Source organism: Kogia breviceps, chromosome 2 (genome assembly GCF_026419965.1).
Source record: "Kogia breviceps isolate mKogBre1 chromosome 2, mKogBre1 haplotype 1, whole genome shotgun sequence".
Classification (NCBI taxonomy): domain Eukaryota; kingdom Metazoa; phylum Chordata; class Mammalia; order Artiodactyla; family Physeteridae; genus Kogia; species Kogia breviceps.
In genome coordinates, this window is record NC_081311.1 from 168796167 (window position 1) to 168866744 (window position 70578).

A 70578-nucleotide genomic window follows, 5' to 3' on the forward strand; every position below is an offset into this window, starting at 1 on the left:
CAGGATGGTCATGAAAAGCATGCAAAAAAATAAATAAAATCTAAATTGAAATCCAAAGGGGAAGTTGAAATAGGCTAGAGCAGCAGTTTCAAAACATTTCGGTCACAGGACTCCTTTAAACTTTTAAATTTATTGAAGACCTCAAAGATCTTTTGTTTATGTGTGTTATATCTATTGATATTTACCATATTAAAAATTAAAACTGAGAAAATTTTAAAGTATGTATTAACTCACTGAAAAATAATAATGTCTTTTTTTACAAGCCCACATTTTTATTATTAGATTCAGCAAATGTAAGATTACATTTCAATAATATAATCAGAAAAAACACAATAAAGATGACCAAAACTACACATTGTTCATTGAAATTATGGATATAGGTGATTAATAAGAGCATTGCACTTGTACCTTTTTATCCTTTTGCAATTTTAAATAAACAAAACATTATTAATGAAATAGTGATTCCCCATTTTCAAAATCTCTACATACATTTTGAACATAACTGTGGGTATCTATGTATATCTTTTTTTTTTATCAAAAAACTTCCCACCATTTTATTGATATCATGAAATCTCATATGTAATCTTTTCTTTTTTTTTAACATCTTTATTGGAGTATAATTGCTTTACAATGGTGTATTAGTTTCTGCTTTATAACAAAGTGAATCAGCTATACATATACATATATCCCCATATCTCCTCCCTCTTGTGTCTCCCTCCCACTCTCCCTATCCCACCACTCTAGGTGGTCACAAAGCACCGAGGTGATCTCCCTGTGCTATGCGGCTGCTTCCCATAAATAGCTATCTATTTAACATTTGGTAGTATATATAAGTCCATGCCACTCTCACTTTGTCCCAGCTTACCCTTAATAATAAGTCTTTGGGGACTTCCCTGGTGGCGCAGTGGTTAAGAATCCACCTGCCAATGCAGGGGACATGAGTTCAATCCCTGGTCCGAGAAGATCCCACATGCTGTGGAGCAACTAAGCCCGTGCACCACAACTACTGAGCCTGCATTCTAGAGCCTGTGAGCCACAACTACTGAGCCTGTGCACCACAACTACTGAAGCCTGTGTTCCTAGAGCCCGTGCTCCACAACAAAAGAAGCCACTGCAATGAGAAGCCCACACACCGCAATGAAGAGTAGCCCCTGCTCACCACATCTAGAAAAGCCCATACACAGCAACAAAGACCCAACACAGCCAAAAAAATAAGTAAAAAACATTTTTAATTAAAAATAATAAACAATAAGTCCTTTACATGTTAGCATAAATAACATATTTGTATGAAAAATGACCATGTTTTCCAAATACAAAAAAGCTAATGAGTAGAGTGGCAGTGTTTTTGAGTTTTGCAAATGTCTTTAACTTCCTTAATGCCTTAATTGGTAGAAGACAGCAGGATAGTTATATCTACTTCATTCAGTTGTTGCCATATTGATTGCAGTTGGTCGAACTATGTAAAGAAAATCCAGCCTCATACAGACATGTAATTGGGAGAGGGGAGTAGGCTATATTAATAGCCTTTGCTGATAAATGTAAATATTTTCTTTCATAGCACACCCAAACTTGACGAGTATAGTTTCTTAATTGAAATGTGGATTTTGAAACCGTATCAATGAACTTTTTGTGCTCTGTTACATTAAAAATCCATTGGTCTGTCTTGCACTTCAGAGAGCTCTTTTACCCATGCATAATTCTGTAACATGATGGATTGGTCATTTAGAAAACTTTGATTCACTGAGTTATACAGATCTCCTAAATGTTGACACATTTCATTATACGGTATCTAAAAATCACATTCATTGTTTTCACAGACTTAACAGAAAAAGTCTTTAAATACTGGGAAACTGTCAAATTCACAGTGATCAGTACAATTTTTCCAAAATGCTAATTTTTGTGTGAAAGGTCAAATTTTGTCATTGACAACAAATACTGTCAGTTGTTTTCTTTAAGTGTTAGGCTCATCTGTTCATTTTTTGAGAAAATGTTTGCTATATTTCCAAGTCTGGAAAACCATTATTGACCTGTCATTCATTCTGTCACATAAAAATACTGCTCCTTTTTTTAAGGGCTAAACAAGCTTATAACTCAATCTCTTGTGAGCTTTCCCTAGAGATAGCAATCCTTTTTTTAAATAAATTTTTTTTTAAATTTATTTTTGGCTGTGTTGGGTCTTCATTGCTGTACACGGGCTTTCTCTAGTTGTGGTGAGTGGGGGCTACTCTACTTTGTGGTGCACAGGCTTCCTACTGTGGTGGCTTCTCTTGTGGTGGAGCACGGGCTCTAGGTGCGTGGGCTTCAGTAGTTGTGGTTCACGGGCCCAATTGCTCCGCGGCATGTGGGATCTTCCCGGACCAGGGATCGAACCCATTTCCCCTGCATTGGCAGGTGGATTCCTTTTTTAAAAAAATCATTTAAATTTTATTTTACTTATTTTTTTATATAGCAGGTTCTTATTAGTTATCCATTTTATACATATTAGTGTATACATGTCAATCCCAATTTCCCAATTCATCCCACCACCACCACCCTCCCCGCCACTTTCCCCCCTTGGTGTCCATACGTTTGTTCTCTACATCTGTGTCTCCATTTCTGCCCTGCAAACCGGTTCATCTGCACCATTTTTCTAGGTTCCACATATATGCATGAATATATGATATTTGTTTTTCTCTTTGTGACTGACTTCACTCTGTATGACAGTCTCTAGATCCATCCACGTCTCAACAAATGACCCAATTTAGTTCCTTTTTATGGCTGAGTAATATTCCACTGTATATATGTACCACTTCTTCTTTATCCATTCATCTGTCAATGGGCATTTAGGTTGTTGGTTCCATGACCTGGCTATTGTAAATAGTGCTGCAATGAACATTGGGGTGCATGTGTCTTTTTGAATTATGGTTTTCTCTGGGTATATGCCCAGTAGGGGGATTGCTGGGTCATATGGTACTTCTATTTTTAGTTTTTTAAGGAACCTCTATACTGTTCTCCATAGTGGCTGTATCAATTTACATTCCCACCGACAGTGCAAGAGGGTTCGCTTTTCTCCACACCCTCTCCAGCATTTGTTGTTTGTAGATTTTCTGATGATGCCCATTCTAAGTGATGTGAGGTGATACCTCATTGTAGTTTTGATTTGCATTTCTCTAATAATTAATGATGTTAAGCAGCTTTTCATGTGCTTCTTGGCCATCTGTATGTCTTTTTTGGAGAAATGTCTATTTAGGTCTTCTGGCAAGCAGATTCTTAACCGCTGCGCCACCAGGGAAGTCCCAAGATAGCAATCTTATGGAGAAGAAATGACTGCTTTTCTTCATATAGAATATTTTTTAAATGTTACTCAAGCATTAAAACTTAGCAAAATTAGTGTTTTAATTTCCTATTGCTGCTATAACAAATTACCACAAACTTCATGGCTTACAACAACACACATTTATTATCTTCCAGTTCTGGAAGTCAGAAATCCTAAAATCAAGACGTTGCTGGGCCAAGGTGCTTCTGGAGGCTCTAAGGAAGATTTATTTATTTATTTATTTTGGCCAGGCTGCACTGCTTGTGGGATCTTATTTCCCCCACCAGGGATCGAACCCGTGCCCCCTGCAGTGGAAGCTCAGAATCCTAACTGCTGGACCACCAGAGAATTACTGGGGAGAATTTATTTTCTTACTTCTCCAGCTTCTAGAGACCACCTGCATTCTTTGGTTCATGGCCCCTTCCTCCATCATCAAGGCCTGCTGGATCTTTAATAACTCCCCTCCTCCCCTCCCACCTTCCCTCTCTCCCTTTCTCCCTCTCCTTCTCCTTAGCTTCTGTGGTCACATCTCCTCTGACTCTGACCCTTCAGTCTCCCTCTTATAAGAACTCTTGTGATTACATTGAACTACCCAGATAATCCAGGATAACCACCGCACCTCAAAATCCTTAACTTAAATCAAATTAGCAGGAGGGAGTCAAGATGGTGGAGTAGGCAGGTGCAGAGTTCGCATCTCCTCACAACTAGGGCACCTACCAGGCACTGGTGGGGGACCTAGGACACCTAAGGGGATGAGAGGAACCCCCATGTGACTGGGTAGGTCGTGGCGGGAGCGAGGGGGGGTAGGAGAAGTGGAGGCGGGACAGTACTGGTGCCCCTGAGGGGCAGCCAGGGGAGGTGAGGGGTTCCCAGGCTCAGGAGGGGCCCACCCACTGTGAGAGGATCAGCAGGGATGGGGAGGGACCCTCGGAGGACCGAGGGTCAGAAGGGACATGTGGACACGGTGGGGGGGGAAGGGTATGGTGGGATGAATTGTGCGATTAGGATTAACAAATATACACTACCATGGGTAACACAGGTAGCTAGTGGGAACCTGCTGTACAGCACACGGAGCTCAGCTTGGTGCTCTGTGATGACCTAGATGGGTGTGATGGGGGGGGGAGGTCCATGAGGGAGGGGATATATGTATACATATAGCTGATTCACTTCGTTGTACAGCAGAAACTGACACAACATTGTAAAGCAATTATAATCCAATTTTTTAAAAAAATCACGGGGCTTCCCTGGTGGCGCAGTGGTTGAGAGTCCGCCTGCCAGTACAGGGGACACGGGTTCGTGCCCTGGTCCGGGAGAATCCCATATGCCGCGAAGCGGCTGGGCCTGTGAGCCATGGCCACTGAGCCTGCGCGTCCGGAGCCTGTGCTCCACCACAGGAGAGGCCACGACAGTGAGAGGCCCGCGTACCGCAAAAAAAAAAAAAAAAAAAAAAAAAAAAAAAAAAATCACATTAGCAAAATCCTTTTTGCCAAGTGAAGTAACATACTCACAGGTTTCAGGGATTAGAAAGTGGACATCTTTGGGAGGCCATTAATTAGCCTACCATAATTAACTTTTTACTGTTTCATCAAGGACATTCTCAGGTGAAACTTTTCTTTCAAGTGCATCACAGTATGGAATTCAATGAATACTAGTACATTTGGTGTCACTCTCTTGATTTGTGCTAAAATGCCAGTTTTACAAACCATTGGTTTTGTACTATCAGTGCCAATGTCCACATAGTGGAAAAAAACAAATAATGTCTTAATATTATTATGAAAATAGTCTTGAACTTGCAGACCCCCCTGAAAAACTCCCAGGTCCTCTAGTAGTCCAAAGACCATATTTTGAGGTAGAGGAAGGGAAGTAAAAGCTTTTCCTGGCCTAGACAATTGACAAGGGGTAAAGAAGCAAGCATGACAAGCTCTGTATAGTAGGAACATGGTTTGGAAAGTAGGAGCTAGAAGAAATCGCCAGAAAGGAAAGTAAGGGCCCATTCACAGAAAGTCTAGTAAACCATATTAAGAAATTTGGACTTAATCCTGAAAGGCATAAGGATGGCAGTGAAGGGGTGTAGGAGGCATGAAGCGTTTCTAATCAGGGGAAGTGATAATACCAGCTTGCAATGTGAAGAAGCAAGACAAAAAAAGAGGGAAATAATTTAGGAGGCTGCAACAGTAGTCCAGAAGAAAAAAGAGAATGACAGGAAATTAGATCAATGGTAGTAAAGATGGAAATGGAGATGATACAATCAACAGGTTTCGGAAACTGATTAGATTCTGACTTGGGTAACTTGATGTGATGTTATCATTTTAAGACTTGATAGAAAACCTTGGAGAAGAGGAACAGGTTTGCAAAGAAAGAACAAGGATAAGATTTAGATGTAAATATGCAGTGCCCAGAATCACCCAGGGAAACATGTCTAGCAGGCAGTTGATGTGATTTGGAGCACTGAGAAATCCAGGCTGAAGATAAGAGATTTGGAAATCATTGGCATATAAATGTTGTTGATGATGATCATTCTTAACATTTATTGAGCTGCAGACCCTCTTCCAAGTACTGTACATTTATTATTTCACTTGATCCTATAAAGTATGAATAAGTGATAATGCTGTCCTCACAGGTGCAAAAACAGAGGCAAGAGAGATTGAACTCACCCAGATAAGTGATAGAATCAGTATTTGAACCCAGGAGATCTTTACTGCAGTTCCTTCAGTGATTTATAACAGGTAGAGAAGGCAGGAGAAATGCTACCTGTAGAATGCTCATCAAAATCACCCGTGAGAGGGCTTCCCTGGTGGCGCAGTGGTTGAGAGTCCGCCTGCCAATGCAGGCGACACGGGTTCATGCCCTGATCCGGGAAGATCCCACATGCTGCGGAGCGGCTAGGCCCGGTCAGGAGCCTGTGCTCCACAACGGGAGAGGCCACAACAGTGAGAGGCCCGCGTACCGCCAAAAAAAAAAAAAAAAAAAAAAACTGTGAGGGTTTTCAAATTAAGCAAACCTCTGAGATTCAGATAAATGCCCTTAGCAGTTCATTCCTTTCTTCCTCACTCCTCACCTTGAGAATCACAGTCAAGGTAAACCACATTTATTGCTGGGAGGTATTACATTCCTCAGGTGTGTTATGCCAATAAGAGTGTGGCTTGAATTTAAGATTTCAGAGGTGAGAAATTCTTGGTGATAACACGGAGTAGGGTGAGGGCTCTGAAGTGAGTGGCTAAAGTGTCCTGAGAAATGAGGAGATAGAGCAATATAAGATTAGGGTGTTGGATGGGTTATAAAATAAAAATTGAAGTTACTCTAGATGACAGTGTAGCTTGGGAGTGTAGGGAAGCCAGTGAACCAGTGAATGAGTTTAGTGTATGGCAGTAAAGAGGAAGAACAAGTTTTTAAACTAAACAGAAGAATGCTGGTCTGAAAGTAATATTAAAGAGGCTGGGAAACAAGAACTTTGACCAGTCTTCTAGTGTTTCTCAAACAAAATTCTTGGAGAAATTAAACATTACCTGCAAATCTCTTCTGCCTCCATGCCCTGGGCCATTCTTTGGTCATCAACTCTTTGTCTCTTCTCTCCTTCCCTTCCCCAAAACAGAATCACAGCAGTTTTTTCCTACACTAGCAGGACACTATGGGTGAAGCAGAATTCCACAGCTGTGTTAATTAATGGACAAACGAGCCAAGAATAAATTCCTGAGTTGAGGGATAAACAACTTCTTTGCCACCTGAGGGAGTTAAACCCTGTCTGTGGAAGCCATTGGTAGCTGGAACATACTTAAGGGCTGGAAAAGGCATAAAATGTAAAAGTAAGGAATGGTGGAAAAATGGTAGAGAGTTGCCTTTGTTAGGACGTGGTACCTTTTGCCTCAGGTGTAAAAGCAAAGTAACAAAAAGTGGAAGCGTTTCCCATCCATTAGCAGATCATCCAACGGGCTTAGAAGAACTTCAACTATTCCTATTTTTCTAGTAATTTCCCTATTATAATATCAGTAGCTCTGAAGAAGAGGCCCTTTCAATAAGACTACATGTGCAATCAACATATTGCCTTCTATGAATAGAAACAGTGCATAAAATTAGAAACTGGTGAAGCCTGAAATTCCCACACTCATATTTTCTCACTGGGGAAAGAAAAGAAGTCAGAAGATAGAGAAGTTTTTAACCAAAAAAAAAAAAAAAAAAGGAAGAAGAAAAAAGAAAAATTGAGTCAAAGGGGAAAATACATAGAATGAAAAATTTGACTTCTTTCCAACTTGATTTTTAGAGGCAAAATATGACTTAGTTACTCTTTGTAATGATTTTGGAACCTAATCTATTTTTTGTTTCTGATTTCAACATTTTAAGTATATTGTATTTATTTCAACAAATCCATTTTTAAAAAACTGTGTTAAGTATTGACTAACATCAGAGTAATTTTTTTTGGAAATCAAAAGGAAATAGCCCACTACTCAGATAAAAAAACAGATGAAATTAAGAGGAAACATTACTAAACAAAATATTTTACCTAAGTCACCATATCTCATAAAAATTACAAAGTTGGGACACAGTGAGAGTAACATATCTTATTTTTTCCTCTTTAAAAAAAACCCGTTCAGGGCTTCCCTGGCGGCACAGTGGTTAAGAATCCGCCTGCCAATGCAGGGGGCACGGGTTCAAGCCCTGGTCCGGGAAGATCCCACATGCTGCATAGCACCTAAGCCTGTGCACCACAACTACTGAGCCTGCACTCTAGAACTCGCGAGCCACAACTACTGAAGCCCACGTGCTCTAGAGCCTGTGCTCGGCAACAAGAGAAGCCCATGCACTGCAACAAAGAGTAGCCCCTGCTCGCTGCAACTACAGAAAGCTTGCGCACAGCAACGAAGACCCAAGACAGCCAAAAATAATAAATAAAAATAAATTTATATATATAAAAAAAAAAGTTCAGGGGGACTTCCCTGGTGGCACAATGGATAAGACTCTGCGCTCCCAATTCAGGGGGCCCAGGTTTGACCCCTGGTCAGGGAACTAGATCCCACATGCATGCCACAACTAAGGAGCCCACGTGCCACAACTAAGGAGATGGTGAGCTGCAACTAAGACTCAGCGCAACCACATAAATAAATAAAACAAAACCAGTTCAACCCAAAGCGTGTATGAAATTAATTTTCTAACCATTAGTGAAGAATTATTTCAAGGGCAGTAATTTGACTGTACATAGCAAACGGGATATATTCTAGGAACAAAAACAACAGATTTTTTTTTTTTTTTAAAGCACAAATCTTGGGGCTTCCCTGGTGGCGCAGTGGTTAAGAATCCGCCTGCCAGTGCAAGGAACACAGGTTCGAGCCCTGGTCAGGGAAGATCCCATATGCCATGGAGCAACTAAGCCCATGTGCCACAGCTACTGAGCCTGTGCCCTAGAGCCCGTGAGCCATGACTACTGAGCCTGCGTGTCACAACTACAGAAGCCCATGCACTTAGGGCCCGTGATCCACAACAAAAGAAGCCACTACAATGAGAAGCCCACACAGCAATGAAGACCCAATGCAGCCAAAAATAAATAAATTTTTTTAAATAAGCACAAATCTTAAATAAGTTAATATTAATAACAATGTTAGCAGTGTTATTCTGTAACTTTATATATCAAGTATGAAGTATATAAATATTTTGCTATCTTTTTAATGTCTGTAGAATCAGAAGATGCCCCCCTTTTTATTCCTGATATTGCTTGTTTATACCTTCTCTATTTTTTCTTGAACAGTCTCATTAGAGTTGTATTAATTTTATCATTCATTTCAGAAAATAACTTTTGGCTTTCTTGGTTCTCTATATTGTAGATTTATTGCTATTTTATTTCTGCTTTTATCCTATTTTCTTCCTTCTTCTTTCTTTGGGTTTAATTTGCTCTTCTTTTTCTAGCTTCTTGAAATTAATACTGAGGTCACTGATTTTTAACTTCTTTTTCTTTACCATCTATAAATGGTAAATATTTCATTGTAAATGCAGCTTCAGCTTCCTCCCACAAAATTTGACATATAGTGTTGATATTTTCATTACTATTTAACTCAAAATATTTTATAATGTTCACTGTAATTTCTTCTTTAACTCATGGATTATTTAGAAGTGTATTCCTTAATTCCAAATGTATAGGAATTTTCTACATGTCTTTTTGTTATTAATATCTAGCTTAATTTCACTGTGGTCAGAGAATATACCGTATACAACTTCAGTGCTTTGCAATTTGTTGAGACTTGCTTTAAGGCCTAGCATATGGTTAGTTTTGGTAAGTGATACACATGTGCTTGGAAAAAAATGTGTATTATTCAACTGAACTCCAGTTTTTGTGACCCCCGCTCCAAAGCTCTGTTTAGTTTCTCCATCTCTCAGCCACTGCTTTCTGTTCAGTTTCTCATTCCCCTAGTCATCACCTTTGGGTTAGCAAATTCCACAAAGTGAGAAGTGGCACCAAAGTAGGGGCTCACTTCTCTGGACTTCTCTCTTCTCTGACATCTTTTCCTTGAAAATCCTCACTGCCTTGGTAAGCCTCAGATACCTTCAAATAAGTGTATATTTTTCTTCTTCTTTCTTTTTTCTTTTCTTTTTTTTTTATTGCTTTGGTGTTGGCTGAAAATTAAGTTAACTGATAAGTGTCAGACTATCTGATATCTTGAAATCAGATAGTGTAAGTCCTTAAACTTTGTTCTTCATTTTATTTTTTTATTATTTTTAAAAAATAATTTTTATTGGAGTAGAGTTGATTTACAATGTTGTGTTAGTTTCAGGTGTACAGCAAAATGAATCAGATATACATATACATATACCAACCTTTTTTATACTATTTTCCCATATAGGCCATTACAGAGTATTGAGTAGAGTTCCTTGTGCTATACAGTAGGTCCTTATTAATTATTTATTTTATATATAGAAGTGTGTATATGTCAATCCCAATCTCCCAATTTATCCCTCCACCTCTAGAGTCTTAAAACAACCCTTGGGGCCCCAACATTTTGTGAGCAAAAAGTTGACTGACAAAGCAGAGCAAACTACCCCCCAAATACATGCAATGTCCACTTCACATATGACCAAGGAGAATAACAAAAAGAACCTCCCAGAATGCAGCAGCAAGAGGCCTGGAGAACAATGGACAAGGGAGTCCCTCGCAAGGACAGAATTAGGCCACATTCCCCACCACAAGGATCAGGGGTCCTTGGACAAATGACTGCTGTGTATCTCCCATCCTTCCCCACTTTCCAAATGGGAAATTTATTATAGTTACCCTGTCCCTGCTCTACCTTGGCATTCTGAGTATGTGGGTACAGACATCTTGCCCTTTTAGTTCATAAGTCTCTTGATCAAAAGAGACCCACATGTGGGCATACTGAAGATATATCCCCACAGCTTCCATGATGTAGAGACTACTGTGTATGACCCAGAAACCCTGGGCTGTGAGCTTGATGCTGTGACTGGATGGCATTTTTGGTTTGTCTCCCTAGAGGGATGGCGAGTGTATTTTACCTGCAGGAAGGAGAGTGAACCAAGTATATTATGACCAGAAGGCAGACTTTGGTATTTGTGGATGCTATTCACCAAATATTTGGGATGCTCAACTGTTCAGGCACATGATAAGACTACTGGCTCTCCTGCAGTTGAGTGAGGTCATGTGACTAGTATTGGCCAGTGGGTTGTGATTGGAAGTGACAGATGTCATTTATTGGAGAACATGTAACAGATGTGTGACTGACAGTGTGAAACAGCCCCAAACCCTATTTTCCTCTGGTAGAGAGTTCAGCACCTTCGGAGATGATGGCTGCTCCATTAGCCTATGATGAGTAGAGCCCTTTCCCTTGCCAACACAAAATAGCCATGTAGTGTGAGCAAGAAATAAACCACTATTGTTTTAATCCACTGACATGTTGGAGTTGTTAGTTACCACAACATGATCTGCCTATCCTGACCAATACACAATCTTAATGAAATCATGAGTTCCTACTAATATATCCTAATTATAAGCAATGATTGCTCACTCACCCTACATTCATACAAAAGTGCTGCTCCTGTGATTCGTTGCAGGAGAAAGGAATTGTTTTAACAAATTTAAAGAGCAAATCAAAATCACAATGCAACACCACATCATACCTAACAGGTAGTTATAATTTTTAAAATGGAAAATAACAAGTATTGTCATGGATGTGGAGAAATTGTCAAGGATGTGGAGAACCCTCATACATAGCTGCTAGGAATGTAAAAAGGTGCAGCTGCTGTGGAAAACAGTTTCACAGTTCCTCAAAATGTTAAACGTAGAATTAACATACAACGCAGCAATCCCACTCCTAGGTATGTATCCAAAAGAAATGAAAACATATCTATAAAAAAAGTGTACACGAATGTTTATAGCAGCATAATTCATAATAGCCGAAAGGTGGTACAATTCAAATGTCCATCAAAAAATTAATGTAATGTAATTGCAAGATCAGGAATTTGCAATTTTCTAAGCTCACTGTATGAGATGTATGATAGTGATTTGAACATCATTGATTTGAGAAGTTATTTTTAATGGAGATACCTCGGGATAAAGCAAAACTATCATTTAAAATACACTGTATTAGGGCTTCTCTGGGGGCGCAGTGGTTGAGAATCCGCCTGCCGATGCAGGGAACACGGGTTCCTGCCCTGGTCTGGGAAGATCCCACATGCTGCGGAGCGGCTGGGCCCGTGAGCCATGGCCGCTGAGCCTGCGTGTCTGGAGCCTGTGCTCCGCAATGGGAGAGGCCACAACATTGAGAGAGGCCCGCGTACCACAAAAAAAAAAAAAAAAAAAAAAAAAAAAAAAAAAAAAAAAAACCACTGTATTAGAGGAATGAATGTTAGCTTTTGCTATGGTACAAGGAGGGTTGATAATATTTCCTAAGTACCAGTTGTGTCTTCATTAGTTCACCTGCTCAAAAACTGAAGGAATTGTGGGCTTTCATTGTTCTCAGTAAGTCTAACCAAGTGTGATGAAAAGACAGCTGATTCTTTTTATCCTAAAGCCCATCCCTATAAAAAGGTCAACATCTCTAATAATAAAAGAAATGCACATTAAAATGAGATACAATCTTTCACCTACCTGTTTTGCAAAGATTAAAATGATAGATAATGCCTAGTATTGACGAGGGTTGGAAAATGAATACTTTCAATCATGGATGGTGGAAGTATAAATGATATTTTTATTGGAGGGCAAATTGATGATGTCTACCCATATTTTATACATACATAACTTTGACATGGCAATTTCTATTCTAGGAATTTATCTTTTGATAATACATGATTGTTTACAGCATATATATTCAGTTGTTCTTTGTAACATTGTTGGTGATAGCTAAAAAACTGTATACAATTCTATGTTGATCAATGGGGAATGAGATAAAAAAAATTGCTACTTCCATTTTTTAAAAATATTTATTTATTTAGTTAGTTAGTTAATTATTTGGTAGTGCTGGGTCTTAGTTGTGGCAGGCAGGCTCCTTAGTTGCAGCACGTGGGCTCCTTAGTTGCAGCTCCAGGGCTCCTTAGTTGTAGCATGAGAACTCTTAGTTGCGGCATGCATGTGGGATGTAGTTCCCCGACCAGAGATCAAACCCAGGCCCCCTGCATTGGGAGCTCAGAGTCTTATCCACTGAGCCACCAGGGAAGTCCCTATGCTACATCCTTAGAATAGAATTATATGCCATCATTCTTTAAAATGAGATTAATCTATAGAGACTGACATGGGAAAGATACCCAAGCTACACTTACTGTAAAAAAACAACAACAACAACAACAACAAAAAAAAAAAAAACCCCATGCATGTTTATTATGATTTCCATTTCTGTGAAGGAAAATAAACTGTTACAAAAGTAGTATTATTACTAATAACAGCAAACACTTACCATCTGTAAGACACTGCCCTAAGCAAAGTATAAATTATTTCATTTAATCTTCAGAATGACCCTATGAGATAACACTATTTCCAGATGAGCAAAATGGGAGAGAAATAGGTTACATAACTTGCCCAAGATCTCATAGACAAAAAAACTGGAATTTGAACCCAGGCAGTCTGGCTCTGGAGTCCTTCATCTTTTTTTTTTTTTTTTTTTTTTTTTGCGGTATGCGGGCCTTTCACTGCTGTGGCCTCTCCCGTTGCGGAGCACAGGCTCCGGACGCGCAGGCCTAGCGGCCATGGCTCACGGGCTTAGTTGCTCCGCGGCATGTGGGATCTTCCCGGACCAGGGCACGAACCCGTGACCCCTGCATCGGCAGGCGGATTCTCAACCACTGCGCCACCAGGGAAGCCCTGGAGTCCTTCATCTTAACCCACTATACCAAGTCACCTAATGTATGTATGTAAGCATATATACACACAGTTTACAATAACATACATCAAACTTTAACAATGGTTCTTTATCAAGGAGGGATTACAGGAACTTTCTAATTCTGTTACTTTTTTGGGATAATAGTTAGATTGTTTGTTACACCACGAATATACTACTTTTGTAAACGAATAATTATTTAGTTCCTGCCAAGAGCCAGATACTGGGGAGAGCAGTACTTTAGTAACAAGGTAACTAGCTACTAACAAGTAACTCAAAGATCTCAATGTCTTAACAAAATTAAGCTTTATTTTTCATTCACATCACAGCCTGAATTGGGTGTTCAGCAGGCAGCCTTTTATATTTTGATTCAAGGATTCTGTCTCCAATCAACTTGTGGTGGCACCATCTTCTCAAGCAGAGATCTGCAAATATTTTCTATTAAGGGACAGATAGCAAATATTTTAAGTTGTGTGGGACATATTGTCACAACTACTCAATGCTACCATTGTGGCATGAAAGCAGCCCTAGACAATATGTAAATAAATGGGCATAGGTATGTTCCAATAAACCTTTATTTTCAAAAACATTTGGTGGGCTAGATTTGACCCATGGGCCATAGTTTACCAATCCCTGTTCCAGGATCTTCTCAGAGTCCTGAATTGGATCCTCTCTGCATTCAAGTGGTGAATGCAGTGAAAGAATGAGGCAGGCCTAGAAATGGGACATGACTTCAACCCATATCCTACTGGCCAGAATCTAGTCACATGGCCTCAACCAGGTGAGTCTAGGATATGTACCTTTCTTGTGACTCAGTGAAAGGAAAAGACATTGCTGACCCGCTGCCAGGCTGTGGCACAGTCAGCCCTTTTTGTCACTGTATATTGTTTACTATTTTTCCTTTGTATAGATAATGTTTTCTCCATCACCAAGGGGATGGCCCAAAGTTCCACCCAGTAAATACATCCAGCTCAAAGTCCAGGCTCTCCAGGTAATGTCCAGTTTTCTTCATCAGGCTCAGATATGACTCTTTATGGTCTGGTGACCTAGGAACTAAAAAGACTAGTAATCTGCCAACACAGCCACACCCATTGGTAATGCAAGGAAGACTGCAAAAAACATTCTTATTCAGAACAAGGAAGAACTGAAGACACACAGTATTCACTGGGCCAGAGCAGTTCTGAAATCCCACTGGTAAATACTGTGAAGGTGTCTTTCTCTGGGAGTAGGTCAACCCCTTTGGTGTTCTGATACCTCACACCAGCCTGCTACCCCACAGGGATGCCCTCACTCCACTCAAGCCCTAATATCCTGTGCCGGACAGCCATCCACATGAACGTCTCCCTCCCCCACCCAAGTTCTGACACGCCTTGCTAAGCATCCCCTCCGAGGGACACCCTTCTCACCCCAGGCTGTTCACTCCTATTCAGGTGACACCATGTGATTTGTTAATGACTCTACTTAATGACTTAGGGTAGAATAATTCAGGAAGGAAAAGAGAGAAAAAAGAAGAGAAAATGAAGGGAAAAGAGCTGAAGAGGAAAAGGAAAAAGCTCAAAGACTATTTTATCTCTTACTATTGAGGTCTAGAAGCAGCCAGAGTTTTTACCTGCAAGGCCCCAAATTTTAGACTCTATTCCCTTCTATTTCTTACAATCCCATGAGGGAATTCTTTCCTGATCTCATCTCTTTCTTATAATATCTTGCCACACACTGCTAAAAATAACCTCTGTTAAGTTTCTATTTTCTATTCCAGTCCCCCAGGACTCAGTAGACACATGGTCTGCTGCTCAAGTAATCTCAGGCAACAATTTTGCCAAATGTTTTGCCACTGCATCTCATGGCTAACCATCTTTCCAGCCACTAATACTAGGTTCATGGCAGCCCACCACCCACCTGCTCTGTAAATGCCACACAGGTATTTTTTTTACAGTAGTGTTCCACTTCAAGCAGTGAACAAAACAAATAAAGTGTCTACTCTCCCTGAGCTTACATTCTATAGTATTCTTCTGACTCCTGATACGCTTTTATTTTGGGAAGGGCATGCTTGTTTTAAAATGTGCTCAGGGAATTCCCTGGTGGTCCAATGGTTAAGAATTCGTGCTCCCAGTGCAGGGGGCACGGATTCGATCCCTGGTCTGGGAACTAAGATCGCACATGTCCCCCCACCCGAAAATAAATAAATAAATAAAATGTGCTCAGGTTTTGTTTTAATCAAGTATGATAAGGCATGCAGATATGGAAATGACTGTCATAAAGGAAAAAGTTTTTATGTTCACAGAACTCTGGAAGCAGGAGGCATGGCATACCACGCAGGACCACACACGGAAGCACGGAAGCACCGTGAGGCACAGGGAGTGAGAGGAAAGCATGGTTAAAATCCTTTATTGTGGTTTTCACAGGAAGGAAAGGATGAGGCAGAGTAAGCAAGCTGAGCAGGTTTAGGATTCGACAGTTTGATTTTAGTGGAGAGGTGTAGGGTTGGTCCCTAGATGTCCAGTGTCTGGCCCTGGGACTATTTTAGAGTAGAAGGATAGCATCCTGAACTACAACAGCCTGGTTAAAAGGAGCCGGGTGGGGTGTGGACTCAGGATTGACTGGCTTCCCTGTTCCCAGTCAAGTCCTTTACTATCTCTGGGAATTAACAGGGAGGGACAGTCCCTCCCTAGGTCCTTAAGGTCATCTGTCGCTGCCAGCACGATCAAGGGCTCAATCCAGGCGGCAAGGGGATGAAAAGAAAGTTTAAGAGGAAAGAATGAGGACGGGAGGGACACCAGGAGCCATTGCAAACAAGGGTCGATTTTATTGTTTATATGCACAGCTTTTATAATATGCAGATACAGGAAGTTCAGGGAGTTAAGGCACACTAGGTTCTGTTTAAAATTAGGTTAGTTTCTTCCTTTTGGGGTCAGTCTGTCCTTCATCCTGCTAACTTCTTGATAACAATATTTTTATCTTCCCTGTTTGTACCCAAAGTTCCTGTTATAACTGGGCATAATGTTCTTGACCTTTTGATAAACATTAGCAAAAAGGGGCTTTCATCGGTCCAGAATGGGCTTCACCTGCACTCGTCATGCACTGATCACCTCGGGAAAAACATGGGTGGAGAAGTCCCAAGAGCGTAGGCTCAACCTTATTGAGGCATGCATAAATGCCTGCCTCTATTTTGGGAGCCTGTGCTCAATTGGTCATGCTCCTCCAGGCCGAATACCCTTAACGGGCATGGCGCGCTCCACAGTCATCATAAAATATGGAACACTTAAAAAAATTTTTAATACAATACTGCTCTCTCTGACTAGAAGAGAATCCTATCCCCTTCCTAGTTCACTTCACTCGGATCATTCCTATCTATTTAGTAGAACTCAGAGAGTATCTCCATCAGCCACCTTTTCTTTTTTTTTTTTTTTTTTTTTGTGGTATGCGGGCCTCTCACTGTTGTGGCCTCTCCCGTTGCGGGGCACAGGCTCCGGATGCGCAGGCTCAGCGGCCATGGCTCACGGGCCCAGCCGCTCCGCGGCACGTGGGATCTTCCCGGACCGGGGCACGAACCCGTATCCCCTGCATCGTCAGGCGGATTCTCAACCACTGCGCCACCAGGGAAGCCCAGCCACCTTTTCTTTTGCCCAAACATCCAGATTCAAAAATCATTAAGATTTTGCACAGTTCCTGCCTCTCTCTCTCTCACCATCTCTCTCTCTCCTGAGTTCTCTTAAGGTAACCCAGACATGTCATTTCACTCCTACATACTTCAGAATGCATTGCTCAAAAAATTAATATTTTCTTAAATTACATATTATTTCTAGACACCTAGAAATAAAATCACTCTTCTTTTAAAAAAGAGTAACCAGGGCTTCCCTGGTGGCGCAGTGGTTGAGAGTCCGCCTGCCAATGCAGGGGACATGGGTTCATGCCGCTGTCCGGGAAGATCCCACATGCCGCAGAGCGGCTAGGCCCGTGAGCCATGGCCTCTGAGCCTGCGCATACGGAGCCTGTGCACCACAACAGTGAGAGGCCCGCATACCGCAAAAAAAAAAAAAAAAAAAAAAAAAAAAAAAAAAAAAAAGAGTAACCAATCTGTTGACAGTTCTGATGTCTGTCTGTTGTAGGCAGAATAATGCCCCCCTCCCAAATGTCCATTTCTAACCCCCAGAACCTGTGAATATGTCACCAAACAGAGCAAAAGGGACTTAGCAGATTCAATTTAGTTAAGAACCTTGAGATTGGGAAGTTATCTTGAATTTTCCAGGCGGGTCCAATACTATCACAACAATCCTTGTAAAAAAAAGAGGGAGGCAAGAGAGTCAGAGTCTGAGAGGAGATGTGAAAACTGCAGTAGGGCCATGAATGTGAGAAACCTTTAAAAGCTGGAAAAAGCAAGGAAACATTCTTCCCTGGAGTCTCCAAACTCTAGATGCCCTACTGAGACACTGATTTTAGCCCATTTTGGACTTCTGATATCTAGAACTATGAGAAATAAATTTGTGTTGGTGTTGTTTTTGTTTTTGTTTTTAATTTATTTATTTGGTTGCACCAGGTCTTAGTTGTGGCAGGCAGGCTCCTTAGTTGCAGCACATGGGCTCCTTAGTTGTGGCTCGTGGGCTCCCTAGTTGTGGCATGAGAACTCTTAGTTGTGGCATGCATGTGGGATCTGGTTCCCTGACCAGGGATGGAACCCAGGCCTCTGCATTGGGAGCACGGAGTCTTATCCACTGTACCACCAGGGAAGTCCCAAGTTTGTGTTGTTTTAAGCCACTAAATTTGTGGTAATTTGTTACTGCAATAATAGGAAACTAATACAGTTTCTTCATATGTGAACACGAGTGTGTTTCTAGCCAACCTGAAAAGTACACAATTACTGAAACATACTCATATCAATGATTGATATCATTTTGATTCTATATAATTAACTTATAGAAGTTGAGTTTTCTTTTTTATTTAGCAGTTCTTCTCAAATTTTGAGCTTGAGAAACAAGAGAACTTTCATAGTAGGCTTGAAATAATTAAATATCCAGAGAACGCCAAGCATATTTAATTATAATCAGCATCATCTCCTTTGGATCAGGTGAAAGACGACTTCCTTGTTGTTGTCTACTGCTGCCTAGGAAACTCCAAATAAAGTTTAGGTGTAAAAGTCATCTGGACAGTTTTATTATTTTGAATTTGGGGTTTGAATTGCAGAAGGACAGTAATTAAAAGACTTATCAGAAGGAGACAAAATATGAACATACGTGACATAAGTAACTATTAATCTCTATAAGCCAAACAAAATAGGAGCTCTGTTAAACTTAAGATAATTTTTAGGGAATTCCCTGGCGGTCCAGTGGTTAGGACTCAGCACTTTCACTGGCCCAGGTTCAGTCCCTGGCCAGGAAACTATCAATAAGGTCCTGCAATCTGCATGGCGAGGCCAAAAAATATATATATATATTTTTTTTTTTTTTTTTTTTCTGGAGATAGGCAAAAGTATACTAACATATTTACTCAGAAAATATTTCACATTCACACAATAGTAGAATCTTATTTAAATCTCGGTCAAGTTAGGGTTTTCTGAAGAATTTTCTTTCTTTTTAAAATTAATTAATTAATTAATTTTTGGCTGCACTGGGTCTTTGCTGCTGTGCGTGGGCTTTCTCTAGTTGCAGCGAGTGGGGGCTACTCTTCCTTGCAGTGCGTAGGCTTCTGATGGCGGTGGCTTCTGTTGTTGCGGAGCACGGGCTCTAGGCCCTCAGGCTTCAGTAGTTATGGCACATGGGCTCAGTAGTTGTGGCTCGCAGGCTCTAGAGCGCAGGCTCGGTAGTTGTGGCGCACGGGCTTAGTTGCTCCACGGCATGTGGGATCTTCCTGGACCAGGGATCTAACCCATGTCCCCTGCATTGGCAGGCGGATTCTTAACCACTGCACCACCAGGGAAGTTGCTTCTGAAGAATTTTCTAATTGGAACTCTCCCTGAGCCATCATGCACTGTGTTGTATAATATTTGTTCAGTCAGATTATGAATTAATCTAGGGGCACAACTTTAGGATTTGTTAATATTGAGTTGGCCAAAAAGTTCTTTTGGGTTCTTCCGTGAGATGTTACAGAAAAACTTGAACGAACTTTTTGGCCAACCCAATACTTTGTTTATACATGGAGCTTTCTGTCACACCTTGACTTAGTTCATTTGTATATTTCTATGGGACTTTCCTATGTCCCTTTAAGAAAGGGGAGAGAAAAAGTCATGCCTCCAGAACCCTTTAGATTTCTTAGGAGATTATGAAGCTCCAGACAAGTCATAAACAGTAAGTCCTACTTTATTTAGAGTTCCATTCTATCACACATTCAGGCTCATTCTTATAGTTGTTATATAAAGCAACTGAATCCATTTTAAAGTCTCTTTTCTTTGTTCTAAATCCATATGCCTGGAATTAGCCAAACTGAAGAGTTTAGAGCCATCTGTCCTGTTTAGAGAACACACAAGTCTTCCACAAGACTGCCCTCACCTTGGACACTAACTGCAAGTTGAGAGGGTTCCCAAAACCACTCTCAGGTTAGACAATTCACTAGAAGCACTCACAGGATTTACTGAAAGCTGTTATACTCATGGTTACAGTTTATTACAGGGAAAGGATACAGGCCAAAATCAGCCAAGATAAGAAGTACACAGGCAAAAATCTGGGAGAGTTCCAAACATAAAGTTTCCGGAGTTCTCTCCCACAGAATTAGGATGCTGTTATCCTCCAGCATCCATGTGTGACAATATTCAGGGGTATCACCAACCTGGGAAGCTCACTTGAGGTTTCAGGTCCAGAATTTTTATTGAGGCTTCATCATATAGGCATGATTGATTGTTTGATTGATTGATGATCCATATGGTTAAACTCAGTCTCCAGGCTGGTCACATGGTTGGCCTTTCTGGCATGGCCCAGGTCACCCCCCGCTTTAAAGGAACACACTCCTATCAGGTGTGACAAAGATTACCTCCCAGAAGCCAAGGGCAAAGGCCAGACCTCTCTTTGATCAAGGTCAAATTATTTACCATACATCATATGAAAAGAATTCCAATTTTTTCTTTTCTTTTAAAAAATATTATTATTCTTTTTTTTTGGCCATGCCACGTGTCTTGCAGAATCTTAGTTCCCTGACCAGGGATCGAACCCTCGCCCTCATCAGTGAAAGTGCAGAGTCCTAACCAGTGGACTGCGAAGGAATTCCCCCAGTTTTTTCTTTCATTGTATATATTTTCTCTCCTTTGATGGTGGTTTTTCTGATTGCATACAAATGACAGATTTTTACAACCAATTAATCTCTAATAGTTTTCAGAGAGAGGATAGATAGCTAAAGATACAGAAATATAAATTAACCATTATTAAGGCTAGCTACCTTTCTTTTGCAGGGAGGAAAAGGATTTTTTTCATTCATACCCAAACAGCAAACCAGTAGCCATAGTTCTCCACCTTCAGCCAAGGGTTGAAAGGAAACACAGAACATAATACTCACCAGTTGGTTATAGCAGTTCCAGACCTCAAAAAGCTGTTTTCTGTTCACAGACACATAAAATATTTTTAGTTCTTTAACTAATAATGACCTACAGACAAGACAAACAACATAGACTGCCAGGCCAAACAAACAGAAAGACAAAACAACAAAAAAATTTAAAAAACAAACATAGAAAGACAGATACTATGACTTCTGCTACCCAGTCATGCCCAGATTCCCTCTGTTTGCCACCTGGCACAGACAAAAAGGTTACATCATAAACAAACAAACAAATGCCAGATTCCATGTTTCTGCCACCAGCAGTTGTGCACAAATCAAAACCAGAACTATATCCAGACTTGGCCATTAACTTGAAACATAGAACCAGAAACCCAGAAAGAGATTTAGTCAAACTCTGTTGCCACATGAGAGTGAACTCAGGAATCAGCAAGATTATGTCTAGGTGAAAATAGCCCACTGGTTCCCTTCTCTGGCAATGGAGTGTACTCAGATCTGATAGGGAAAATCCACATGGAATTCTCAGTGGAATCTGAAACTGCCAAAAGAAGACTAAGGAGGCGAATAAATTAAGAAGGCCAGTATTTAAAAGGCTTGCCCATCACAAAACAAAGCATAATAACTGAACAAACATCTTCTAAAAGGAAAATACCCACAAAGTACCAAGATTATCAAATTAACAGTCTGTTAATAAAGGAAAAATAGCAATTGTCTCACATGATTATCTTATCTATAAAGCTTCCCTCCATATCTTCAGATATTAGCATGGCAAAAGTCAGAAATAGAATTGTTTTTGTTGAGAGTCAGTAATTTACAGGAAGGCTCATTTAATTTAGGATCCAGAACTAGACCCTGGTTTTGTCATGTTTTGTTTTTTCAGTGTGCAAAGTGCTGTGCATGCCTGTTTGTTTCCTACCTGTAGGATGTGATATGTATGCTTATCCTTAGTAGAAGCAGGCAGTGTCGATTTTGTTCCACATTTCTTTAGTTTCCTTCTTGATATCTTCCTCCCCTAGTCTATTTGAATTATTGTTTTAGTTTAATTAATTCATTATTATTATTATTATTATTATTTTTTGCGGTATGCGGGCCTCTCACTGCTGTGGCCTGTCCCGTTGCGGAGCACAGGCTCCGGACGCCCAGGCTCAACGGCCATGGCTCACGGGCCCAGCCGCTCCACGGCATGCGGGATCTTCCCGGACCGGGGCACGAACCCGTGTCCCCTGCATCGGCAGGCGGACTCTCAACCACTGCGCCACCAGGGAAGCCCTCTTTTAGTTTAATTTAATTGCATGGTAACACAGGTCATTTACTGAGCACTTAAGTTATGTCAAACAAAAATATTATCTTACTTAATAGTCAAAATAACTCTATGAGGTAAATGTTACTCTTATTTTGCACACACACAAAAATGCCAAAGAAGCTAAATAATTTATCCAAGGACCCAAAGACCCATAAGTAGTAAGAGGTGAAACTGAGGTTTGGACTCCTGCTTACTTCCATTGTATTGTTGTCGCGTTGTGCTAGTTTGCTTCGTCCACCAATCATAGGCTCCTTGACAGCAGGGATTATGTATTGCATCTCTGAATGACCAAAACAAACATATGGTGTAACATGTAGTAGGCGTATAAACAAATTAGCTATCCTTTAGAATTTTATAATTGTCTAACATGGATAGATCTAATTATATATATATATATATAAATTTATTTTTTGGCTGCGTTTTCGTTGCTGGGCAGGGGCTTTCTCTAATTGCGGCAATTGGGGGCTATTCTTCGTTGCGGTGTGTGGGCTTCTCATCGCGGTGGTTTCCCTTGTTGCGGAGCACAGGCTCTAGGTGCACGGGCTTCAGTAGTTGAGGCACACGGGTTCAGTAGTTGTGGCTCAAGGGCTCTAGAGTGCAGGCTCAGTCGTTGTGGCGCACAGGTTTAGTTGCTCTGTGGCATGTGGGATATTCCCGGACCAGGGCTCGAACCTGTGCCCCCTGAATTGGCAGGTGGATTCTTAACCACTGCGCCACCACAGAAGTCCTAGATCTTATTTTTGAAAAAGATATTAAGCTCCCTGCAGGCAAGGAATGTTGAAGTTAAAGCAGAGACGGTAATGTCAAAGGTAGATGCCAGCTAATGGTCTGCCTGGGCCCATACTATGATGTAGTTCAGGATATGGACCTCAGCTTTACAAGTAAGAAACTCAGTTTTGGAGAATTCCCTGGCAGTCCAGTGGTTAGGACTCTGCACTTCCACTGCAGGGGTCCCGGGCTTGATCAAACTAAGATCCCACATGCCGTGTGGCCAAAAAAATAAAAGAAACTCAATTTTGACCATGTATCCAGAGTTGATTAGTTTACAGGGAATACTCATTTTGTCCAAGCTCACAAGAAAGTGATGAATGGGCATAATTGTATTTTATCTGGTCAGAGATTAGACTTTCTTGGACAAGTTTGTCACTAGAACATAGATCACCTTTGTGTTCTCTGGATAGACTAGCCTCCAAAGTTTTATGTTTCAATGTTCAGGAAACTCTAAAATGAGCATAGGAACTCAATTGAAACAAATGTTTTTGATTTACATAGGGCCCACAGGGTAAGATAAGGGAAAAACTTGGGTTACTTAACTTCTCTGAGAAGGAAAATGAGGGTAACAATAAGAGTACCTACTGCCAAAGTTTCTTATGAGCACTGAAAACCAACAAATATACTAGTTGTTACACTGATAAAATTGTAACTCCTTTTTTTAAAAAAAATTATTTATTTTTGGCTGTGTTGGGTCTTCATTGCGGTATGCGGGTTTCTCATTGCGGTGGCTTCCCTTGTTGCAGAGCAAGGGCTCTAGGCACGTGGGCTTCAGTAGTTGTGGCACACAGGCTTAGTTGCTCTGCGGCATGTGGGATCTTCCCAGACGGGGGATTGAAGCCATGTCCCCTGCAATGGCAGGCGGTTTCTTAACCACTGCACCCCCAGGGAAGTCCCTAAAATTGTAATTCTTTTTTTTGTTTTTGTTTTTTTGGCCGCAAGGCTTGCGGGATCTTAGTTCCTGACCATGGGCCCTCAGCTGTGAAAGCTCAGAATCTTAACCACTGGACTGCCAGGGAATTCCCTGTAATTCATTATTTTTAAATGGAGGTCATTTATAGTGACTCCAATACTGGTCCCACTGTTCTGAGAACGTAACAGGCTCCCTCCTGTCATGGTGTCTTTGAATACGGTGTTCTCTTTGCCTCTTTTCCTCTATGTTATTTATTTATTTATTTATGGCTGTGGGATCCTAGTTCCCTGACCAGGGATCAAACCCATGTCCCCTGCTGTGGAAGTGCAGAGTCTTAACCACTGGACCACCAGGGAAGTCCCTCTTTTCCTCTAAAAACTTCATCTATTCAAATGTCATCTCCTCAATCAGGCCTTTCCTGATTATCCTAAAACATCTTATTTTTCTCTCCTGCTTTACTTTTCTCTGTAGCATCTATATAATACACATCTAATACACTAGGTATTTTTGTGTTTTCTGTTTCCCCTTACTAGAATATAAGTTCCATTAAGTATGGAGGTTTTTCCATGTTGTGTTCACGGCTATGTTCTTAGTACTTGTAAGAATGCCTGGCAGAGAGTAGACACTCAAATATTTGTTGACTACATGAACTACGTGAAAGATCCAGAACATCTCCTTCCTGTTACAAGGCACACAGGAGGTCTCTGGGGAAAAGATATCTTTCGCTAATATCAGTAGGTCTCAAAAAGTACCTGGAGGGCTTCCCTGGTGCCGTGGTGGTTGAGAGTCCGCCTGCCGATGCAGGGGACACGGGTTCGTGCCGCAGAGTGGCTGGGCCCATAAGCCATGGCCGCTGAGCCTGCGTGTCCGGAGCCTGTGCTCCGCAACGGGAGAGGCCACAGAAGTGAGAGGCACGCGTACCGCAAAAAAAAAAAAAAAAAAAAAGTACGTGGAAACCTCCATTAGCACCTTGATATAATTGGATCCCATCATTCATTAATTCCAGTCATTTATTTACCAATTCACTATTCATATTCATGCAGTCCTTACTATATGCCAGATACTAGCTTAGTACTGGGAGTCCAACAATGAATTTTTTTTTTTTTTTTTTGGTACGCGGGCCTCTCACTGTTGTGGCCTCTTCCATTGCAGAGCATGGGCTCCGCGGCCGTGGCTCACGGGCCCAGCCGCTCCGCGGCATGTGGGATCTTCCCAGACCGGGGCACGAACCCATGTCCGCTGCATTGGAAGGCGGACTCTCAACCACTGTGCCACCAGGGAAGCCCCCCAACAATGAATTTTCACGGAACTTATTCTAGCTGGGACAAAAATGTGGTAGGGGATGGGGAGAGAAAAGAAGAACCATGTTTCTTATTTTGTCACCTTGCTAAGGCACTAGTTAATTATAAGTCCCTTTGGGGGGATATCTATGGTCTCCCATATTCTCATACTTTGTGCTGTTTGCCCTTGACCTAGCAGCTTGTTTAATGAAGTATGGAATCTCTTGCTTTTCTCTTGTAACAGAGAATTTTCAGGCAATTACTGTATTTGGTCAAGATCCAAATCCAAAATCAGAGGCAGCTCTGAACCCCTGACTAACACATCACTAGCTGATTATATAAATGGTAATGTGCAAAGACAACTTCTCAGAGATGCCACAGTAAAGATGTTTCTTGTTAATAAGTGGTTTCATTTCTCTTTGGGTAAAGGATGCAAGCTTTGGATGTAAGGAAAATAGTTTTACTTCCTGCAAACATTCACTCATTTAATGTTTAAGAATTACTTAATGAGATCTTACTTCATGCATAGCACAATATGATGCTCTATACGGATACAATAAGTGTAAGATATAGACTGTGCTCTCTAGCAGATGGCACTTCCATTAAGGAGACCAGTCACAGATATAGTGTTTCCACTTCATCCACCCACCCACTCCCTCTCCCCATCAAGCCATTTTGGTTTCTCTTGCCTCCCTGACTACATGGTATACTGTGGCTATACTCTTGTCTCTATCCTAGATTCTCTCATGCCTTGACTTTTCCCCACTTTCACCTTTCCTGTTACTCAGTTCAAGAGTTTCATTCCTTTTGATCCCAGGTTGCAGAGCTGCTCGAGAAAATCAAGTAACTTAGTATTACATAACTTTCAGCAGGTTGCAACTGAATTTTTTTTTTTTTTTTTTTTGCAACTGAATGTTTACAAGCAATCTGCATACAGGGCCTGGGAAGTGGGGAAGGAAATTTTACTCCTATTGGAAGCCAGACTTGTGGAATAATTGAGGTATTTAAATCAGTCATTGAGACCTAAAGGACCCAAATTACACTAAAACAAGGAAACAAAGTCTAAATGCAGAGGAGAGTCCTTGAAGCAAAAACGGGAAAGGTCTACATATATTTGGACGACATCTATGGTAAAAATCAGTTTGGCCAGAGAGAAGAGAACGGCTACGAGTGTTCGCAAAAAAAGTGACAGTCATGATGAGGTCATTCTGATGACTTCAAAGCAGGGCGATCGGGGGAGTAAAGTCTAGCGGCTAGCATTTCCCAAATTCCAAATGCTTAAGGCAAACAGACAAGACAGCTTCGCATTTCTCTTAAGGTAAAATACATCATATATGGGAGTTTAAAAAACAATTTAAAAAGCGCGAAGGTTTTCACTTTCAGATTTCCGTGAACCTAATCGTGTAAAAACTCATTTTGTTCCCTAAGAAATCTCGCGAGATTTTCGTGGTCCTCTGTGGCGGGAACAAAACGGAAGCCAAGGAGCACTATGCGGCAAGTCATCTGGCGGAAGTGAGGTCATATCCCAGAAGCCTTGGAGAAGGAGGAGCGCGTTCACGCGTTCTGCTTGTAGTGGAGTGTGGGACGTTTAGGCAACGTGATCTGGTTCTTTGCGGGAAGGTGGGAGCCCTGGTGCTTGGCCAGCCGCAGCGTTGCGGGCCTTTGGTGGCCGCAGATTTGGTCTTTTTTCACAGATATAAGAGCTCGGCGGCGGGCCGAGCAGCGCCCTGACCCGTCCTCACCATGTTGGTGCTGTTTGAAACGTCCGTCGGCTACGCCATCTTTAAGGTAGGTGGGAGATTGATCCGTTGGAGGGGGAAGGCAGGTGTTGGGCAGGAGGGGAGAAGGGAAGACGTAAAGAGAGGACGACGGTGCTCAGGATCGCGTGGGTGCCTTTTCTGTCCCCCTCATCTGAAAGGAAGCGGGGAGGGTTTGGGCCTGGGAGGCGCATGTTTCGGTGAACACGTGGCCGCGCCGTTTGGGGCGCTGGGTTCAGTAAGAGGATTTGGCCTAGTTAGAGAGGTGGACAGGAGCCGTATTCGAATTTTACAGGTTATGATAAGGAGTATGGGTTTTGTTCTGAGAGTTTTGAGGAATGATTGGAAGGTTTTAACAGAGGAATGATCTCATCTAACTTTGTCTTTTAATGCAGTTGTTTTGCTCTGTGCAGAAGAGATTACGAGGGATGGGGTGCAAGAATGGAAGAGGGATATTTTTGCATTAAGCTAGAAGAGATGAAGTTGCTTGGGTTAAGGCTGGCATGGAGGGAAAGAAATATCAGGAGAAAATTAGAAGGTAGAACTGACGGGATTGGCTGGTTGAAGAATGCGAGGTTTGGGTTTAAGTAAGTGGGTTTGTGGTGGTAGGGAAGGGAAAAGAAGGTTTAGGGATTTGGGGGCTGGGAATGGGGAGGATACTAAAGAGTGCAGTTTGGGCTGTGTGAAGCTTTCGATGTCTTGTTAGACGTGGAAATACAGTGGTCATTTCAAATTTGAAGCCCAGGGGGGAAGTCTGAGCTGGATATAACCAACCTGAGTTTTGGTTTTTTTAATAAGGAAAGTTTGAGACTAACTTCAAGTTCATCAGCAAGGAAGTAATTGAGCAATAGGACATTCGTGTAGGGTGCTGTTGAGATGTTAGGAAGCATGAGGTAAATTGAGTTCTATCCACGTGTTGGACTCTTGGCTTCAACGAATATAGCAACGAAAAACAAATTTTTCATAGGTACTGACAAGTCAAAAAATGCTAGGTAAACTATATAGTGTGATTCTAGTTATAAATTAAAAACCTGTGTGGTACGGGTGCAGAGAGTCTGGAAGGGTACATACCAAAATGTTTATTTGGGAAAGTTTTTCATTTTATTTTCCAAGTTTCTCTTTGACATTTGAAAATATACTTCTATTTGCATGTTACATTAAATACTTATAATTTTAAGAACACCAATGAGATAATTAAAAACCGAAAGCTGATTTTGCTTCTTTTTCCTCTCATTAGAGTTGTCTGAGATTGTAGTATTAGCTTTTTTTTTTTTTTTTGCGATACGCGGGCCTCTCACTGCTGTGGCCCCTCCCGTTGCGGAGCACAGGCTCCGAACGCGCAGGCTCAGCGGCCATGGCTCACGGGCCCAGCCACTCCTTGGCATGTGGGATCCTCCCGGACCAGGGCATGAACCCGTGTCCCCTGCATCGGCAGGCGGACTCCCAACCACTGCGCCACCAGGGAAGCCCGTATTAGCAGTTTTAAGGGTCTAAAAGGCTTTGGAGCCCGGGAACGGGTTCTATTAGACTTTCCCCAGCTTTTTGCAGTCTTTTCTAAATTATTATTATTATTATTTTAAAAATATTTATTTATTTATTTGGTTGCAGCAGGTCTTAGTTACAGCAGGCAGGCTCCTTAGTTGTGGCATGCCAACTCTTGGTTGCGGAATGCATGTGGGATCTAGTTCCCTGACCAGGGATTGGACCCCGGCCCCCTGCGTTGGGAGTGCAGAGCCTTAACCACTGCGCCACCAGGAAGGTCCCTCTAAATTCTTAGAGTTCTGCACATGCCCCCAAATTCTCTTAGCCAGAGTAGTCTGTCATATTTTTTTTTCCTTTTTATAAATTTATCTTATTTATTTTTGGCTGCATTGGGTCCCCGCTGCTGCGCGCGGGCCCCCTCCAGCCGCGGCGAGTGGGGGCCACCCCCCGCCGTGGCGCGCGGGCCCCGCACTGCAGTGGCCTCCCCCGCTCCTGAGCGTGGGCTCTAGGCGTGTGGGCTTCAGCAGCTGTAGCACAGGGCTCAGCAGTTGTGGCTCACGGGCTCCAGAGCGCAGGCTCAGCAGTTGTGGCGCACAGGCCCAGCCGCTCCGCGGCACGCGGGATCCCCCCCGGACCAGGACCCGAACTGCGTCCCCCGCACCGGCAGGCGGACCCCCAACCACTGCGCCACCAGGGAAGCCTTCTGTCATATTTTGAATCAGCGTCTGTGGATGAATTTCATCCAAATTGATGTTATGTATACTGTCCTGACCTGGATGCTAAGAGGGGAGGGGTAACTTTGCACTGTCCAGTGGTTGCTTCTAACAGTGGGGAGGAGTTGGTTTAGCAATTGTATGGTTTCTAGACCTGGGTCATAAAGTATAAAGTCATGATTTATTGATTCCTACTAATAAAGAGTATTCTCCATAAAAATAAGTCTTCAGTATTCTGTTGCAGTTTTTAATGTTGTTTATCTGCAAGTTACTGTTAAACATTGTAAAGAATTGTGGTTTATGTTTTATGTAACCTAATGTTAGAGAAATAACTAAAACTAAAGGCTTAAATATATTGAAATATTGCTTCATTTATAAATATTTGGAGTTAGTAGCTGTTATTGATTCTTTCTGAATAAAATAGGCATACAGAGTATTCCGGAATTAGTGATGGTTGCACAATTTTGTGAAAATCACTAAAAAGTAAATTGTACACCTTAAAAGGGTGAATATCATGGTACATGAAATATATGTGTGGAGATATGCAATACAAGGTTATTAGCTCCCTTTTGCATAATCTTTCGAAATGCTGGGGTATAAAATTACCTTGGTTGCATAAAATCCATGGTTGAATGAGAATGCTTTAAGAAAGTTTTTCAAACTTTTTTAAAATCTCAGTTCACAGTAAGGAATACGTTTTATATCATGACCCAGTATATGCATATCCATATATACACAGTGATTCAAAAAAGGCTTTTAAAACTTTCCAAAAAATGTTTCTTTATTAACTTTATTGCAGAGACATTACCTAAAAGAACTATTATTATTATTATTTGTAGAATATTGTAGAAACTCAAGCCTGTGTCCCTTATGTCACATGGCACACAGAATAAGACTAGACATTCTTCAGTCTTACTCATCCCAGACCTTTTGTAGCTGTGCTTCCCAGTATGGTAGCCACTAGTCACATACAGCTATTTAGCACTTGAAATGTAGCTAGTAAAGCTGTGGAGATGAATTTTAATTCATTTAAATTCTTAGTAGTCACATTGTACAGTGCTGCTGTGTAGCATAGTGTTGTGTGTTCCTTTATTTCTCAAGGGCTCGAGGAAGAGCTTTTTATGTGAATACCATAGTTCCTATATAACATGATTACTAAGCAATGTTTTTCCAGCTTTATTGGGTATAACTTACATACTATATAACTCACTTTTTGTAAATATAAATAGGTACATATAGTACTTATTATAGTAAAACTAGCAAACAATATAACAGCAGTGCTAAAGATTTTAGTGGTGACAATAGCTAAATTATTCATTCCATCTTAATCCAAAATGATAAAACTTAAAATGGATTTTGCATATTAATGTTTCAGATTTCCTTGTCTGAAAATGAATGATTAAAAATTTGAGATAAAAAATTGAGATAGGTGTATAACAGAAAATGCAGCAATTATTTCTAATTCTGTTTTTGTTCAGACTTTATTAGTAATGTTCTTTTCAGTATGTTGTGCACGACTGGGAACATAAAGTAGCCAAGGTTTTGTTTGCCATAACAAAGTCCTTGGAGACCTTTCAGTGGTCATGAATTAACATGATTTCATTACATTTCTTTTGTTGCTTTAACCTGAAATAATCTCTCTTTAATATGCCAATTTTGTTGTCCAAATGTTATCTTCAAATATACTTGCTTTTCAACTAGAAAAAAGTGTGAATTTTACTCATGAGTCATATCCCCTATTTGGTACGTATCCTGTCAGCCATCACTGAGCTTTAGGTATGGTTAACCACATACTGAGTAAACTACTACTAAAAATCACTACTATTCTGTGAATTTCCTTTAACAAAAAAAATAAATTTGAATTAAAGTTTCAGTGCATTCATGAGATTTGATGGAATGTCTTTGTATTCTAAAGTTTTCATGACATACAAAATAGAACTGTTAGTCGTTTGTAATTTTTTAATACAAGACCGTGAGCTTTGCAATTGTTTACTGCTTCATTACTCTGATTCCTGTTTTTCCAATTCTGTAAATATGTTTGATTCAGCTGTGTGTGGGATTAAATTTAAACAACACAATAAATCCTTAAAGTTATCTTGCCACTCTCATCTGACAGAAAATAAAGATGTTCTGCAATATCATATTTCTTCATGTTTCATCATGGAAATATGTACTAGGCTATAACTGGGTAATAAGTCTTATTATGTAAATATTTCTGTGGTACTGTGGATTTGGTGAAATGTGGCTGGTCGGTAAAGTATAATTTTTAGTTGATCAGCAGCCTTTTTCCATAAGATATGTATAATATCTATAATACTATATTTCATCAAGTATAATACACCATTATTTTACACTGTTAGTTAAACTGACCTACCATCAATTGTAAGACATCCCAATTTCAAGGACGTTAAATATGGGGGGAAATGGATTTTAGGATTGATCCTACCGTAGCTTATACTTGGGCAGTTGACTTATCACACAGTATTGGTGAGGGTGTAGGAAAATAAGAACTTTTATTCACTCTTAATTTAAGTGAAAGTAATAGAAGCTTTTGAAGGCATTTTGATAATACATTTGTCAACATGCGTTTCTTATGATCATTTAACTCCACTTCCAATAATTTGTCCTAAGAAATACAACATGTATACCATACAAAACTATGTATATTTATCAATTAAGGCATAAATGATGATATATTCATACAATGCAATTCTTGTTAAAACCTAGAATTATGTTCACAATATGTTAAGTGTTAACTGTATAGCACGATTCCTAAAAGTACGCATTAATAAAATGCAGCATAGACAGTCAAAAAGTCTTGAAGAATATATACCTAAATGTTAATGGCTGTGTTTCATAGATAAAAGTACCCCTTTTTTCTCTTTGCATGTTAAAATTTCTTACATAAGGATGTGTCTTAGAACTAATGGTATCTTAGTTTTAGAGAAATCCGTAATTCTTGTCAGGATGTTCATAGCAATAAATAACTTTTTTTAAAAAAATTATTTATTTATTTTTGGCTACATGGGGTCTTCATTGCTGTGCACAGGCCTTCTCTAGTTGCGGCAAGCGGGAGCTACTCTTCGTTGTGGTGCGCAGCTTCTCATTTCAGTGGCTTCTCGTTGCGGAGCATGGGCTCTAGGCACATGGGCTTCAGTAGTTGTGGTGCACGGGCTTAGTTGCTCCACGGCACCTGTGATCTTCCCAGACCAGGCCTTGAACCCGTATCCCCTGCATTGGCAGGTGGATTCTTAACCACTGCGCCACCAGGAAAGTCCCTAAGGAACAAATTTTATTCTGTAGAAAGTAGGCAAATAAATTCTGTTGATCTGTGAATATGACAGGCTTTGTGAAGGGGTTAGGGAACTCCTTAAAAATAGAAAGTTTTAAACAAATACCCCGCTAGATCTAAATTCCATCCAGTTACTCATTGGGCTACTTGATTTATTAGTTTGACCAAAAATTTATACTGGGTAAGAAAACTGGTTATTTCAGAGAGAAAATAGCTCCCACCACCCTCATTTTGATGTACAATTGTACTTGAAGAGTATAGCTGTATATGCCTAAGCTGTGCGATTTAAAGAAAATTATTTTAAATATTTATTTACAGGTTTTGAATGAAAAGAAACTTCAAGAGGTTGATAGTTTGTGGAAAGAATTTGAAACTCCAGAGAAAGCAAATAAAATGTAAGTCATCTTGAAACTAAGAACTTAGCAGTTAACATTTAGAGGGTTTTGTTTTTGTTTTGATTTTTGTGTTTGTGCCCCCCCCCCATTCATGTAATATATCCATAACTTTTTGTTTGGAACTCTATTTCAGGAGTAATATTGGTATGAGCCCAATTATTAGATTCCTTATTTGGAGCATAGGCCACCTCAGCTAATTTGTATTAATTGCAGATGAGGTTGGACAGCACCCAAAAAACCACTATTTCTGTAAGATATTTGAAAGCATAAATTGATTGTGAATTAAGTATAAATTTATGTTTAAAGTAATAACTGTCAAAAGCATGGGCTGCTAATTGATTTTACTTATAATTTCTCTACATTAGTGATATTCAGGTGTTTTTGAACTTAATTCATAGTTTAATTATTCTTTATGACTAGTATTTCCTAACTCCCTCTGGTGTAGTAAAATAACTAGCTAGTAAATACTGGAAAGGCATACCTTTGTTCCCCAATGTCTCTGGACAGGAAAATAGAATATAACCTTGATGCCCATCCTAAGAAAGGAGTGGTAGAGAGAGCTGGCTTTTCCTCAAGGTAGAGTCAAGAAGGCTGTTTCACCATCTGTGAATCACCCTGTGAAATATCCCATTTGGTGAGTGTGGTCCTAGGAAGGAGCCGAGTGATCTCTTGATTATGTCCTTGGATACCAAAGGGCATTTCATAATTCATCTGCTAGTGCTAATAAAAACTCACTAGAATAGAAGGAAACTACTCAAGCTTGCTAAAGAGTGTTGAACCCAAAGAGATGTCATACTAAATAATTAGGGAAACATGGTATACTGGAAAACCATGCTTCAGAGTAATTTGTATAATGTGATTGCATTTTGCAGGTGTTGTTGTACACCTATATATGCATTTATGCAAATATACAGAGATATGAACAAATGCCACTTCAGATGAGTGGAAATGGGGTTAGGTGGAATACGGTGAAATAATTGCTTTTTTTCTTACCTCTTTCTATTGTTAAGTGTGCATTTAAGGTACCACCATGGGGTTCCCTGACAAGGTGAGAAAACCTTGCTTAGGATAACATTATTTTAGACACAGTGGAAGACTAGTTTTCCTTTTCAAAGGGCTATATGCTTTAGTTGTCTGAGTTAACTTGATTCATTGTTGTCGATGATGTATCCTTTTTGGACCTGAATTTACGTGATCTAACTCAAATATTCGTCACTACCACTGAGACAACAATGGATTAACTGTATGTATTTGTTTTGATATAAAATAATGTTGCCCTGCACACAAGTGAATAGGGAGCAAGGGGGTAAAAAGTAAGGGTAACAGGAATTAGATCTAACAATTAGTTATTTTTTTAATGGAACCTGTACTGGATGCACAAATCAATGTCATGAGATTACTGACGCAAGAGGGACCGTTACACCTTTTCTTAAGCCACTTCTGTGCTGTATAGTAAAAGGCATTTGTGACTGACTTTAAGCAGCAGAGGTTATGTTTAAGCTTCAACATCTTTCCTGTGGTTTAGATGTGGTAGCACACCTCTTTTCTCTTGTTCCAAGTTTCCTTCAAAACCTACAACCTCTATAATAGTTCAGACATTACTAGCCTAACATTTAGAGAAATTGGTCATTTTATTGGTCATTTTAGAAGAATATCTAACTTTACACCAATACCCAATGGCAGGAAAGTTTTTTTATTGGTGTATGCTTTGGAAACAGTCCAATACCTCTTCTCCTAAATATGTGGCTTTTGCACAATCAGTGTTCCCCCATAACATTTTTTTTTTTCCCCTTAATTCTAGAGTAAAGCTGAAACACTTTGAGAAATTTCAGGATACAGCAGAGGCATTGGCAGGTAAAGTCAAAGACTAGCTTTTTTGGTTCTTTAGATATTGGTGATTTGTCATCCTCATTAAATGATTGTTTGCTTCAGTTGCCTCAGTTAACCGTATTCAATGTTGTCAATGATGCATTCTTTTTGGAACTGAATTTAAGTGATCTAACTCAAATTCGTCACTACCACTGAGACAACATTGAGTTAGCTTTTTTCACTATAGGGCTGGTTTTTCCCCTACATGTGATGAGAGGTGAGAAGTGGTTAAGTTGATCTCCCTGTGGAAACCAACAGCATAATGCTGAAGCACAATTCAGTAAAAGCTGTTCTACAAGGGATCAAGGTAATGTGGTCAAGTACACTGCTCTCTGATCATTTTAATCCAAGGGTAAAGTTGAGAATAGCCAGGATTTAGAGTTAGAATAATAATAAAGCAGCTCTCCAGGTATATACATTTTTAGTTTAAAAAAGCACAGTATTATTAAAAGATTTAAGAAAACTAATAGGGGGGTGTGTGTATGTGTGTGGTGGTTTTTTTTGTTTTGTTTAATACATAAACTACAGAAATGCCTAAGAGTTTACCTGAAGGGGGCATGATATTTTTATGATTTAGAAGAATGGATGACTGTTATATCCTTCAGCTAGTCCTAGGGATGAGACAACAGGCATGAGTAGGGTTTACTTACTAGGCTTGGCTTTTTTTTTTTTTTTTTGGCTGTACGCAGGCCTCTCACTGCTGTGGCCTCTCCCGTTGCGGAGCGCAGGCTCAGTGGCCGTGGCTCACGGGCCTAGCCGCTCCGTGGCATGTGAGATCTTCCCAGACCGGGGCACGAACCCACGTCCCCTGCATCAGCAGGCAGACTCTCAACCACTGCACCACCAGGGAAGCCCCATAATGTTCTTTTAATGCTAGGGCAAACAAGATCAGATATAAAACTCTAATCATGAATTTTCAGTTGCTTAAATTCTGTATCTCAGATCAGCCAACTACTTACTGGTATAATTTGAAAATGAAGGACCATAAGGAGGAGTATTACAGCTTAAAATTAAGCCATAAAATTCATTTGACTGAATCAAGTAATTTTGTCTACCAGCCACAGGAGAAGGGTATAGTTCTCTTATATAGTGAAAATTAAGAATCTTATTAAATATGTTGGAATATTAATGGACTACCCCAACCTTGGCAGAGGGGTGAGCTGAAGGAGGAGCCAACGAGGCCAGTTTTCACGTTTTAAAAAATAGTTCTAGGGCTGCACACATCCAGTAATTGAAGTCTTATAGAGCCATAAAGCATAAATATGGTAATTTTTGCCTGGAAAATAGTTCTGTTCATCACAGCTTTAAAAATAAATATGGGTAGAATTTTGTTAATATCCCAGGCAAGATTGTGTTAGCTATTCTCCAACTCTGGGGAGCGTTATTCATATAGATTGATTTGAGTAGCTCCTCCTGGAGTTGTAAAGTGCTGCAGCTCTGATCTCAAATGGCCCTTTTTGGTGGGGTGGGTATTCCTTAAAATAATGTAAGATAAATGGAGAAAATAGCATGCTGGGTAAGAATTTAAAGTCAACCCCACACACTCTCAATCTAAATTCCATGAGGGCAGAGACTGTTGTTCACCATCAAATCCCTAGCACAAAAATATTTTGGGGTAGGGCTTCCCTGGTGGCGCAGTGGTTGAGAGTCCGCCTACCGATGCAGGGGACACAGGTTCGTGCCCCGGTCCAGGAAGATCCCACATGCCGTGGAGCCTGCATGTCCAGAGCCTGTGCTCCACAACGGAAGAGGCCACAACAGTGAGAGGCCTGCGTACCGCAAAATAAAATAAAGTAAAAATATTTTGGGGTAAATGAATGAAGGTAGTGAGCTCTATCAGGAATCTAGTCATAGAAATCTACAATGCCTTTTCCCGTCAGTTTTCACCAGGAAGTTGAACATCATCTTATTATTATTAAGAGAACAGAGTCCTTCCTGGGAATTAACTTCCCTCTCCCAGTTATAAGACAGTTTTGACAGAACTAGAACTAAGTGGTTGTAGATGTCAGGGAATACATTTAAAACCTGTAGCCTGAGAATGAGTCCAGAGTGTGTCAACTTACAGTGGTCTCAGCAGCTAAAATGTGCCATTTGCATAGCAAGGTTTATTTTTACTCTTGGTTAGACTTGTAAGTTTCACATCTCACAAACAGCCACAGTAAAGTTTGGAGCCAGCCTAAATTTGGAGGAAGGGGGAAGACTGCTGAGGGATGCTGAATAGTGGCTAATAGAGAAGAGGAAAGAGTCAGCTTCCCCTTATCCCTGTCACCATCTCTGTATACCATCTTTAAAAAATACAGATAATGAAGAGTGATTAACAGGGAAGTTAAATGTTTGTTAATGTTAGAGTGAATCTAGAGTAGAAATTTCTTTACTTTTAAGAAATCTTAAAGGAGAACACTAGGTTAAAGTGTGAGAGTAAATGATAGGAAAGATTGAGAGCTAGAAGCAGGACATTGAATAAAATCTTTTAATTAGAAAAGATCAAACACTTGTAAGGAAAATACACTTACTAGAGAAATGTATATTAGAGAGGAGTCAATGTTTTACAATATGTAAATTGTTAGAACTCAACAAAAGTAGCTTGAATCTTAGCTTCTTAGAGTGTAGAGACCTCTGTAAGATCTGTGTGGTTTTTGTCCTCACCTTTCATCTTCCAGATAGCAGATGAAATGCACTTGAAATTCAAATGATTGGGAATTTGAATTCCCAAGGAGGAAAGAGCAAGTACCTGGCTGATTAAGCACAAACTACTGCCTGACCTTAGAAATTGTGACAGACTTCCTGCCAGGCATACTTTAAGTTCAGCCAAAACCCAGACAACTAGAAGAGGTATTAGTATTAATTAGTCCGTGTGGGTCTAAAGGATCTAAGTATAGGTCTAAAGAAGTGAGAGTTATAAAGTAGCACATTTAGAGCTTGCTGAAAATGAAAACAGCCTCCAACTCAAATTGGCTGCCTTCAGTAGTACTCAATCGCTGGAGGTTTATAAGTAGAGGCCTGTTGACACATCTGGATCAAGGATTAGCAAAAGTAAGACCTCCACTCGGACATACTTAAACTGTGGCAGAACCTTCAAAATGAATACACTGCTTTTTACTGGTCTTGAAAGGGTTTTTATGGTATTTCACAATCAGACCAGTCGGTCTATAGTGACACAGGAGAGTGAATCAATTTATCATTCCAAAACAGATTGTTTCTAACAACTTGCAATTCTGAGTTCAGAAGGATTGTGTGACATAGAGAAAGGAATGCTGAATCTGGTTTAACTCCTGGTTCTGGAGTGGAAATGAGGGTGGGAAGATCAGATGAGATTGTGAAATGTGTAACGTTTATCATTTCACTTCAGAAGTAATATTAAATTCAGCTCTTCTGAAAAGAAGTGGGTTTTTTTTCTTTATTTATAAAATTTAAATAAAATCTTAAGCTCTTACAGTTAAAGTTTTGAGTTAACTCTTTTGTTTTTCTTCCTTAAAAAGCATTCACAGCTCTGATGGAGGGCAAAATCAATAAGCAGCTGAAGAAAGTTCTGAAGAAAATAGTTAAAGAAGCCCATGAACCCCTGGCTGTAGCTGATGCTAAGCTAGGAGGCGTTATAAAGGTAGAGTTATAATTTTCTTTTATGCCTGCTGATCAGAGCTCACCATACAGCATAAAGACTACAAAGCCTAGCCTTTACAATGAGTTATTTATCATAAGTTCTCAGATTTGAATACTTGATCTTTTTCCCCTATGCTATGTAATAATTGGTTTCCAATATGATTATCAAAACTAAGGTTATGTAAGTGACGCCCCAAATGATAACACTTTATGTATATCCTGCCATATTTTTGTTTAGTGACATTTTTTTCCCTTTCAACATAAATCACATTTCTTTTTTATTGTATGTGTTTATTAGAAAACTTTAGTAGGGAGTAGAATTGCTAAGGTTAAACATAAAGTGAGAATGGAAAGAAAGGCTGGATATGTAGGCTCCCAAACATGCAAGGCAGAACATTTTAGAGGCCAGTTGCTTTAGAAGCCAGGTGGCTTCTTTTGTTGAGGAACACAGGCTCTAGGTACATGGGCTTTAGTAGTTGGAGCACGCAAGCTCAGTAGTTGCGATGCACGGGCTTAGTTGCTCTGTGGCATGTGGGATCTTCCTGGACCAGGGCTCGAACCTGTGTCCCCTGCTTTGGCAGGCAGATTCTTAACCACTGCACCACAGGGAAATCCCAGTTGCGATACTTTGATTTTCAATAGTTACAGTAGGTATTACAGTGCAAGTTCATGAACATACCTCTCATTCTTTTTATTCTTTTTTTTTTTTTAATTGAAGTGTAGTTGATTTACAGTCCTCTCATTCTTGAAGTAAGGATCAATTCTAGGTGTTTGGAGGTAAGAAAGTGCTGAAGAGATTAGAGGGGGGTTTTTTTGAGGTAGGATTGTGAATTAAATAAGTTCGTTTGGGTAGATTATTTCTAATACCATCAGGTAATGAAGTTTTCAATGAAGTGCCCACAAGTCTTAGTTTATATTTTTCTGTTAAAAACGTTAAAGTTTAACCTAATAAACATACAGAAAGGCACATGGGACAGCAAGTTGCTGGCTGGTGGGATTATGAATATCTTTAATTTTTTCTTCTCACTTTCTCCTTTTGAAAAACTTAAACACTGCTTGTCTCTTGTATGCATACTAAATATTTGTTTCTTTAAATGTGATGCAACATACACAGTTTTGCATGCTTGTCATTTGCATTTGATGCAATAGAACTGTAAATTTGTATGGAGTTAGCAAATACACTGCAAAGTGAAAAAAATGAAGGCGTCCAGAACAGGTTCATCCTGTTTGCCTGGGGTGTGTAAAAACTTAAATTTTATAAAGATTTATGTATATGTGTACATATATACATTAACATTAGTATAGATTTGGAAGTACTTCAGGGATCCTAACAGTAGGGAAAGGGCCTAAGGCCCAGAACTTGTGCTTTTTATTCAGTTCCCTTCTCTATAGTACTATTGATTAAAATCTTCTGTGTTTACTACCTTTATAATTTTTGTAAGAGGCTAAATAATGTAAGGTAGTAAAAGATCGCTCAAACCAACAAAAAGAACAAAATTACTAGGTTAAATTGTATTTCTCTATTTATGGCTTAGATTCACGTAGAGAGACTGCCTTCCCGGAAGCTTATACCAATTTTGACCTCTACCAATAGTATATTCAAGTGTTCTTCCCACAAACACGAGAAACTGCTTTTATGAAACTGAGAAATGTATATATTTAAATCAATGCTGTTTTAGTATTTAAATAATTTTAGGAAAAGTTTAGTTCTTTATTTGATACACATGTTCTTGTTCTTATAGGAAAAGCTGAATCTCAGTTGTATCCATAGTCCTCTTGTTAACGAACTTATGAGAGGAATCCGTTCACAAATGGATGGATTAATCCCTGGGGTAGAACCACGTGAAATGGCAGCCATGTGTCTTGGGTTGGCACACAGGTGAGATTTACTGGAAAATAGTCTTTTTATTTTTATTTAATAAACAGTTATATAGCACAGTTCGAGGTATGTTACAAATACTATCTTAATCCTCAAGAATCTTATGAGGAAGGTAGTAATAGCATCCTCATTTAACAAATGAGGAAATTGATGCCCAAAGTCAGTATAGCTGGTAAGTGATGAAGCCATAATTTGAACCCAAGCAGTTTGGCTCCATTGTCTGGGCTCTAAACCTGATGATAGGCATTCTCTACCTCTAGTATTAGATGCCACAATTCTTGGGCTTTCTTTTCTCTTTTACATCTCCTAAATCATTTGCTACCATTCCATCTACTTGCTATCTCCCTGAATTTTCTCATCTGCTAATGATCTCTTCTGCTTTGTGTGTGTGGCTTGTTTTATTGAGTTTTTTTCTTGAGTTTTTATGAGGCAAAGAAAAGCATTAACCTGTCATGTTTAACCAGAGGTCCATTAGACCAGGAATTTCTGCTATACTGTGATATATATGATCCTGAAAAGCTTGGCATTCTTTGAAATTGCACTACAATAATAGGGTTTGTGAAATAAAAATAGGATTAAGGGTAAAACACTCAAAACCTAAGTAACTTTGTAACCCTAAAAAAATTAACAGTTAAAAAGACATGTTAGGGACTTCCCTGGTGGTCCAGTGGTAAAGAATCCATCCTACAATGCAGGGGACTCGGGTTTGATCTGTTGTCAGGGAACTAAGATCCCACATGCCGCAGGGCAACTGAGCCCAGTGTGCCGCAACTAATACCCGGCGCAACCAAAAAATAAAGGACATGTTAAATTTATATTACAGAAATACTACAGTAAACAAAGGTCTGGACCTTTGAACAAATAAAATATGAGCATAGATTAATGAAAGGGTTAAACCTGGGTTACAGAAATGAACAAAATGCAAAAAAGTCAGGAAAAACTTTGTAATAAACATTTCTAAGAGAGAACAGATAGCTAAACTGAGTTAGGGTCCAGATTTAAGATTAATTGGCATTGTGCACAGCAGTAGTTCTCAATCAAGGGCAATCAGATAGCCCTCAGAAGACATTTGGCAATTGGGGTTGAGGCCAGGGATGTTGCTACACATCCGACAGTGCACAGAATAGACCCCACAACAAAGAATAATCAGGCCCACAGTGTTAATAGTGCCAAGATTAAGAAACCCTTATGTACAGTATTGTTCCTACATGGCTTTCTTCTTTTCAGGTGTTACAGTGCTGTACTTTTCTTTTTTTCCAGTGGCATAAAGCATTAAATATGCTGCAAAAATCATATGTGAACCAGTATGGTTTGAGCTACACAGCATTATCCTATTTATCATTCATAAATTAATTCATGTTTCAGAAATGTAGGTTATAGCAGGACAGATGTATTGTTTTCTTTTTAAATGTGTATTTTTAGATCTTAAATACTGTATTCTTATTTAGCTGATGTTTCCCATGCAGGAAAAAGGTAAACAGTGTAGCTCCAGGACAGGGATTCTGGTAAAAGTTTTTTTAAGATGTCAATTAAATGCTTTCCCTAAATGCTTTTTTTTTTTTAGTGATTTATATTTTTCCCCCTTCTCCCCAGCTTGTCCAGATACAGATTGAAATTTAGTGCTGATAAAGTGGATACAATGATTGTTCAGGCAATTTGTAAGTATAGTATATGTGAGGACTAATCTGTTTGTCTCTTTGTTGTGGTTTTTTCCTACTGTTAAAATTGTATCTTTTCTAATTGTTGAGGAAGAAAAGGGAGATCAGCTAGAACTTGTAGTAAGTAAAGTAAATTGAAAAATGCAGAATAGAAGAAAGGAAAAACTAACTATAATTTGACTAGTTGGATAATATGGATTACACTATTAATGTAAACTGATTGATTTCTCTTTTTCCATGAAAAATGATAAAACCATAAGTGGGATCTGTGTTGTGTTTTATTTTGCTTTTTTCTTTTGTAGTTGTAGGTCATTCTGCCATGTCATTGGGTGATTTTTTGACATCAAAGTCTGAACGATTTCCAATTTCAAAAATCCCTTTAAACAGCAATTGTATTTGTAGGTATATATACCCAAAGAACTGAAGGCAGGTACTCATATACTTATGCAGCTATGTTCATAGTAGCATTATTCACAGTAGCCAAAAGGTGGAAACAACCCAAATACCCATTAACAGATGAATGGATAAACAAAATGTGATATATACATACTATGGAATATGATTCGTCCTTAAGAAGTTCTAATACGTGCTACAACATTCATGAATTTTAAACGTTATGCTAGGTGAAATAAGCCACAGGCAAGAAGACAGATATTGTGTGATTCCACTTATGAGGTACTTAGAATAGGCAAATTCATAGAGACAGAGTAGAAGAGATAACCAGGGGCTGGGGAGGTGGGCACCAGGAGTTATTTCACGGGTACAGAGTTTCAGTTTGGGTTGATGGAAGAGTTCTGTAAACGGATACTGGTGGTGGTTGCACAGCATTCTGAATGAATTTGAGTCACTGAAATGTACACTTGACAATGGTTAAAATGGTAAATTTACATTTCATCACAAGTTTTTTAAAAATCCTTTTAAGTTCCTATTTTCTTTTTCATTTTAATCTACTGCAGCCCTGTTAGATGACTTAGATAAAGAACTAAACAACTACATTATGCGGTGTAGAGAATGGTATGGCTGGCATTTCCCTGAATTAGGAAAAATTATTTCAGATAATTTGACATACTGCAAGTGTTTACAGAAAGTTGGTAAGTAACTTGATCCTTTAAGGCATTGAAAATAGCTATTTATTTATTTATTTCACTGTAACTCATTTAAAACATGAGTTACAGTGGGTTTTTTTCTTAAACTTCCAAGAGATTTTCATGTCTTGCAGGTTTGGGGAGTGTAGCCATATTAATATCTGTTAGAGTTCAGGAACAAAATTAACTTTGATTTTGATGGCCTGTGCAGCAGAGAACATGGTTCTCAAATTTGGTTTTTCTTTTTTAAAAAATTATTATTTATTTTTGGCTGCGTTGGGTCCTTGTTGCTGCGCACAGGCTTTCTTTTAGTTGTGCTCAGTGGGGGCTACTGTTTGTTGCGGTGCGTGGGCTTCTCATTTTGGTGGCTTCTCTTGTGAGCACGGGCTCTAGGCGCATGGGCTTCAGTAGTTGTGGCACTCGGGCTCAGTAGTTGTGGCTTGCAGGCTCTAGAGTGCAGGCTCAGTTGTGGCACACAGGCTTCGTTGCACCAAGGCATGTGGGGATCTTCCCGGACCAGGGCTCGAACCCGTGTCCCCTGCATTGGCAGGCAGACTTCTAACCACTGTGCCACCAGGGAGCCCCAAATTTGGTTTTTCTGGAAATGGCTTCTTATGGTTAATGTGTCTCAGTGAAATTACCATTAATAAGGACAACTGTGGACTGGGGGTATCCTGAAATATATTAATAATTATTATTAAAAATAGTATTGCTGGGCTTCCCTGGTGGCGCAGTGGTTGAGAGTCCGCCTGCCGGTGCAGGGGACACGGGTTCGTGCCCCGGTCCAGGAAGATCCCACATGCCGCAGAGTGGCTAGGCCCATGAGCCATGGCCGCTGAGCCTGTGCGTCCAGAGCCTGTGCTCCACAACAGGAGAGGCCACAACAGTGAGAGGCCCGTGTACCACAAAAATAATAATAATAATATTGCTGTCTATACTGTTAGTGTAAAATTGTATGCTATTAGTACAGCAATATTAGTAGAAGAACATGAGTATTGTTAATAAATGAGTTACTTGGCTCATATTACATTATCATATTACTACCCGTAAGAATTAATGGCCCTAGCTTCAGTATAACCTTAGCTACAAATTGTCTATCACAGTATTGTAAGTCCTGTTTCATGGTGTATTTTGTTTTTTTTGTTATCTATATTTTTTTTGGAGGGAGGTGGTAAGGAGAAAAATCAAGCCTTTATATGAGGAAAGTTACTAGGTCAAACTTGTTTGCTTTTTGTTTTGTTTAGGCATCCTTTTCATTGGCTTATCTCTACTTTTTTTTTTGACTGTTTGGTGGATTTTATATAATTTGTTGAAGAGTGATTCTCCCTCATCCTCTGCAAACATTCCATAGGCGATAGGAAGAATTATGCCTCGGCCACGCTTTCTGAATTACTGCCAGAAGAGGTTGAAGCAGAAGTGAAAGCAGCTGCAGAGATATCTATGGGAACAGAGGTTTCAGAAGAAGATATTTGCAACATTCTGCATCTCTGCACTCAGGTAAACTATACACATAGAGAAACTAGTTGTGGTGGTACCAGCTCTGTAATTTCTGATGGCAATGATGATTTTTAAATGTATTGTTCACCTGATAAATAAATATGAGGGTGTTCAGTCACTACCTCATCTGATGCCATCTTGACTTATACTTAGAGGGGGAGATATATACTAAAATGAAGTTAAGAGTAATTTATGTCTAACTAATTTATATTGTTAGCATTATCTGAATAATATATCCATTAAAAGGCAGAGAAGTATAGCTTCAATTATTTAATTCTAACTTTTATGTTTGTAGCCTGTATTTTTTTCTCCCTCTCATTTGAAGATAGCTATACGAGAATCACAGGGGATGACAGAAATGTCTAGCCCTTGGAGTTTTTTTAAATAATAGCAATATTGATTAACATTATTTTTAGGCAGTGTATTAGCTTGTTTCCATACGTTATCTAATAAGATTGTCACAACAGCCCTTTTATAGGAAACTGAGGTAAGAAATGGTTAATTTTCCCAGGGTTGTACAACTGCTCTATGATAATTTGGGACTCCGGTGTTTTAGACATGTGAGTTTTATACTATTTTTACTCTCGTCATTTATGACTATTCCTTTTGTCCCCTACACTAGGTGATTGAAATCTCCGAATATAGAACCCAGCTCTATGAATATCTGCAGAATAGAATGATGGCCATTGCACCCAACGTTACAGTCATGGTTGGTGAATTAGTTGGAGCACGGCTTATTGCTCATGCAGGTGATGATTTTAATGTAATTTGTAAACATGGGTATTGAGAGAGTTGAGTTGTTTTCTAGGTAGGATTTTTTTTTTTCTTTTATAATTTGTTTTTGGGGTATGCGGGCCTCTCACTCTTGTGGCCTCTCCTGTCGCGGAGCACAGGCCCTGAACACGCAGGCTCATCGGCCATGGCTCACGGGTCTAGCCGCCCCGAGGCATGTGAGATCTTCCCGGACCGGGGCACAAACCCATGTCCCCTGCATCGGCAGGTGGACTCTCAACCACTTCGCCACCAGGGAAGCCCTTTTTCTTTTATCTTTAAACTACACTTATTAACGTAATTCTAGGAATAAATAGAAGTAAATGGTATATTTGTGAGGACTAAGGCCCAGGTGTTCAATGATGACTTTTATTTGTATGCCTGATTTCCTTTCGGATAATGAAGGCATCTTTGGTCACTACCTCTTCTGAGACACTTGTGGTCCCTTGTCAGAAGTTTGTTATGGTTATTTAGAACAATCAGATGAATACAGGAGGATGAAATCAGTATAGGCTTACCTCGTTTTATTGCACTTCACAAATACTGCTTTTTTAAAAAAAATTCAAAGTTTGTGGCAGCTCTGTGTAGAGCAAGTCCATCGGCATCATTTTTCCAACACCATTTGCTCACTTCATGTCTGTGTGCCACATTTTGGTGATTCCCACAATAATTCAAACTTTTCCATTCTTATATTTGTTAACATTGATCTTTGGTCAGTGGTCTTTGATGTTACTACTACAACTTCCTGAAGGCGAGTATGTTTGTTGAATATTAAGCATGTATCTAGTGGTTGAGCAACTGCATTAATATTGATGTTTTCTGGGGAAATCCTTGGTGGTCCAGTCGTTAGGACTCCACACTTCCACTACTGGGGGCCCAGTTCAATCCCTGGTTGGGGGACTAAGATCCTATAAGCCGCGTGGCCAGCCCCCCAAAAAAGAGAAAGAGTGTTTTGTTTTTTTATTTGATGTTTTCTGACAGAAAATCAGTGCAGCATATCTAACAAAGCATCAGCTTTAATACCTAATTATTGTGCTTATATTTCCTCATCCATATCTTTGGGGTTTTTTTGTTTTTTAGTTTTTGGTTTTTTTTTTTTTTTTTTTTTTTTTGGCTGTGTTGGGTCTTCATTGCTGCCCACAGGCTTTTTCTAGTTGCGGCGAGCGGGGGCTACTCTTTGTTGCGGTGCATGGGCTTCTCATTGCAGTGGCTTCTCTTGTGGAGCACAGGCTCTAGGTGTACGGGCTTCAGTAGTTGTGGCACATGGGCTTTGTTGCTCTGCGGCATGTGGGATCTTCCCGGACCAGGGCTTGAACCCGTGTCCCCTGCCTTGGCAGGTGGATTGTTAACCACTTGCCATGAGGAAAGTCTCCTCCTCATCCATATAAACAAGGGGTAAATAAAGTGTAAGAAGTTTATCACATAGATCTACTGAGATGTCCTAATACTAAATTTTCACCTTATTTATCTGTTTGTTTTTTCATATCTATAGTAGTAGGATATCTGATGTCTAAAACAAGTCTCAGAAAAATAGGGGCAAGATTGGGTGGTGTCTGAATACATGTGTTTTTATCTCTCTGCCAATGAAATGTGAAATAGTAATACCATCTCTTCAGGCAAATGAGTAAAATTGAACAAGTAACCTTCAGTTTGTCATAGACATTCATCACAGACCTCTGCTTGTGGTGTTAATGGATGAATCACAAATGCTGAGGTATCAGGAATTTTGGGTAATTCCAAAATATAGAATCCTGTATTATGTCAGATTTTTATTTACTCTGGTGGCTATAATATTAAGACTATAGGTCTTTTTAATACATGGAACTTTCTAATACTTGCAGATACATTCCTGGTAATTACTTCTTTTCTTTTGAAGGTTCTCTTCTGAATTTGGCCAAACATGCAGCTTCTACAGTTCAGATTCTTGGAGCAGAAAAGGCACTCTTCAGAGCCCTCAAGTCTAGACGAGATACTCCTAAGTATGGTCTCATTTATCATGCTTCACTTGTAGGCCAGACAAGTCCCAAACACAAAGGAAAGGTCAGTTACAATTTTCCTGGAGTAGGCCTTTTTTTCCTCCAAACCATTTTCCTCCTACTGTTTCTTTTTCATCAAATAGAGAATGGTGAATTCTTTACATAAACACTTACGTACACTGAAAGAAAAGGTTAAAAGAAAGTGTTATTGCTTGCTGTTACTATTTTTCTAGACTCCACCCATTGGTGGGGACAGGGATGGCACATCAAAAGTTTTCTGTGTGGCAGGAAACAAATTTAAGATCAATATTTATGACCTATAAAAAATAATAGCACATACACTGTGCTAACACTTGATAGGACTTTAGTGAATCCTCTTAATAGCCCTATGAGTTGTAGGTGTCTATTTTACAGAGGAGGAAACTGAGGCTTAAAGTACTTTCAATCTTATTACAGGATACATAGTTTAACAGGAATTGAAATGTTATAAAATTCAGAGCAGAGTGATGAGAGAGATAAAGGGTTCAGTAAAATAAAATGTTAGTTAAGCTTGTGGGGCCCGGGGGCTATACTTAATCTGGATGATCTCATGGTGTAGGACTAGTGTCACATAGTAGAAACTAAAGGAAGATGGAAGAATGGTTTGAGCTAGTTTTAGACATAAGCTACTACAATATCTTTACATCCAACAAAATAATGGTGGTTGTGTTAGCCATCATACTAGGGCAAAGATTCAAATAGAAGATAAGTGGCTTGAGTTGTATGGTTTACAATACTTTTGTAATTCCTGATTTTTAAAAAATCCTAGAGTAAATTATAGAGTCAATGATTCATCTATAGTGTTCTCATGAATAAATTTTTGAGAGAATTTTTTACATCTCATCTTGGAGTATAGTTTGAATGCCTCTAACTTCAAGTTCTCTATTAGATTTCTCGGATGCTGGCAGCCAAAACTGTTTTGGCCATCCGGTATGATGCTTTTGGTGAAGATTCCAGTTCTGCGATGGGAGTTGAGAACAGAGCCAAATTAGAGGCCAGGTTGAGAACCTTGGAAGATAGAGGGGTAAGAATCACATCCTGCATATTGCAGAAGTGTTACCTGTCAAAAGTTAATAAACCACGAGTAGTTTATGTACTTTTTCATTTCATTTGCTAACCAGTTTTACTTTTATACATTTTAGTATGTCTAATATATTCTTTTTGTGCTTGCTGTTAACAGTTTACCTAATATATACTAAAAATTGACATACTACCATATATATTATCAAGAGATTATGCCTTAGAAAACTATTAATAATTTTTCTTTTCTTAGATACGGAAAATAAGTGGAACAGGAAAGGCATTAGCAAAAGCAGAAAAATATGAACATAAAAGGTGAGTGAGTACATTTGGAAGAGCATGAATGAATAATTTTTGCTTATTTAAATGTTAATTGTTGAGTTTTTTTGTTGTTTAAAACAACTAAGTATCCCCCTAATTTATTTCTTTGCCATTTACAATTTTCATGTTCGTGTCTAGTTTTTAATCATATACACATTTTTACGTTGTTGCAATAAGTACACATAACATATTTGTTTTGGCCTTTTTCCTTAATATTTAATCTATTCATTTCCAGATATTGATAATAAATATTTTTCATTCATAGTTCCTATATAGTATAACATTTATCAAAACCAAAGTCCATTCAGAGTTAAGCCACAGGGAAACCTGTTTTTTTTTTTTTTTAAAAAAGAGTCAAAAGACAAAGGAAAAGTCTAAAAGTGGCTAAGAGGCATGATTAGTATTCAGACCTCACTATGAAATTTAAAAAGATACTTGTGGGGAGAGGTGTTTTTGTTACTATTTGAGATAATGTTCAATACTGATGAGGTTGCGATGATAGAAATAGAATGTGGAAAACAGATTGATGGTATGTGTCAACAGCCTTAAAAACATTTCTAGTCATTAATCCATAAACTATGCTTTTAGGACTTCTTACAGTCCTTTAGTAAAATCTTGTAAGTGGGCAGGGAAAGCAATATGGTAACATCTCATTATAAATATGTATTTAGATATATGTTTTAGTATACACATTCATAAAAATTGTTTTCCTTTATTCTGAAAAGAAACCCAATGTATTCAGTTATGGACATTAATTAACATTTACTTTTATATTGTGAATTTTCTAAGATCTCTACAATGACCATGTATTTTGTAATTTTTAAAGCCTAATTTGTTGTGTTTAGTTGAAAAAAAATGTGGATCTTTGTTTTGGGGCTTTGTTTTTGTTTTTCTTTTCTTACAGAAAGTCAAAAGTTTAATAACACATATATCTGGGAGAGACCCAGGAGAACCTATTCACTACTTTGTTTCTTAAATTATAAATGTTTTTAACCTATAAAAGTTAACAGCCGTGAGCCTGCAAGATAGCTTAATAGAACATTCCTTAGCTTGTTTTGAACAATTTTTTAATCTTCCCATGCCATTATGCTTATGACTTTAAACACATGTGCTTAAAGCACCAATTATGAGATTTAGTTCACATTTTTGGCACTCAGTACTTTTTCTTTCTACTTTGTTAGAACAAAAGCAAACATTTGGGTTTCAAGGAATCTTTATCCATATATATCCCTTCTTGTTCCTCTGCTGCTTGGAATCTTGTGATGGAGTATTCTGTATTAAATTTGATTTAGGGTTTTAGTTTTGTTTTTCATTGAATTGCCCAGTGTTCTAAAACTCGAATTAGTTCAGTTTTTACTTTCTAGTGTAATCATTTGGTATAAAGAGATTTCCTCCATTTTTTCCCCTATGCTGATTGACTATTTTTCTATACTATAGTCACTACATTGATTACTAAATCAATTCATTTAGCTCACCACTTCTCTTGAAGTGTGAAGTGTGACCTACTGTTGACACCTCTTTACCTTTTGGAGACTTTTTCATAAACTGCCCTAAAGCCACTAAAATGAAACAGCATTGTATGCTTGTGTAAGTATTACCTAATGACATTTCCTTTTAAACCTCTTTAGAATTATTTGATTACTGATATTTGTAGGGATTTTCTAAAATTCTATGGCTCTTTCAGTGAAGTGAAGACTTACGATCCTTCTGGTGACTCTACACTGCCAACCTGTTCTAAAAAACGCAAGATTGAGCAGGTAGACAAAGAGGATGAAGTGGTTGAAAAGAAGGCCAAAAAAGCCAAGGTTAAAATTAAAGGTTAGTTTGAGTTTTTTTTAATGTCATTTGTACTCTTATTCCTTAAGAAGTACACACTTCATATATTTGGGAAAGTACGTACCATTGAACTTTATTGTGAAACCATCCATATTGAAAGCTAATGGTGTTTTAATAAACCATCATGTTCTCTGGGAATAGTTAGGATATTGTTAAATTTATCATGTTTCATAGAGGAATGTGAGAAGTGCCTCTTTGAATATGTAAGATTATACTAAGTGTACTAAAACTTTAGTTTCTACCATGTGAACTATTTTGAGAATCAGCTTAAAATAGAAGAAAAGAGGTATGTGGTTTCTAAATTAGTTGCTGAAATATTTATGTTACAGTAGAGCATAGAATTGATGCAGCACTACTTTTCGTCATTGTTTCTGTTACATGGAAAGGACTAGAGTAATAACTGGGTAGCCTGCCAGCAGAGATAGTATTTTTTAATAGGTGCTCACCAGTGAACTAGGCTCTCTTGCAAAGTTGATAAGTGAGCTCCCCCATTTATTAGCTGCACCTGTGTTGAGTGCCTACCAGCTGGTCTAGCAAGAAAGGCATTAAAGCAATGACTGATATAATTTTGAGTTTCTAGATAGCTTAGTGGTCAAAAATACTATCAGCAAATGTGGACTCCTGCTCTGGGTGAAGAAAACATAACCAAGTTATTTAAGTGTTTCTATTTCCTTACTGAACAATAAGGAGGTCCCTAAACCCATCAGTAATATTTGAAACACCCAACTCCAGATGTGTATCTTTTTTGTGTGTGTGTGGTACACGGGCCTCTCACTGTTGTGGCCTCTCCTGTTGCGGAGCACAAGCTCCGGACGCGCAGGCTCAGCGGCCATGGCTCACAGGCCCAGCCGCTCCGCGGCATGTGGGATCCTCCCGGACCGAGGCACAAACCCGTGTCCCCTGCATCAGCAGGCGGATTCTCAACCACTGTGCCACCAGGGAAGCCCAGATGTGTATCTTTACTCATATATTCATTAAGCTTTTCAAACTTAACATTCCCGGACCCTTACCACTCCCAATCTGTGGCTCCATAATATTCTCCATCTTATAAATGGCGATTCTAGTTGCTTTGCCCTTTAACACTGACTCTTTTTATAACCCAAGTCTATTCTGGCAGCAAATCCTCTTAATTCTACTTTTTTTAAAAAAAAGGAAAAAAAATTATTTGTTTGGTTACACCAGGTCTTAGTTGGGACAGGTGGGCTCCTTAGTTGTGGCATGGGAACTCTTAGTTGTGGCACACATGTGGGATCTAGTTCCCCAACCAGGGATCAGACCTGAGCCCCGCTGCATTCGGAGCTCAGACTCTTAACAACTGTGCCACCAGGGAAGTCCCTTAACTCTACTTTGAAAGTTTATCTAGAACTGAACCACTTATACCCATCTCTGCTATTCTTAATGTGGTAGCTACAGTGGCACCCCCATTAGCTCTCTGATTTAATTCTACTCCTTGCTCACTCTGCTCCAGCCACACTGGATTCCTTGCTATTCCATGAACCTGCCAACCCCACTTCTCTCCTAAAATAACCTTAGCATTTGCTCTTCTCTTTACCTGAATATTTTCCCTCAATATAGATACATAATTCACTCCCTTCCCTCTTTTATTTTTATTTCTTTTTAATTCCTTGGCCACACAGCATGTGGGGTCCTAGTTCCTCAACCAGGGTTCGAACCCGCACCCCCTGCAGTGGAAGCATGGAGTCTTAACCACTGGACCACCAGGGAAGTCCCCTCCCTTCCCCCTTTTAGGTATCTGCCTGACTATCCTGTATAAAATGTCCACATGTATTGCCCTCCTCAGTGTTCCTCTTCTTTATCCTTAGGACTGTTTACTTTGTAAAATATTTTATAGCATTTCTTTTTTTGGTCTCTCCATTCTCTTACTAAAGTAAAAGATTCGTAAAAGCAGGAATTTTTGTCTGTGTTGTACCTTGCCGTATCTCTAGTTATCTAGAACAAGCCCTGGTGTATAGTAGGTACTAAGTAAGTATTGATCAATGAATTTCTAATGATAGCAACCAATTATTAAGTCCTCGTTCTAATGTGCCAAGCATTCATGCTAAGCATTTTGCATAAATTTTCATGTGTTAAATCGTTAAATCCTAGAAATTGTCCAGTGAGATAGACATTGCTAAATTTTATAAAGATGAGGAAGTTGAGTTTATAAATGTTATTAAATGTCTTACTCAGGGTTTCAACAGGTTGAATAAACCCAAGTCTCTTAACTCCAAACTCTTATTAATCATTTCTAATATAATTGACTAGTCTCCCCAAAAAAGTGGGTTTGGTAATCAGATGATTTGTTTTAATCCTGATCTCTCTATATAGCTACATGATCATGAGAAATTTACTTCTCTGAGCTTTCTATCATTTGTAAAGTTAGTGGTAGTATACTAGGTAGATATTTGAAGGACCTATGCAATTATAAAATTATGTAATAAACATTGGATAGTTGATCCGAATGACAAGAAAAAACTAAGTCTCTCAAAGGGGTTTTGAAGGAGAGAAGTCTGATGCAATGTTAATTGTAGTATCTTTACACTTAACCTTATTCAGTTGAAGAAGAGGAGGAAGTAGTAGAAGTAGAAGAAGATGTAATAGAAGTGGTGGAAGAACAGGAGACATCTGTGAAGAAAAAGAAGAAAAAGGACAAAAAGAAACACATTAAAGAAGAACCGCTTTCTGAAGAAGAACCATGCACCAGCACAGCAATTGCTGTATGTTTGTTTTTAATTACCAGTACTTTATTGACATGGGCAGGGTTTCTATATTTTATTCTACTCTGTATATTAGAAATGAACAGGTAGTTTTTTAAAAATGGTTTCATTGATGAGGAAGTAAAACAACATTGTTGTGTTTATATTATAAAGGGCCGTTTCCTAAACCTAGAACCTTATTGCAAAATGGGTTTTGTTTAAGGGTGGAAGAGAATATCATTTGGTACAGATGATAAAGGTGGTTTTATATTTTTAGATTTTAGTCTTTGCTCCAAACTTGTTTTCCAGGGAAATAGAATAGACCTGCTTTGCTTTTTATGAGGAAAAGTTATTTTTAATCACTCATACATTTACAGGTCTTTCAAAAGCATTCTTGTTGGTTATTTTCAGAGTCCAGAGAAAAAGAAGAAAAAGAAAAAAAAAAGAGTTAATGAGGACTAATGGAAGGAACCATTCTTTCAAAGATTTCTTAATTGAATCACCTGGATACATCACGCTTAAGATTCAGTCAGAAATACATCAGAGATGCTCTCTAAAATAATCAATGGGAGGTTGGATGAAACAAAATGATTAATCATCAGTAGCATTTCATACCTGTTTCTGTCTCAACATCACATCAACTCTGTTAATTTTATTATATCATCATTTCTTAGAATATTTGTTATACAAATAAAAATATTTTCTTTGTATTTTAAGGCAGTTCTGTGGTTTCTCTGTTTTACGTAGAGAATTTTTGGCCATTTCTGTATGTTATTTAGCATTTGATGATTAGTATTTTGATAATTATACCTGAAAAGTGAGAGTTGTGAACCATTAATTTGAAACGTAGCCTTTTGGAAGGTAGCAATTAGATGGACCAGTTTAAGAATCCCACTCTAATATGTTTCTCTTGCCTTTTTGGACGTCTTTCATTTTTCTCCTGTCTTTAAGTAAAGCTGTCTTTTGTGTTTAAGGGGTTTTTTTGTTTTGGTTTTTTTGTGTGTGTGTGTGTGTGTGTGGTACGCGGGCCTCTCACTGTCGTGGCCTCTCCCGTTGCGGAGCACAGGCTCCGGACGCGCAGGCTCAGCGGCCATGGCTCACGGGCCCAGCCGCTCTGCAGCATGTGGGATCTTCCTGGATCGGGGCACGAACCCGTGTCCCCTGCATTGGCAGGTGGATTCTCAACCACTGCACCACCAGGGAAGCCCTGTGTTCAAGGTTTTAAAATTAGGTGAGCAAAACTTTTCGGTGTCTCTTCAGGAAGAAAAAAATTGTTCCTAACTTTATTTGTTTGCATTTCTGAAAGGTGCAAGAAAATCATTATTAATCTAGACACTGATTTATTTTTAAAGTAATCTAAAGTGACTTAAAAAGGGATACTACAAGATTATTTATAGTAAAGAATAGGGGTGTTATAAAGGGAAAACAAGATGAGCAAAAATAAAATGTCAGTAGGAGTGAGGTATAAACCAGGACATAGAACACCAAAGAGAAATCTTTCTTTCTAAGAGATGGTGTATAATAAATGAATGGCAGCCATATAGTTATGACAGCTACAAGTTTCATGGACTTTTATGTCTTATATCTTTGGGTATGTCACAGGCATGGTGTGAAAAAACCCAATTTAATAAAAGCATTCAGTGGAGGAGCTATAATGACTGTAAGCTTTTGAGTTCCACCTCTGCTTTTCATGTAACCTTGGGCAAGTCAAGTGAACAGCTCGTAACTTTAATTCCTCATTTGCAAATCAGAGATAATGGTCAACTTTCCTCCTAACAATGGTTTGTAGAAAATGAAATAGTACAAATTTTCAGAGATGGAAATACGTTTCTGATGTAGATGTTTTGATTGAAGTAAATGCTACATGAAGTACATGTAGCCATCTCTAGAAAATTTTATATAATAAAACTGGTTATCTTGCCTCCAGGAGAATATTGTCATTTTGGACCACCTACTCAAGACACATCGTTGGTTTGGGACATAACAGACTTATAACAAATTTTGATGAAAGCGGCTGTATAATCCAGAAGCTTTATATCTGAAACAAGATAGACCTTGAGAATACTAATTAATAAGCTTCTACTCGTTGAGTGGTCTCCCGTAGGCCTGGAGGAAACCTAGATGAATCACAAACCTATCCACTTTCTTAAGTTTTAAAGCCCTAACTATTTAAACACTAACCAAGGGAATTCCCTGGCAGTCCAGTGGTTAGGACTCAGCGCTTTCACTGCCCAGGCTGTGTTCAATCCCTGGTCGGGGAATGAAGAGCCTGCAAGCCTCTCGGTGCGTCCAAAAGAAAAAGAAAAAAACACTAACCGGAAGGTAGGTTGTGGTTCTTTGTGCTAAAATAAAACACTTGTCCTATTGAAAAGCCTTGGGAACTTAGGCTGAAATGGGAAGCTCAAGTGAATTTTATGTACCTAATTTTGATTAGCAAATTTGAAGAATTTCTATGACAAGGCCACATAAAATAATCCATGCTTAAAAAGTTACTGATTCTCCATTATCCTCCGTCCCCTTCCCTTCAAAAATGCAAATTTATATTTTCTGGTTTAAACTACTTCTGTATCTCTCCAGTGTCTGCTGGGTCCTCAGTATGCTTACTTATCAAGACCTTGGCTGAGCTCTGTCCTCTCTCCAGAACTCCAACCTCAGAACACTTTCTTCAGTTGTTGCTTTCTTTTTTTTTTTTTCAGTTGTTGCTTTCTAAGGTCATTTAAAAGTTGGCTCTGGGGACTTCCCCGGTGGTCCAGTGGTTAAGAATCCACCTTCCAATGCTAGGGGACTTGGGTTCGATCCCTGGTTGGGGAACTAAGCTCCCACATGCCCTGGGGCAACTAAGCCTGCATACCACAACTAGAGAGAAGCCTGTGCACTGCAACGAAGACCCAGTGCAGCCAAATGGCTACATATTTCTCAGTCTTAACTTTGGTTGACTATCAATTTAACATGCTAAATCAGTGTTCAGACCAGCCTCACCATTTTTTCGTATCAAAGTGTTTACTATTTAGTATTTTTCTTTTGAGTATTTAGAGTTTTTGTTTTTGCTGGTTTGTTTTGCTGGTTATTACAAAGCTGCACTGAATGTTTTTGTACATTTATCTTCATGTACTTGTATTACTGTAGGATAAATTTCTAGATGTAAAATTACTGCATCAAAGGGATCAAGTGTAAAATAGTGTCAGTTTGCCTACAAAATATTGTAACTTACATGTCAACTATAGTGGTGAGAGAAAGCTGTTTCAGGAACTGTCATACTTGTCTTTTTATTAGCATCTACCCCAGCCTCTTACTTGTTAACACAGTTCACGTGGTAGTTAAGTTTTTTAAAATACTAACTTGAATTAATTGGTTTTAAATTCAATAATTTTCCCTTTCTACTTTTTGAAATTCTATAGTCAAGATGTACAAGAGGGGCTTCCCTGGTGGCGCAGTGGTTGAGAAATCCACCTGCCGATGCAGGGGACACGGGTTCGTGCCCTGGTCCGGGAAGATCCCACATGCCGCAGAGCGGCTGGGCCCGTGAGCCATGGCCGCTGAGTCTGCGCGTGCGGAGCCGGTGCTCCGCAACGGGAGAGGCCACAACAGTGAGAGGCCCATGTATCACAAAAAAAAAAAAAAAAAAAAAAAGATGTACAAGAGGATTCCAGTTTAACAGTATAGAACTGAATCATATTCAAGATTATACACTCCCACCCAACCCTGTGCTATTACTCCAAAGAGGGAATTTGAGTAGAAAAAGATAACTTTTCTTCAACACACTATACCACTAGGTGCGGGAAAATACAGATCAATGACTCCCACCCCAGGTTTGTGCAGAGAACAACTTGCACGGTTGTAAGCACGGCACTGCACCTCTGTGGTTCTTAATTATGCTCTATCATTTATTGGAAAATAAGTAGTAAGCCTAAAATGATAATTAACATTTATTGAGCACTTATTATGTGTCAGGTGCTGTTAACTTTTAGTCAAACAACCTTTTCTAACAAATACTAATATGCCCACTTTATATGTGAGATGCACGGAGAGGTTAAGGAACTTAGTCAATGCCATTCCAATCATTAGGAATGCCTCGAATGCTAATGCTCTATGATTCTGAAAAGTGGAAGCTACTCTATGTTGAAACATTTTCTTAATAGCAAAACATTTTCTTAATAGCCTGAAGATAATTCAAATCTTGTTGAGATATGTGGTGGTGGATATATGGATGTTCATCGTATTTTTTTCTGTATGCTTGAAAATAATCGTAATTAAAAGGTTTATTTATTTATTTATTTATTTTGCGGTACGCGAGCCTCTCACTGTTGTGGCCTCTCCCGTTGCGGAGCACAGGCTCCGGACGCGCAGGCTCAGCGGCCATGGCTCACGGGCCCAGCCGCTCTGCGGCATGTGGGATCTTCCCGGACCGGGGCATGAACCTGTGTCCCCTGCATTGGCAGGCGGACTCTTAATAACCACTGCGCCACGAGGGAAGCCCTAAAAGGTTTTTTTTTTTTAAAGCAATAGCATACTATTTATTTTGCTTTAATTCTGTGTTCTTTATCTCTGAAAACTTCTAAAATCGTTACAACATTGTTGATCAACAAGCATTTGGGGAAACCCACTATGGGCACTCGTTAGATGGCCAGGAGAACTCAAGGGAACAGAAGTATCAGCAGCAGCTGCCCTCAGGAAGTTTACAAAGTGAACTTCAAACCTCACACCCTCCTAGGATGAAGGTCTTTTTCTCTTTTAAGTCTTTTGAGGAAGGGGAAATTCAGGGAAGCGCTAGTAGAGATCTCAATAGAAGATGAGAAATATGGAAATTATGAAGGCAAAAGCTGCAAAGTGGAATTTGAATTTTAGGAAGAGAAATCATCCCCCTCCCTTCTTCTGAAGGAAGCAGAGAACAGCAGAAATAACAGCAGCAGAGACCTACCTCTTGGCAGGTAATAGAGTTAGTACAGCTGCATCCCGTTGTACCCTGTATCCTCATCCTAAAACTGCTCTCCAATAGCCTTTGAACATTGGCAATTTTTTTTTCTTTTTAATAGCAGTTATTACCATCTGGTGATCACAGCAGTGTTTAGGTTTTATGTTTGTTTTTGTTTTGCCTGCGTTGGGTCTTTGTTGCTGTGCTTGGGCTTTCTCTAGCTGCAGCGAGAGGGGGCTACTCTTCGTTGCAGTTCGCGGGCTTCTCATTGTGGTGGCTTCTCTTGTTGCGGAGCACAGGCTCTAGGCGCGCAGGCTTTAGAGTGCAGGCTCAGTAGTTGTGGCTCACGGGCTTAGTTGCTCCACAGCATGTGGGATCTTCCTGGACCGGGGATTGAACTCGTGTTCCCTGCATTGGCAGGCGGATTCTCAGCCACTGGGCCACGAGGGAAGTCTGAGCCTTGACAATTTGATACTCACTTGGAGCCATGTTGTGTCATAGGAGTGTGGGGAAGCCATCTTGTGAGTTCTTGGGGCCTCAAAACTCCTGCCTTCTTAACCTGAGCCGAGAAGCAGAGAAGGCCTTGGTTTCATAGCAAGAATGAATGTTAATGTGCCTGACTCCAGGGAAAAAAAAATAAGTCAGACAACAAATGCATCTATTTATATCCTATAATCTGCTGGGCCAGCAACATGCTAATAACCAGCTGGGCATGATGGAGAGGCCACAAGCCAACTGTCAGAATGGGAAGATCCCTACACTAGTGGTCAGTGAAAATAATCTGCATGATAGAGCTGCATAAGCCAAAAAATACTGTATAAAGTATCCTTCCTGTTAGTATGAGCTGGTTTCACCACTTACTAGTTCATGTCCCTGGACAAGTAAACCTGCGCCCTCTTGGAGCCTCAGTTTCTGCATCTATAAAATGGAAATAGGGCTTCCCTGGTGGCGCAGTGGTTGAGAGTCTGCCTGCCGATGCAGGGGACACAGGTTCGTGCCCCAGTCTGGGAAGATCCCACATGCCACGGAGCGGCTGGGCTCGTGAGCCATGGCCGCTGAGCCTGAGCGTCCGGAGCCTGTGCTCCGCAACGGGAGAGGCCACAACAGTGAGGCCCGCATACCACACACACAAAAATAAATAAATAAATAAATAAATAAATAAATAAATAAATAAATAATGGAAATAATAGTTCTCTGTTAATCTTAGGGCTCTTGGAAACTCAGGTGAGATCATTTATGCAAAAATTCCTTGTAAACTGGACAAATGTAAAGTATTATTACTCAAAATCTGTTCTAGTTAAAAACAGTGAGACTCGAGAATTATGTATGCCAGGGGAGAAGTCAGTGGGAGGGATTGGAGAACCTTGTGTGGCAGCCACTAGCAAGCCATTTACCATTTATCCCTTTCTGGGCACACAGCTTGACCATTTTCCTCAGCCTTCCTTGCAGTTAGATGTGGCCATGTAACTGAGTTCCAGCCAGTGGAATGGTAGTGATGTACACCACTTGGAGGCCTGGTCCATAAAATCCCCCACTGCACTCCTCAATGCCCTATCACCCTGCTGTTGGCTTGATGCAGACAAACACAGTAACCTTAGAAGCCAGTGTTAAGATAGAAAAGCTACAAGGTAAAAGACACCTGGGGCTCTGAATCACCACCAGTTGCTTGGAGAAGAGCTACCCACTGATCTAGAACTTCCATTTTGGATTTTATAGAGGAAGAAATAAACTTTTGCTACACTTGGGCCATTATATTAGCTTGAACCATATGAAACTGCCAATATTTGATTTTTCTACCTATAAAAATGATAATTTCATATGATTCAACCTATTAGATATTCTTGTTTGTTTCAGCAACTAGTACACCCTTAATAACACCATCTTAGATAAGGTCAACCTTTTTTATTTTATTTTACTTTTTAAGTAATTATTATTTTTTAAAATATTTATTTATTTGGCTGCACCAGGTCTTAGTTGTGGCATGCGGGATCTTTGTTGTGGAGTGTGGGATCTTCGTTGCAGCGTTCGAACTCTTAGTTGTGGCACCTGGGATCTAGTTCTCTGACCAGGGATCGAACCTGAGCCCTCTGCATTGGGAGCCTGGATTTTTAGCCACTGGACCACCAGAGAAGTCCTTTAACCTTTTTTTAAAAATTGGAGTATAATCAATTACAATGTTGTATTAGTTTCAGGTGTAAAGTGATACATTTATATATGTATTCTTTACATTTATGTATATGTTCTTTTTCAGATTCTTTTTTCCATTTTAAGTTATTACAAGAGACTGAATGTAGTTTCCTGTGCTCTGCAGTTGGTCCTTGTTGTTTGAGGTAGTCTTTTAAAAACCATGTTCTCAGAGGTGGGTCGGAAATTGGGATTGTTGAGCCCGTGGATAGTAAACTGCCTGCTTCTGGTTCAGATTCTGATGTAAAGATATTTTATTTGCTCTGCAGAATGCTGGCCCACATAGTTTTAATTCATTGTCGAGTCGAAAAAGTTTAATTCATTGCCAAATCAAAAATAACTGATTGTCATGCAGTCAAAATATGTTTTTTCATTTGTTTTTGACCTTTTAAGAATCAACATAGCAGGGCTTCCCTGGTGGCACAGTGGTTGAGGATTCGCCTGCCGATGCAGGGGACATGGGTTCGTGCCCCGGTCCGGGAAGATCCCACATGCTGCGGAGCGGCTGGGCCCGTGAGCCATGGCCACTGAGCCTGTGCGTCCGGAGCCTGTGCTCCACAACAGGAGAAGCCACAGCAGTGAGAGGCCCGCGTACCACAAAAAAAAAAAAAAAAGAATCAACATAGCAAAGAAAAAAACTAAAACCAAACTAAACAAGGCCAAAAGAACAGAACCTCTTTAATAGATAAATAATTAAGCTGTTTAGGTCTTAAAAGAGACAGAGAAATTTATAATTATGCAGGGAGGAGTTCTTTCTAAAATATAGGAAATTCAGAAAATGGGAAAAGGTTGATAAAATTGACCACATAAAAACTTGTATGGCAAAAAATAGTGTAAAATAGTCAAAATATGACAAGGAAATGGTTTAATATGTAAAGAGGTTAAATTAATAATAAAAAGATTTTAAAATCCAAATAACAGGTAATCCTAGAAAGAGTATACAAATGATCAGTAAACATAAGAGGAGTTATACCCTATCAAATTACCCTTGTATAATAATAATACCCAGTGTTGACCAGATTGTCGGAAAACAGACATACATTATAGGTAAGAGTATAAACTGGTAGAAGCTTTTTGGAAGGCATTTGCTAATATCTATTAAAAGGGCTAATCAAGCAATGATATTGCTAGTTTAATGTACAAATATAGTCATAAACATCACTAAGATGTAGGTACTAGGATATATATTATAGCATTGTTCATATAGTAAAACAAACCAGAAACAACCCCAATAACCCATAAATAAGAGCCAGTAAATAATCATATGTCCAAAAACTGCAGCCATTAAAATACAGAAAAATCTCCCACGTACCTATTTAGTGGAAAAAGCAAAGTGCAGAACAGTGTGAAACCATTTGTGTAAAATCTTTGACGGGATATGTAGGTAATTCTTTTCTTTTTTTTTCCACCGGACCCATCTACAAGAAACTATTAACAGTTGCCACCTTTGGAGAGAGCAATTGGAGATTTGGGGATCAGAGGATAGGGAGACAGATTTTTGCTTTCCATTCCTTTCTGTATTGTTTCATTTTATAAAAACCACGTGCTTGGGCTTCCCTGGTGGCGCAGTGGTTGAGTGTCCGTCTGCCGATGCAGGGGACGCGGGTTCGTGCCCCGGTCCAGGAAGATCCCACGTGCCGCGGAGCGGCTGGGCCCGTGAGCCGTGGCCGCTGAGCCTGCGCGTCCGGAGCCTGTGCTTCGCAACGGGAGAGGCCACAACAGTGAGAGGCCCGCGTATCACCAAAAAAAAAAAAAAAACCCACGTGCTTATGTTATTTTTCACATGTATTTTTATTTTTTTAATATAAAATAAACAAAGCCATAGTCCAGAGCTACCACAATGTACGTTTTATCTAAAGCTATGATACCGGCTATTTGTTTTGTTGTTTATTGGTTTAATTTTTTCCCTGCAGAGGGCAGAAGGGCTATATATTTTTTTGTTAGCTTTGTGGTTTCACCAGTGTAATCACCAAGGCTTTTCAAATAAAGAACAAAGTGGGGAGTGTAAAGTAGGGATGAACAAATTATTTGAGATTCATCAGTTCTCCACATATTCCCTCCCCTACTCCCCAATTACTAGTCTTTATACTTTAGGCTGAGAAGTCACCCTATGGTTTTTAAGGTATTAAGGTATCATCCCCATTTTATTATTATTTTTTAAATTTATTTATATTTTGGCCGCGCTGTGGGGCGCGCGGGGGATTGAACCCACACCCCCTGCAGTGGAAGCAGTCTTCACCACTGGACTGCCAGGGAAGTAAGTCCCTCATCCCCATTTTATAGCAGAAGAACTAGAATCACAGAAGAGTTATGGTGACAGAATTATAACTCCAGATTCCACCTGTTTAATATAATGGGAAAAACCTAATGTTTATGAAATGCTAGACTTGGGGACGTAAGGGTTGTAGTAAGTGTAAATTAAGGAAGATGATCTGATTTGATCTTAAATGATCTGTAATAATTTGAAAGAAAGCATAAATAGATATTAAGATTTTGTTATTCATTCTTGTTCTAGATGTGCATTTCTTTCTCATGGTCTTACTTAAGAGCTTTCCTCCATCTCTCGTCAATTCTTAGAATTGGATTTTTCTTTCCTCTTCCCAAATCACAGATGTTTTCCCACCCTGTGAAATGTAGTGACTGGCTGGCCAGAGCTTACCATAATTGTGTTCTTCTGAAGGAAATCCTTTTTTTAACTGCCGGGAATTTCAGGCTCCAAACTGGGAGGTGAAGGGAGGATGCGGGTTGGGGCGGTGGGGATGGGGGGGGTCGGGGGGAGTGGGGAGGGGCGGATTTTTGGCATACTGCCAGGTAATTGCCTTCTTTTCCCTTCAGCCATCTGAAGGTGACTGGCTGGAGGCCAAGGATAAAACCACAGCCTCCCAGGGCTGGAAGGGACCGACTTTCAGGAATCCTGGGAGGTTGAGACCAGTCATTTCCCTCCCTCCCAAACAGGACCTCTTTAAACCACAGCCTAGCCTAATTTTAATGCTTTCCAAAAGGAGAAACCATATAAACTCCATTGATCGCATATCCCAGTGTTAAAAACAGTATCATAAAACCTTTTCTTTCATCTAAACCAGAGTTTGGCAAACTTTTTCTGCAAAGGATCAGTAAATATTTTAGGCTTCAGACGCCATGTGCTCTCTTGCAGTCATTTAACTCTGCTCTTGTTATGCAAAAACAGCCATAGATAAGACCTAAACAAATGAGCTTGGCTGTGTTCTAATAAAACTTTAATGGACATTGAAATTTGAATTTCATCTAATTTTACATGTCACGTAAAATAATCCGTTTTTTTCCCCAGCCATTTAAGACTGGAAAAACCATTCCTAACTTGTAGTCCATTCAAAAACAGGCAGCCGGGTAAAGTTTGTTGACTCCTGACCTAAACCACTGGTTTTCAAACTGCTTTGGCAAGTCCTCTGAGGGCTGAAAGAGCTGTTTGTGCTAAGCTGTCCCCACTCAGGGTTCCATTATCCATTCCCCTTTTCTCTGTTTTATATATTGAGCTCCCAGGTTCCGTTTTATTTAAAGAAGGTGTTCCATTGCCAAAAGTTTAAAAGTTACTGATCTAACCAGGATCTCCCTTTTGCAACTTAGGCATATTTTCTTTTGCTCTTCCCTCAGTGGAGATGAATAGTTTGTTACGTAACTCATTTTAAGGGCCTCTCAAGAAATAATCAACCATTCAATCTTAAATAAGCCTTGTCTTTTCATCTACTTCATAAGTCTGTCATATTTTGCCAACCCTTTATTTTGCATTTTTGATCTTTCTCCCCAAGTTCTCAAAGTCCTACAGAATTCTACAAAGTGAAATAATACTTCACAAGGAAGAGTCCCTTGCTGCATATCCCAGCATCTTTTCTCTATTATTCAGGATGGCCAGCAGCACCATGGCCTGAGGGAGAGTCCAAATTGTGCTAGAAGAAAGAAACAAGTGGCAAGTCCAAGGAGACTGTGCTTGGAGTCCGGTCTGAGGACAAAGAGAGTCCCTACATGGGGAAAAAAGAAGTCCTGAAGGTCAGAATCTAGGAAAATCTTGAATGGACAAGAACAAGTGGTAAGTAGGTAAGAGAAAGCAATTTAGGATAGGTGCCACGAGGAACACAGGGATGCCTCAAGGTCATCTCCTACGCCTCCCTGATACACAAATAATACATGTTCATCATAGCATATAAAAAGAATTAAAATCACCCATAATCCTACCACTCAGAAATAATAAAACTTTGGTGTGTGTCCTTCCAGAATTTTTTCTATGAACATGCATATGTATACATTTTATACATTCAGTATTGCTACTTAGATGTCTCATGGGCAACTCAGATTCACTATGTGCCAAAAAAAATTTCTTCATCTCCTCTAAACCTGCTTTACTCATATCCACTGCCCATTTCAAAACCTAGGAAGGAGTTCCTGACCTTGCATCTCCCTCACCACCAAACCTTGTCTCACCAACTCTCCTTGTTAGCTTTTCTCTTCCAGAAGTCAGAATAGTCACACCCTGACCCATTCTTCCTAAAACCTACATCTGATTCTTTAGCAAATATAAAACATATTTATTTCAAAGAGTTATTTACATTTGAATAACTAAAAAAACGGGCTTCCCAGTGTAGATTGGGCAGTGTCACTGCCAGGTAATATTCTGCTACCTGCTGGACATCTGAAAGTTGTCGTTATCAGGGAAACAAATAAAGACTGGTGCAAAGCCTTTTTCGAACTAAGACCTCAAACAGACAGACATCCACAATAGAATGAGCCAGTCTGGGCTGTTAAAGAGACTCTGGGTGGGGAGTTAGCTGCCCTGGACATTAAGGCCGGAAATCTGCCAGGTATCCAATTTCCTGTGTCCACTGCTGTGCAAATTCATCATGTGTTGCTCATCTCCTGATTTAACAATCCATATGCAGAGTTACCAGAAACCTTTGGGATTGCAAAAACACTGTCATCCCATATAGCACTCACTGCAATAATACATCGCCCTTGCAAGCCACCAAATGCCTGAAGATCAGTTACGCATTCATTCAGCAACTATGTACTGAGTACTGTGTTTAATGCACTGTGTCAGATGCTGAGTACATAGTGAACAGGAAAACTAAAGTCTCTGTTTTCTTGGAGCATAGGAGAGAAAACAGTTGATAAGGGGTAAATTACAACAAGGTGTGAGGAATGATGTGGTGGGAAAGTACACGACTCTAGGAAAACACAGAAAAGAGACTTTCCAACTTGGAGGTCAGTGAAAATCTCCTTGAGGGAGTAATTTTATTTTTTATTTATTTATTTTTTTTTTTAGGGAGTAACTTTTAAGTTGAGCCCTGAAGAAATAGACCTTAGCCACATGGAAGAAGAGGTAATAGGGGTCTTCCCTGGTGGTCCAGCGGTTAAGACTCCACACTTCCAATGCAGGGGCTGTGGGTTCAATCCCTGGTCAGGGAACTAAGATCCCACATGCCACATGGTGCAGCCAAATAATAATAAGAAGAAAGAGGAGGTAATAGAAAGCAAGCGATCTAGGTGGAGGAAGGGTAGCCTGGTGGCAAGGATTTGGAGAAGCTGCCAGAGGAGAAGGAGAGTGAGGTCAGCAGTTGGAAGGGAAAGGGAGGTCCAGAGAAAGGTTTTTGTTTTTATTTTAAATTGTATTTATTTATTTTTTGGATGCGTTAGCTCTTCGTTGCTGTGCACGGGCTTTCTCTAGTTGCGGCGAGCAGGGGCTACTCTTCGTTGCGGTGCACGTGCTTCTCATTGTGGTGGCTTCTCGTTGCAGAGCACGGGCTCTAGGCGTGTGGGCTTCAGTAGTTGTGGCACGTGGGCTCAGTAGTTATGGCTCACGGGCTCTAGAGCCGCAGGCTCAGTAATTGTGGCACACGGGCTTAGTTGCTCTGCGGCATGTGGGATCTTCCTAGACCAGGGCTCGAACCCATGTCCCCTGCATTAGCAGGTGCATTATTAACCACTGCACCAGCAGGGAAGTCCCCAGGGAAAGGTTTTTGCTGTTGATATTTTTGAGGTTTTATAAGATGGGATAGAAAACAAATAAGGGTAAAATTAACCAACTGATGAATTTGAGTAAAGGGTATATGGAAAAGTTATCCCCTCCAAAGAAAAGTGATCATTTTAGTCCCCTGGTAGTAACTCTGATGGCTTCCAAAGACATGAAAAGGAAAACTCATTAGGACCTTACAAAGTCCCTGAGAGGTAGACCCTGCTTATCTCCCTGGCCTTATCTCCTTTCTTTCTGTTCTTTGATCACAGCCTTCTAGCCACATAGATCGGTGAGTACTTTAAGCACATTCCTGCTTCAGGGCCCTAGGACTCCTCCATCTGAAAAACTTCCTCCAACTCACCAGGCTGATTCCTCATTTAGAATGTAGAATGTAGCATATACATTAACTATTCAAAGAGCCTTCTGCAACCATGTTTCTAACATTTGACTCATCCCTCTACCCAAAACTTTTCAGAATCTCATTTTTTTTAAACTTCAATATATTTTATTTATTTATTTTTTGGCTGCTTTGGTTCTTAGTTGCTGTGCGCCGCTTTCTCTAGTTGCAGCGAGTGGAAGCTACTCTTTGTTGCAATGCGTGGGCTTCTCATTGCGGTGGCTTCTCTTGTAGCGGGGCACGGGCTCTAGGTGCACGGGCTTCAGTAGTTGTGGCATGTGAGCTCAGTAGTTGTGGCTCGCGGGCTGTAGAGCGCAAGCTCAGTAGCTTAGTTGCTCTGCGGCATGTGGGATCTTCCCAAACCAGGGCTCAAACCTGTGTCCCCTGCGTTGGCAGGTGGATTCTTAACCACTGTGCCACCAGGGAAGCCCTCGGTTATTTATTTACTCACCTACGTCTGCCTCCTCCAGTGGACTGTAAATTCCCCAAGAGCAGGATCCATTTCATCTTGTGCATCACCCACTCTCCTGCACTTAATTCATATAAGAATTAATGCTCAATAAATAGTTTTTGAATAAATAAATGAACAAACAAGGAAGGAGACTGTGGCCAGAGAGCACATTAATGAAGGAAGAGGAGCCATGATGACGACAAGGTTTGGGTGTAAAAGTGGGTGTGAGTCCCCGAACTGCAGTGGAGACAGCTCTTTGAATGATGAATGGAGAGAGTAGATGTCTATGAAGGTAGGAACAATGATGTTGCACAGGAGAAGACAGTTCTATTGTTTCCCTATTTCCCTCCCTTCCTTGGAAGCTGGAAAAGGAGCTGCCAGGGATTAAAGCATTTGTTTCTACTCACTGTTAAAGCTGCATTTGAATCTTTGCAGCACTCCTAGAATATAGAAGCTGGAACACAGCCTAACAGAGTCAAAATCCTGACTTTGATTCATAAACATGTTCAAAAAAAAGAAAAAGAAAGGAAAGAAAGAAATTGTGGTTAGGACCTAACCATAGTCAAGAAGTTTCTTTGTCTTCCATTGGTTTGGTATTAATGGAAGCCTTTTATCTTCAGAACTTTGTACTTGGGCTGCCAAGCAGAGGAAGGGAAAATGCAGAAAGCTCAGTCTGCAGAATCACACCCTCCCCAGATTCGGAGCTCTGCGTGAAGGCTCACCCCCTGGTTCTCAGAGGCCCCAGGCTAGCATGAGAAACCAGTGGGAAAATATTCCTTTAGATGTCAAATCCACAGCTTCTACCAGAGAACAAGGACAGATGAATAAAGCCTCAGGCAAGGACAGGCAAGCCCTAATGTTGCTTATGTGAACGTTCTAAAAATTTCCTCATAAATGCTTAGGGTGGAGTTCCTAGACCAAATGCTAATATGTTCTGACCTAAAACACAGTTTATAAAATTAAGGGATCCTTTCTAAGGGCACCTCACCCTCACCCTCATGGCCTCTATTTCTTGGTAGGACCACTTTCGAGAGGGAATAATTTATACAAAAGTGTATTTTACAACCTGAGGCTCCCTCCAAAAAACTTACCTTGTATATAAGCATTTTTAATTTTTTAATTTTTATTTTTGTAAAATACATTTATTTATTTTTGGCTGTGTTGGGTCTTCATTGCTACATGCGGGCTTTCTCTAGTTGCAGTGAGTGGGGGCTACTTTTCACTGCAGTGCGCAGGCTTCTCGTTGCGGTGGCTTCTCTTGTTGCAGAGCACAGGCTCGAGGCGTGCGGGCTCAGTAGTTGTGGCTCGCAGGCTCTATAGCGCAGGCTCAGTAGTTGTGGTGCACAGGCTTAGTTGCTCCGTGGCATGTGGGATCTTCCCAGACCAGGGCTTGAACACATGTCCCCTGCCTTGGCAGGCGGATTCTTAACTACTGCGCCACCAGGGAAGCCCTGTAAGAATTTTTTTAATAAAAGTTTTAATTTGGGAATCATTTTAGATTTACAGAAAAGTTGCAACAATAATACAGTTCCCATAGAGCCCTTATCCAGTTTCTCCTGTTGTTAACATCTTATGTTACTATAGGATGTTTGTCACAACTAAGGAACCAATGTTGGTCCACTACTATTAAGTAAACTCCACATTTTATTTAGATTTCACTGGTTTTTCCCTAATGTCTTTTTTCTATTCCAGATTTCATCCAGGGCACCACACTACATTTAATCATCTTGTCTCCTTAGGCTCCCCTGGGCTGTTCCTTGTTTTTTGATGACCTCGACAGTTTTGAGGAGTATATTTTGTAGAATGTCTCTCAAGGTAGGATTTTTTCTTTTTTTAAAATCACAAATAGATTGGAGTTATGGGTTTTTGAAAAGAACACCTCAGAGGTGAGGTGCCCTTCTTATCATATCAGGGGTAGATGACATTACATGACATCACTGGTGAAGTTAGCCTTCATCACTAGGTTAAGGCAGAATTTGCCAGGTTTCTCCATTATAAAGATATTTTTGGGAACTACCCTGAAGGTTCAGTGGTTAAGACTCCACGCTTCCACTGCAGAGGGCGTGCGTTAGATCCCTGGTTAGGGAACTAAGAGCCCCCATGCCACGTCATGCAGCCAAAAAAAAAAAAACAACCAGTTACTTTTTTCTCCCTCTCTTTAATCTATTCTTTGGAAGCAAATCACTAAATCTAGCCTACTCTCATGAAGGTGGAAGTGGAATGGAACGGGGGAGGGGTAGAGATTAAGTTCACCTCCTGGAAGAGGGCCAATCTACATATATTAAATGGAATTCTGTCAGTAAGATTTGTTTCTTCTTCCCCATTTGTTTATTCATTAATTCATTCTTATCTGTGTGGACTCATATATGCCAAATTTTACTCTGGGTTATAATCCAACACTATGTTATTAATTTTGTTACTAAAATTGTTCCAGCTTTGCCTATCTGGAGTTCTTTCAGTTGGTCCCTTGTGTGCCTTTGACATGCTCCTTTTCTGGATGTTGCAGAGCTGGTGCTGGCCCACTGGTGAGTGGGGCTAGATCCCGAGTCTCTGGCTACAGGGCCCTGGGGTCCCAGAGCTGGTGTTAGCACGCTGGTGGGCAGGGCCAGTTCATAACATGGCTGGCTGCAGGGTCTGGGGTGTCCCAAAGCTGGTGCCCATCCACTGGTGGGTGAGGCTGGTCCTACGGCTGGTGCTGGCCCACTGGTGGGCAGAGCTGGGTCCCAAGGTCTCTGGCTGCAGGGTCCTGGGGGTCCTGGAGCTAGTGCTGGTGTACTGGTGTGTGGGGCAGGGTCCTGGGCCATCTGGTAAACAGGGTGGGGCCCCGTGGCGGGTGTGGACCTAGAGGGACTTAAGGCCTACTGATGGGTGGGGCTGTGTCTCCATTGGACTAGTTGCTTGGTCCAAGGTCCTAGTAGGTGCAGAAAGGCTGGTGGGCGGGGCCAGGTCTTGGTGCTAATAAGCTAGAGGGAGGAGTCCAAAAAATCGAACTTGCCATCACCAGCATCCACATGGTAGAACGAGCTCTCAGAAATGACTGCCACTCATGTCGTGTCCCCAGGGTGAGCTTCAGTTGCCTCCTGCCTCTCCGAGAGGCTCTCCAAGATCAGCAGGTGGGTCTGATCCAGGCTCCTTTCAAATACTGCTTCTGCCCTGGGCCCTGGAGCCTGTGAGATTTTGTGAGCTCCCTTTAAGAGTGGAGTCTCCGTTTGCCACAGCCCTCTGGCTCTCCCGAAAGTTAAGTCTTGCTGGCCTTCAAAGCCAAACATTCTGGGGGTTTATCTTCCTGGTGTGGAATCTAAAAAAACAGAACAAATGAACAAACATAACAAAACAGAACAGAGTTACAGATACAGAGAACAAACAGGTGCTTGTCAGAGGGGGGAGGTTTGTGGGGAGGAAAGAAATAGGTGAGTGAGGGAGATT

At 40.0% G+C, this 70578-nt stretch overlaps 1 protein-coding gene and 4 non-coding genes across 8 annotated transcripts; all 5 read left to right on the forward strand.

Annotated features, from left to right (window-relative positions):
* Positions 1-26853: 26853 nt before the first annotated feature.
* NOP58 (NOP58 ribonucleoprotein) lies at positions 26854-53941 on the forward strand. 4 transcript variants are annotated; one of them, XM_067026576.1, is made up of 16 exons: positions 26860-27127; positions 32902-32978; positions 34780-34832; positions 35035-35154; positions 38327-38448; positions 40190-40326; positions 41920-41984; positions 42941-43075; positions 44421-44566; positions 45189-45315; positions 47214-47377; positions 48242-48376; positions 48626-48687; positions 50378-50511; positions 53086-53246; positions 53637-53941. In XM_067026576.1, the coding sequence occupies exons 5-16, from the start codon at positions 38341-38343 to the stop codon at positions 53685-53687; spliced, it is 1425 nt and encodes a 474-aa protein (XP_066882677.1). In that variant the 5' UTR covers positions 26860-27127; positions 32902-32978; positions 34780-34832; positions 35035-35154; positions 38327-38340; the 3' UTR covers positions 53688-53941. The 4 variants fall into 4 exon arrangements, with proteins under 4 accessions (XP_058909412.1, XP_066882676.1, XP_066882678.1 ...); XM_059053429.2 differs by lacking the exon at positions 35035-35154 and having other exon boundaries at positions 26854-27127; XM_067026575.1 differs by lacking the exons at positions 35035-35154; positions 42941-43075 and having other exon boundaries at positions 26855-27127.
* LOC131751724 (small nucleolar RNA SNORD70) lies at positions 34127-34215 on the forward strand. The gene has a single exon (XR_009334287.1). It is a non-coding gene; the product is annotated as a small nucleolar RNA SNORD70 (small nucleolar RNA).
* Positions 34929-35015, forward strand: LOC131751723 (small nucleolar RNA SNORD70). The gene has a single exon (XR_009334286.1). It is a non-coding gene; the product is annotated as a small nucleolar RNA SNORD70 (small nucleolar RNA).
* LOC131751739 (small nucleolar RNA SNORD11B) lies at positions 44620-44705 on the forward strand. Its single transcript, XR_009334300.1, has one exon. It is a non-coding gene; the product is annotated as a small nucleolar RNA SNORD11B (small nucleolar RNA).
* On the forward strand, positions 45690-45773 carry LOC131751738 (small nucleolar RNA SNORD11). Its single transcript, XR_009334299.1, has one exon. It is a non-coding gene; the product is annotated as a small nucleolar RNA SNORD11 (small nucleolar RNA).
* Positions 53942-70578: the final 16637 nt, after the last annotated feature.

Bases quoted from the DNA above. Each gene is read 5' to 3' on its own strand.
- NOP58 (XM_059053429.2), top strand. From the start codon at position 27,083: ATGTTGGTGCTGTTTGAAACGTCCGTCGGCTACGCCATCTTTAAG. The intron at 47,378-48,241 runs GTCAGTTACAAT...GTTCTCTATTAG, and splicing joins GTCCCAAACACAAAGGAAAG to ATTTCTCGGATGCTGGCAGC. The intron at 48,377-48,625 runs GTAAGAATCACA...TTCTTTTCTTAG, and splicing joins GAACCTTGGAAGATAGAGGG to ATACGGAAAATAAGTGGAAC.